At 43.7% G+C, this 60,948-nt stretch overlaps 1 protein-coding gene and 2 long non-coding RNA genes across 4 annotated transcripts in view; 1 reads left to right on the top strand and 2 right to left on the bottom strand.

The window, feature by feature from the left end:
- Positions 1-372: 372 nt before the first annotated feature.
- LOC138813021 (uncharacterized) lies at positions 373-27,926 on the bottom strand. Its single transcript, XR_011367682.1, has 2 exons — positions 26,775-27,926; positions 373-1,031 (listed from the first exon to the last, which is right to left on the bottom strand). It is a non-coding gene; the product is annotated as an uncharacterized lncRNA (long non-coding RNA).
- Positions 27,927-36,146: 8,220 nt separating this feature from the next.
- On the bottom strand, positions 36,147-46,748 carry LOC138813020 (cytochrome P450 2E1-like). The gene is made up of 9 exons (XM_070001300.1): positions 46,537-46,748; positions 45,668-45,827; positions 44,361-44,510; positions 43,859-44,019; positions 43,273-43,449; positions 42,352-42,493; positions 38,654-38,841; positions 38,044-38,185; positions 36,147-36,877 (listed from the first exon to the last, which is right to left on the bottom strand). The coding sequence occupies exons 1-9, from the start codon at positions 46,711-46,713 to the stop codon at positions 36,693-36,695; spliced, it is 1,482 nt and encodes a 493-aa protein (XP_069857401.1). The 5' UTR covers positions 46,714-46,748; the 3' UTR covers positions 36,147-36,692.
- Positions 46,749-57,762: 11,014 nt separating this feature from the next.
- LOC138813019 (uncharacterized) overlaps positions 57,763-60,948 on the top strand; it is a 6,048-nt gene continuing 2,862 nt past the window's right edge. Inside the window, exons 1-3 of one of the 2 annotated variants that reach the window (XR_011367680.1) lie at positions 57,763-57,951; positions 58,518-58,579; positions 60,640-60,721. This is a non-coding gene — a long non-coding RNA (uncharacterized lncRNA). Of the gene's footprint in view, positions 57,952-58,517; positions 58,580-60,626; positions 60,722-60,948 lie in introns of both variants that reach the window. The other variant, XR_011367681.1, reaches the window with a different exon arrangement.

Below are 60,948 nucleotides of genomic sequence, written 5' to 3'. Positions count from 1 at the left end.
ACGGCGGGGGGGCCGACGGGTGAGGGGCAGCTCCGTTTCCTCTCCCTGGCTGCTGCGGTACTCCCACCCCTAGGGGGCGCCACCCTCCATATTTGTCTGCCACGTGCTCCGCCGCAGCCTCTTCTAACTCTTCACTATCAGCTGGATCGAGCTGCTCTCCCTCCTCCTCTAACATTTCTTCCTCTGAGTCACTCACAAGATTACTATATTCTTGGTCCCGCCCTTCCACGTGTAGGGCTGAGAACCGGTTTGCTTTTAAAGAAGGGCGCGGGAATCTCCTTGAGACCCCCTCCTCTCTGAAACCCTTCTCCTTTTGTGAGGGCTGCAGCCCCTCTCGCTTTAATTCTTTAGGATCCTTCTGTCTTTTTTCCCTTTTTCTTTTTGGCCTCTTTTCCTCCCCATTACTGTATACTGACTCTGATAGACTATCCTGATGCTGCGTTAGTACTTTGCGTCCTTCCTGGATTAAATCAAACCCTCCCTCCTCGAGGCAAGTGCGCACCATCAAAAAGACAAGCCACAAGGGAAGAAGCAATGCAAGCAACCAATAAATATCTAAATCTACAGTGAACAGCATACCGGGGGATGTTTACCAACGTCTCCTCTCCGCGTGTTGAGTTCTGGCTCCAATTCGGCCTCTCACGCGGGTCCCGTCCCAGGTTCGTTCCCGGGTTTCAGCACCAGTTGTAGTGACCGCCTACTCGACCAGCGAGGAAAAACGACCACCACTCCAGGAGTCTTCTCAGATCACGCTTTATTGGAGAGCCTTTTAGTTGTAGGAGAGCTTGGGCGCGAGAGAGCGTGCACCCGAAATACAGCCGCTTATATAGGGAATTCGAACACGGGTCTTTTCTATTGTTGGTCGCCTGCCTTTTACCGTCACCAGGTGTCATGGGATTGGCTGGGGACACTACCTTGCTCGCGCACGCGCCAAGCACCGTCTGGAGTGGTAATCCTCAAAACTGCAAGGGAGTGGGCGGAGTCTCGCCTCGGCTCCCTACACTCACTCAGCAGACTCTGGATTCAGCTTGCTGAATGAGAACAGCACAAAGATTCAAAAGACTAATTAGTGAATTGCCTTGCTAGATAAGCAAGCTCTGGGAAAATAACGCCCAACAAAGGTACCTAGTTAAAAGAAATACTGTCTTAAATTTTTGTTTAAAAACTTTAAAAGGTGTACGTACAACTGATTTTGATTTTTGGGCGCTTTAAGATCTGTGTGAGTGTTTTGTGTGTGTCTGTGAACGTGTTCAAAGATAAAAATTGTCAGCATGCTGTAACAATTGGGTGAGTTTGAATTTAAAATTCAAGACAGAAAGGAACCTTACTTCATTGTTGGTGGGAATGTAAACTTGTTCAACCACTTTGGAAAGCAGTATGGAGGTTCCTCAGAAGACTTCACATAGATCTCCCCTATGATCCAGCAATCCCACTTTTGGGCATTTACCCAAATGTTTACAAACAAGACCACACTAAAGCTACCAGCACAACTATGTTTATTGCAGCATTATTTACCATAGCTAAGATATGGAACCAACCCAGATGCCCCTCAGTAGATGAATGGATCAAGAAAATGTGGTATATATACACAATGGAATTCTATGCCTCCATCAGAAAGAATGACATTTCCCCATTTGTTAGGAAATGGAAAGGTTTGGAAAAAATTATATTAAGTGAAGTAAGCCAGGCCCAAAGAAGCATAGGTCCCATGGTTTCCCTTATTTGCAATATCTAGTATAGGTATGAGTCAAGCGGAAAAGGTCAGATAATGTGATGTTAGGAAAATGAACCCTTAAATATGTATTTTAATGTTTTCGTTTCTTTCATGCATGTGTTTCTAACGCATTTATAAGATTATTTCTTTGTTGCTTTGTATGTCCCTCCCCCACAGTGTAACCCCCGCTTTCACTATATTTGATGTCAGTATAACATGTGGAGGAGATGGGGACAAACAAGTCGTTTAAGGATTCAGGTGGACCTGTTGCAACAATGAGAAGTACAAAATGTCATGTCAAAACCAGCTTTACAATGTCGGTGTGGGGGGGGGGGAGGGGGGTATAATTGGGTGGGGGGAGGGGGGTAAAATTGGGTGGGGGGAGGGGGGAGGCGGGGAAGGGAAGTGAAGGGTAAACAAAGGAGGAGGCTGCAATGCTTGGTAAGAAATGTATGCATTATCCTGCCCATGTAATTGTAGCCCCCCTGTACAGTATGTTCTCAAATAAAATAAAATACAATTTAAAAAAAATTCAAAAAGTTATGAGGTTTGGACATTGACCAAAAAAAAAAAATCTTTGCATTGTTTTAAATGGCTTTATAAGGATTCTTTAACTTGCAAATTAGAAAATCTGGTATTTAAAGACTAATGTTTTAAAATGCATAAGACTGTTTATACTGTAATCAAGTTATCTGGCTTAACAAAAATGCATTGGCTGTTTGGGATCTAGTTCCCTTGGCTAAAATTTGGGATAAATATTAAAAATTTAAATGTAAAGGTTAGTTTAACACTGTCAAAGATGTTACCTGTTCTGTCTGTCTAAAACTGTGTATTCCATTCGAAAACCAAGAGAAGAGACGGAGAAAAACTTAGAAGCCAACAGAAGACCTTTAGGGGTGAGGGGTGAACAAGCAGAAGTGCAGTTCAGCTGGTCATGCATGGTGGGACAGGTCCTGGGAGGAGTCCACGCATGGAGAAAGAGGGCAAGCTGACGCAAACACAGTTCATCTAACCCTAAAGAGTCAGATTGGGTGTGTGGCCATTCCATAAAAGGGGCTGAGTGGCCCATCTTTGTTCTCTCTTTTCTCTGCAGATAGACACTGAAAACATGATGGTTAAAATGAGTGATGTGATGATCTGATTAGTATTGCTAAAACCTCCCCTTGGATGTGTTAACATTAAAATTAGGAAGGCCTTAAAAGAGGGCTAAAAAGTTATTTATATAATGTGGCTTACTTTCAATTATGTTCCACAATTAGGGTGCTTTTAAAAGTTATAAAGGTGTTAAGTCTAGCTTCGTGATATAGTGAAGGTGACTATAATTCTTGCATTAAGGAAAAATTGTCATTTGAGTTTAAAAATCTTAATGTGTGTCTGTTTTAAAACAAGCAACCAAGAGGCAATGAGTGAAACTTGGCCTCAAGATTTCAAGGGATCTTTTCAAAATGCAAATGAAAACTAAAGTATAAAATATTAAAGGTGATTAATAAGAGGTTTTAAAAAAATTATTAGAAATGGATTTTTAGATATAAAGTTTAACTGTAAAGGTGTTCTTAACATTGGCCTCAATGTGCACAAAGGAAAAATTAGGATTACCAAAATAATTGCTATTCTAGTTTGCTCTTACAGGTTTTTTAAGTTTCCAGCAAGTCCAGAGCAAAGCACAGAGGATTCTTACAAGTTTGTCAGATGTAACTTTGACTCTTAATAAGTTTCAGGTAAGAGCATGCTTAAAAGCTACTTCTATGTTGACTACCTTGTTGCTTTTAATTGGAGTAAAGTGGCCTTCTATAAGACTCATTGATCTGAAACTGGTTCAAAGCCAGCCCGGGCACAAAAAGGTTCCTGTGAGACTGTCACCTCTATTCAGCCAGCAGAGTACTAGCCCTGGACTAAAGAGTCAGGGGATGTTGGGAGCCAAGAAAGTGTATGGAAAGACAAGATTCCTCCAGCCCTAAGCAAACTACATTTGGCTAACCATAAATATTCCTCCAGCCCTATACAAACTACATTTGGCTAACCATAAATATTCCTCCAGCCCTAAGCAGGCAACATTTGACTAACCATAAACATTTCTCTTATCTCCAGCCCTAAGCAAGCGGCGCCTGGCTAACCATAAATGTCTCCTAGAGAAACTACAGGAGGTACCTTTAAGATTAGCACAACGGCCAAAGGATAAGCACGACCCATCCCTGACCCCGGGACTTCTCACCCTTGCTTCTGCAAAGTTTTTTCATTCTTTCCCTTCCCCTGTCCTTTTGGGTATATAAACCCTGCCTCACTTTAATAAAGCAGACCTTGACGTGACTCAGACTGACTTTGTCTTTCTTTATGCACTTGGTCTCGTTTCTCTCTCGCCCCCATTGGTTTTTAGGAGGTGCCTCCTCGAGCCTAACGAATAACTGAACCTGCTGGACGGGTCAAGTGGCGCCCAACGTGGGGCTCGAGGCAAGGTGACCTACCCGACGGCGCTGGAAACGGGGATCCCCAATCATTTAAGGGTAGAGACGCCCACATCGCATCACTCGTGCACCGTGGGAAGTCTTGAGGTAAGTTTGCCGTTCAAAGAAGCCATGGGAAAGACGTTGTCTAAAGAGGCTTTATTTATAAAGGAAATGAAGGAAGCTCTTAGGGAGAGAGGAATAAGAGTAAAAAGAAAGGATCTTGTAAAATTTTTTTGTTTTGTCGGGGAGAAATGTCCTTGGCTAATTTTGAGTGACCCGGACATTCATCCCCTTACCTGGAGTAAAGTAGGGAAAGATATCAATGATTTAGCGGCTAAAGGAGAAGAAATTCCCGAGGCATTTTTTAGTTTTTATGGAATTATCAGGGACATTTTAAAAGAGGTAGAAAAGGGAAGAGATGTTGCCCGCTTATTGATTTTAACAGAGGACTATCTAACCGAGTCGCAATGTCCGTCTCCTAAAGGCGAAACTAAAGATGAAAATAACACCGCAGCTTTGCCCGGCTCGCATACTCCTTCTATAATAGACGAGCCGATCCCTGCGGCTCACTTAAGCCCTCCTTTGATTCCTAACAATGAAAAGTCTGGGCCCCCCGCTGAGGGCAAGGTGATAGCTACCACCAAAAGGGTTAAAGAGATAGAGTCATCTCCACCAGCCAAACCTTATCAACAAATATACCCTGTTATTTACAAAAGTCCCCCTAACGATGATTGTCTTGACCCCTCAGCTGGGATAGATTTAGAAGAGCAAGCGGTGCATTATGAGGAAAAAAGATATGGCCCTCAACCTGCCCCTCGGATTTATACACTTACAAAAAATCAGAGAACCAGGACTCTTAGTTGGCCCTCCCCTCCACCTTATGCAGACCCCTTTCTCCCATCTGCCCCACCACAAGAGATGTCAGAAACATCTCTTGTCCTTTCCGGGGCTAAGGGTCTCCTTAAAACTAAAGATTCTCTTTTAAAACAAGTCACAGAATTGAGAGACGTTCTCCATCTAAAAAAGGAATTACGCGACCTTACTTTCCAAATTCAAAATTTGCAAGAGGAGCTCACCAGCGAGACTAGTATAACCCCTCGCTCTGTTACCTCTGATAAAAAGCCTGCCAGGACACCTCCGGTCTTAAGAGTCCACACAAATAAACCCAAACTTAAAATGCCAGCTAGTCCCCTCCTCTTTCCTGTAGTAACTCGTTCTGGCTCCCAATCTCAAAATCAAGATGGACAGGCTGACACCACTGAAGAACAGGAGGAAGAACAAGACCGGGGTTCCTCTGCCTCCGAGGAGGAGGAAGATACCCGGGAAGAGATAAGGGAAGGTCAGGGTAACCTTCAGGTTATATATAAAAAACTAAAATTTAAACATATTAAAGAATTACATTCAGCAGTTAAAAATTATGGAATTAATGCCCCTTTTACCTTATCGATACTGGAGGGACTAGGGGGAGGAGGACACCTGCTGCCTCATGAATGGAATAAGATTGTACAATCGGTCCTGGCTAGAGGTCAATATTTGACCTGGAAGGCTGAGTTTATAGACAAGGCAGAGGCTCAGGCTGTCATAAACAAAAAACATGTTCAGATGGCCTCATGGACTTCTGATAAGATTGCAGGAAAAGGCAAATATGCTTCAGAAGAAAAACAACAAAAACTCCCTGCAGGCATCTTAGTTCAAACCGCTCAAGCAGCCTTGGCCGCTTGGAGGGCTGTGCCCGCTGTAGGGGCAATGACCACCTCCCTTTCCAAGATTATTCAAGGCACTAATGAACCATATGCTCAGTTTGTTGCTAGATTACTAGAAGCAGCAGAAAAAATATTGGGTAGTGAGGATATGGACAATATATTTGTTAAACAATTGGCCCTAGAAAATGCCAATACAGCCTGTAAAGCTGTGTTAAGGGGAAAAGCCAAAGCATTGGATCTTAATGGTATGATTAAACTTTGTAATGATGTGGATTCTTTTGAACATAAAATTTCCAAATCTATTAACCTGGCCATTGGGGCCATGTTTCAAGCTCAGGCCCAACCTCCTGGAAAAGTAGGACAGACGTTCAGTCCCAAAGGATGTTTTAAATGTGGACAACTTGGACACTTTGCCAAGGAATGTCCCACCACCCTGATGGGAGGTGCCCCGCTGGTCGCCTCACAGGCTAAGATCTCCGGAAGGCCTCCTCCTGGACTATGTCTTAAATGCAAAAAAGGGCGTCATTGGGCGAGAGATTGCAAATCCCAGGCCGATGTTAATGGCCAGCCCCTGCCTGCGGTCTCGGGAAACGGGCTATGGGCCCCGACATGGGGCCCTGTCAGTCCTCCACAGCAACAAATGGCTGTTACCACCCACAGCCTGCCACCTGCCCAAGCAACAGTGACTCAGGCTTATGCCGAGCCACAGCAGGTAGTGCAGGACTGGACCTCTGTTCCCCCACCACCAGGATTATAACTCCAGAAGAGGGAACGGTCATCATAGAATCAGGAGAGTTTGGGCCTCCCCCACCAGGGATGTTTTTTCTTATCATAGGCCGAGCTTCAAGCTCTTTACAGGGGCTTACAGTCCTCCCTTCAATAGTTGACGCAGACTATTCAGGCCCATTAAAATTCCTGGTCCAAGCCTCCCAAGGTCCACTAACCATTCCGGCAGGTCAACATATTGCACAAGCCCTCCCCTTGCCCATGATAGGACAATTCCCATATAAACATTCCCAACGCGGTACTTCTGCTCCAGGGTCATCAGACATATTTTGGGTACACCAACTGACAGAGTCTCGACCTACCCTGAAACTTTCCTTAGAAGGAAAATCATTCCTTGGCCTTTTAGATACGGGAGCTGACGCCACTGTCATCGCTCGAAAACATTGGCCTGATTCTTGGCCTTTAGAGCCTACCGCCACACATTTAAAAGGCATTGGGCAAGTCCAAGACACGCTTCAAAGCTCAAAAATTTTAAATTGGGCTGACTCGGAAGGAAATACTGGGACTATCAAGCCTTTTGTGGTAGAAGGGCTGCCTGTCAACTTGTGGGGAAGAGACATAATGACACAAATGGGAGTCATTATGTTCAGTCCCAATGAAACAGTGACTAATATAATGCTAAAGTCAGGATTCCTTCCCGGCAAAGGACTAGGAAAACATGAACAAGGAATAAACCAACCAATTTTGCCTACTCCTAAACAGGATAAAAAGGGCCTTGGGGCCGACCTTTTTTCCTAAAGACCACTGCTCCCCCTGCACTCCGAGCCGACAAAATAACTTGGAAATCTAATGACCCGGTTTGGATAGATCAGTGGTCTATGCCTCAAAAGAAGGTTCAGGCAGCCTTGCAGTTAGTGCAGGAACAATTAGAACAAGGACATCTTGAGCCTTCCACCTCACCCTGGAATACTCCCATATTTGTGATAAAAAAGAAAAATGGGGACTGGAGACTATTACAAGATTTAAGGGAAGTTAACAAGACTATGGTGCCAATGGGAGCCTTACAACCTGGGTTGCCCTCTCCTGTAGCCATCCCCAAAAAATATTTTAAGATAGTAATAGATATAAAAAATTGTTTTTTTTTCCATCCCCCTTCATCCAGTAGATTGTAAAAGATTTGCCTTTTCTATCCCCATAGTAAATCATAAAGGCCCCAATCCTCGCTTTCAATGGCGAGTATTGCCACAGGGCATGGCCAATTCACCCACCTTGTGCCAAAAATTTGTAGCTCAATCCATAGATCCCGTGCGTGTTCAATACCCCAATGCATATATTATTCATTACATGGATGATTTGTTAATAGCCGCCAGCCAAAAAACAGAGGCACATCAGATAACTCAAGCAATAATTGAGGCATTACAAAATCGGGGACTTTTTATAGCTCCAGAAAAAATACAGACCTGTTACCCTTTTTTATTCTTAGGCTTTCAGCTGGAACCAGCCCTGATTTATGCTCAAAAGATTCAAATCAGGAGAGATAAATTAACTTGTTTAAATGATTTTCAAAAACTGTTAGGAGATATTAATTGGTTGCGCCCCTATCTTAAATTGACAACAGGGGACTTAAAACCTCTGTTTAATATTTTACAAGGAGATCCAGATCCTACCTCCCCTAGAAAACTTACACCAGAGGCTAAAAAGGCCTTAATAAGGATAGAAGAGGCCATTTTACAACAAAAAGTAGGTTATTTTGATCCCTCCTTAACCCTCTATTTGATTATATTTGCTACTGATTTTGTGCCCACTGGCCTGCTGTGGCAAGAAGCAATGCCCCTGATGTGGGTACATGCTTCTGCCTCTCAGCCCAAAGTGCTCCCCTCCTATCCCCTCTTGGTTTCCCAACTTATTTTTTCAGGACTCAAAACCTCTGTTCGGTACTTTGGCAGAGACCCTGATGTTATTATTACTCCCTATTCCAGGGAGCAAATTAATTGGTTACAACAGAGGCAAAGCGAATGGACTGTTTTGTGCACTGGGTTTCAAGGAAAATTTGATAATCATATGCCTAATGATAAACTTATTCAATTTTTAAATGTTACCCCCTTCATATTTCTAAAAAATACTTTGCTAAAGCCCATTCCCAATGCCCTTACTGTTTTTATTGACGGTTCTAAAACAGGCAAAGCTTCATACGTTATTAATGGTGAGCCTCATTCCATAGATACTTCCTTTAAATCTGCTCAGTTAGTGGAGTTGTTTGCTGCATATTATGTTTTTCAATTATTAAATACCTGCCCCTTCAATTTATATTCAGATAGTCATTATGTTGTGAGAGCCTTACAAATTTTAGAAATGGTTCCAGTTATTCAACCAACCACATCCACCTTTCAATTGTTTTTTAAAATACAAAAATTCATTAGACAGCGCTCATACCCCTTTTATGTGGGACATATTCGTGCCCATTCTGGCCTGCCTGGACCCCTAACACAAGGCAACAAACTTGCTGATTTAGCTACCCGCGTTATTGCCCCCATTCAAGTAACTGATTCAGTATCTCTTGCCCAGGAGGCTCATGCTATTCATCATCTTAATGCCCACACCCTTCGTTTGAGGTTTTCCATTACCAGAGAACAAGCTAGACAAATTGTTAAAAATTGTAAAAATTGTTTAACCCTACTCCCAGAGCCCCACACTGGGGTAAACCCTAGAGGGCTTGTGCCAGGACAACTTTGGCAAATGGACGTTACCCACATTCCTTCTTTTGGTAAATTAAAGTTTGTACATGTTACTATTGACACCTTTAGTGGATTTATTTGTGCCTCTGCCCATTCCGGAGAAACCACCAAAGATGTTATAAATCACCTTGTGTACGTTTTTTCTGTTATGGGACAACCCAAAACTTTAAAAACAGATAATGGACCTGGATATACCAGTCAAAAATTTAAACAATTTTGTTCTCAAATGCACATAAAGCATGTTACTGGAATTCCCTATAATCCACAGGGACAAGGCATAGTGGAAAGGGCCCATCAAACCTTAAAAAATACCCTTACTAAACTCGCCTCACGGGAAACATTATATACCTTTAAGGGAAATAATAAAATATTGTTATCACATGCCCTTTTTGTTTTAAACTTTTTAACGTTAGATATTAATGGCAAATCTGCGGCTGAGCGCCTCTGGCATCCTACCACACAAACAGATTATGCTCAGGCTTTATGGAAAGATCCATTAACAGGAAACTGGAATGGCCCTGACCCCTTAATCATTTGGGGCAAAGGATCGGCTTGCATATATGATTCTAAAGAAGGGGGAACCAGATGGTTGCCTGAACGCCTGATAAAGCCATATGATAAATCCCAGGTTAACACATGTAACCAACCCAGGGATTGTCCCTGAGAAATTTCTTTCTCTATTCTTTTGCAGGAAGAATGCCAAGCCTCTGGATGCTGCGCCTTCTGGGCTCTCTTCTGCCACTTGCCCAAGTGGTGATGGCTGGTCTCGATCGACCCGTGGACACCAACGCCCTTCTCAGACAGCTGTATGGCCCTCCCTGTGATTGTCGAGGAGGAAACAGCCTAAAAGTTATTTCCTCCACCCGCAGCGTTGACTGTGGAACTAAAACAGCTTATTTGGCTATACGCTCGTCCAATATAGGGGGATTTACACAAAGTTGGGTGTGTGTCAGTAAACCCACATTACACCCCAAGGGGAGCCCATGCCCACAATCCTGTCAATTTGTTGACCAAATGAACGCCCGATGCTATAATGATTTTTCAGAGTGCACCCACGGGGGTAAAAAATACTTTATTGCTAAGCCTCATTCCACGCTGACTGGATCAGTTGGAGGTGATTGGTCTACTCAAATCAATATTATGGGCACCTCCAACAAATATGCCTCCGCCTCCTGCAGTGTCACTCCGGGTAAAGATGCATGTTGGCCCACAGTTGCCCCCATACATGTTTCAGATGGAGGACCCACAGATGTGATCCGTGAAACATACGTTCAACAAAAAATTCAACAGATAATAGACTCCATGTATCCTCAGATTCATTATCACCCCTTACTTTTGCCTAAGCCTAGGGGCGTGGATATTGACCCACAGACTGTTGATGTTTTGACCGCCACACACAGAGCTTTAAATATTTCTAATCCTAACCTAGCTCAGGATTGTTGGCTTTGCCTGACATATGGAGCTTCTTGGCCATTAGCAATTCCGTCCCTTTTTAATAGTTCCATTAATGAGTCCCTTGTTTTCCCTTCCCCCAATAATTGCTCTTGGAATGTTCCCTTTAAGGTCCAGCCTGTTGGTTTTAATTTCTCCCTTTGCTTTTATAATCATTATCAAAATAATAGCTATGATACTGATGTGGGAATGCCCTCTTTCTCTGTGTGTGGGGCGGTCATCAATGTGTCCACCCCCCTTTGCTCACCACAGAGTCAAGTTTTTGTCTGTGGTAATAACATGGCTTATACTGTGCTTCCCCAAAATTGGACAGGACTCTGCGTTCTGGCTACACTACTTCCAGATATTGATTTAATTCCTGGAGACGAACCGGTACCCATCCCTACCTTTGATTATTTTAGTCCCCGGCCCAAAAGGGCGGTACACTTTATCCCCTTGTTGGTGGGGTTAGGAGTGACTGGTGCCTTGGGTACTGGGACTGCAGGATTAGCCACTGCCTTCTCCTCATATTCCCAGCTTTCAAAACAATTAGCTGATGATATTACTAAAGTTTATCAATCTGTTAAAGATCTTCAGGATCAGTTAGATTCATTAGCTGAGGTGGTTTTACAAAATCGCAGAGGTTTAGATCTTTTAACTGCTGACAGAGGTGGCATTTGCTTAACCTTACAGGAAAAGTGCTGTTTTTATGCCAATAAGTCTGGCATTGTAAGAGATCGAGTTAAAAAACATCAGGAGGAGATTGAAAGACGGCGACATGACTTTTTTGAGCGCCCTATTTGGGCTGCTTGGGGGGGACTTTTACCCTATGTTCTTCCCCTCCTGGGGCCCCTTGTTGGATTACTTTTGCTTGTTTCCTTTGGCCCTTGGGCTTTTCAGCGCCTTACGCGCTTTATAAAAAATCAAATAGATTCGGCCCTTCCAAAAAATTTGATCTCGGTGCATTATCATCGCTTAGAGACTCAGGAGGACCCCACGGAGCGCACCGCAGTCACCCCTAGAGAAGGACTGCAATTCCATACACTTCTTTCCTAATGATTCCTAAAAAGCTAGAAAATATCCAATAACGGGAGTATTATGGAGCTTACCCTGAATAACACTACATACAGAGGCCATACAGGCCGGCTCAACAAGGCATGTAGCCAGTAGCCTAAGACAGGAGGTTTTCTCATAACCTACCTTTGGAAAATTTGTTGATAAAACAGGTGAATGGCTTACCACAACCCAGGGGAAACCTTCTCCCCGAGGATGATGCCTTTTCTCTTACAGATGCAGCTAGAACTCCAGACTTGGACCTTCCTGTTTGAATTTATTAAATAACAGATTAATCTCTGGTCTTCTAAGCCCATACAGGTTCATAATCATCACCTCGATATGGTGGACTAAGGCATTGAGATTGAGGATTTACCCTAGGATTTTTATTAGTGCTTTGCCGTGAGCTTGTTCCAGTGGGAAACAGCCCCCCCCTTTTTTTCTTTTTCTTATTTAGAAAATCTTTCTTCTTATTAGTAACTTCTGACCATTCAACGGGCAAGACCTATTGCCATAAGGGATAGGTTCGCCCCTCCTCCTATAGGCCCCTCCGCTTGGGGGAGGATGCACCCATGGGAGGAAGAAGAAATGCTCTAATCAAGGGTGCAGGTAGGACTGCAGGGGGATGGATCTGTGAGATCCCAAAACCCAAGACCCCTGAGTGGCAAGCTCTGGTGCATGACGGTTGGCATGCATGCCCACAAGCCGTCTCCTCAAAAAACATGCCAAGGCCTGTAAAACTCCCCTCCCCGAGTGAGGACGCTCGCTCGGGAGCGGAGAAAAAACCCTGGGCCCTTAAGAGGAACAGGGCCTCTGTCACCCCCTTAAAAAGAGCAGCCAACAATTGATGGTCAATTTTCTAAATAAGAAAGGGGGATTTGTTGGGAGCCAAGAAAGTGTATGGAAAGACAAGATTCCTCCAGCCCTAAGCAAACTACATTTGGCTAACCATAAATATTCCTCCAGCCCTATACAAACTACATTTGGCTAACCATAAATATTCCTCCAGCCCTAAGCAGGCAACATTTGACTAACCATAAACATTTCTCTTATCTCCAGCCCTAAGCAAGCGGCGCCTGGCTAACCATAAATGTCTCCTAGAGAAACTACAGGAGGTACCTTTAAGATTAGCACAACGGCCAAAGGATAAGCACGACCCATCCCTGACCCCGGGACTTCTCACCCTTGCTTCTGCAAAGTTTTTTCATTCTTTCCCTTCCCCTGTCCTTTTGGGTATATAAACCCTGCCTCACTTTAATAAAGCAGACCTTGACGTGACTCAGACTGACTTTGTCTTTCTTTATGCACTTGGTCTCGTTTCTCTCTCGCCCCCATTGGTTTTTAGGAGGTGCCTCCTCGAGCCTAACGAATAACTGAACCTGCTGGACGGGTCAAGGGGACAGTACTCAAGCCCCAAGCTCGAGACTCACAGTGGCAGAGTACTAGCCTGGACTGAGGAGTTAGGGGACAGCATTCAAGCCCCGAGTCTGGGACTCAAAGTGGCAGAGTGCTAGCCTTAAGCTGTAGAGCTGAGGGACAGTGCTCAGGCCCCGAGTTCAAGTCCAGCAACCAGCTAAGGAAAATGCCAATGAGGCATTTATCCCAATGTGGAGAAGACACTCCTGGGATGAAAGCAATGGAGGAGCATCCAGAGGCAATAAGCCACTGCTTAGATGGCAGAAATGTCAGATCCTAGAGTCATTTTGTGGCCCTTCAAAACTGGTCAGAGCCGGGAGGTCATAAAAAGAGTTTGTAAGCATGCCTAATGTCCATGACTATCTACCTTGTAAAGGACAGAAACTTGCCAGTCCTCTGTAATAGTAAAAAGATAATGTTATAAAATGTGGGGAATAGTTTAAATCTCAACCCCTTTATGTGCCAAAAGCTCTAATTGGCAGCTCTAATTGAGCTGACACTAGTTACAGGAAATTCATCTGCTCAGGAAAAAGTTTGTAAACCTGAGAGAGTGTTTCTATTGATATCTGTCTCAAGGCCTGCAAAGGTAACTTAGACATTATTTGGGATCATTAGAGATCACATTCCTAAGCCATCTAGGAAGATGCTTTTGCAAACCAGAGTGCTAAACAAGCTACACTGCTGTAGCCAGAGAAAAGATCTGTGCAGTTGTCAAAAGTTAAAATATTGTTCTTAATGACATCTAACCCTGATAGCCTCTTTGTAAAATAGGCTAAAGTTATAGGTTCCTGGCTAGGTAAGATCAACGCCCCTAAAGTCAGCTTGAAGAAGTTACGGAAGATGGATCTTCGCCCTTCTACCCCCATTTTTAAGATCAAGGGTCCAGAGTCAGAAATTTTGGAGAAATGAGACAAAATAGATAAAAAAAAAAAAAGGCATAAAGAATAGTGTTAATTGTTGTAGGTGTTCAAGGTGTGGAGACTGCATCTGTCAGAGATGGCTACAAGACTAAGCCTTTTGAGCCTTCTGTGTCTATTTACAAAAATATCTGGTTAGTAAAAAGTTGTGATTTTGGTAAATTGTCCTGGGCTATTGTTTAAAGATCTTAAAAACCAGCAGGATCAAAGCCTGCCAAGCCTATGCAATGTATCCTTAACCAGTCTGTGTAGGAATTTACAGCCCAGCATGAGGTGTGACAGTCCCTTGGAGCCACTGAGAGACCCTGCTGTTGCTACTGCTGCTGCTGCTGCATACCCTAATGGGTAAAGTTCAACGGTGGCCTGACAGCCACCTGGAGGAACTCCTGCCTGATTCCATCACCTGAGTCAGCTTCCTGGTTGACTGCTGCTAAATCTAAGATCTTATGGGACATTCTTTTGGGTGATATCGAGAAACCCCCTCAATTCCCACAGTGGGTACTGGGGACAAGGATATCACTGGCTTGTTTGTCTTAGGCACTTCAGTGCATAGTGACTGGAAATCCACTCTAGGGTCACAGCCTAGTTTGACTCTGATATGGTAATAACCTGAGTGTTTTATCAATGAAGGTAATACTCTTAGCCTTAAAATCTAGCAAGCTTCTGCATCACAGTGGTGCCTTAAGGCTGTTCTAAGATAAAGGTTCCGCAAGCCAAAGGAAAATTGGGCAGTTTTAAACTACAGCCACAAAGATGCTCAAAAAAATCATAAAAAAAAAGAGGGTAGTGAAGAAAGCCTTGAAAAAAAAGGGGGGGGCTCTGGTACTGTTACTTTTGTTACAATCAGACCTTGTATACTCAACAGACTGGTGTCTTTTGTAAAAGAAAAAGATCAGCGTAGTCCGTCTATTAGTTCTGAGATCCAAATACCAAGCATTGAGAAAAACTGATACCCCACAAGATAATATAGAGACACCCCTATGACTGAGATAAGAACCCCCTAAATTTTAAGATTAATATTAGTCCAAAGAAAAATGGGGGAATAAAAGATTTAAAATTAGAGTTACATTTTACAATTGCTAACTGCTGGTTTTGCTTCTGTAAACTTGCTTGCACTAGCACTGACCCTTCCTCTCCCTGGAGATATATAAAAAGTTTCAGAGTCTAGATGTCGGCCCTGGGACAAGCTCTGTAGTCATAAATAAAGGGCTAACAAGTAAATTCCCCAAATGGCCAAATGGGTCCCAAGATAAGGAACAAAGAGTATGTTCCTCCGCATTCCTGTGTAAAAATTCCCGATTTAGGGGGCTCAAGATAAGGGCCATTTGATGAGCCCAGCAGACTAGGCCAAGTGTTAATCAATCACAAGCCTGTAACACTGTAGATTCCCTAACCCTTACCTCCCAGAGTGACTACCTCAGTTTGATCATCCGCGCTAATTGTTTTATTGCAAAGAGTGTTATAAACTTCCCAGGTAGTATGACATTGATGTTGGGATATCCTCCTTTTCCCTGTGCAACAATGTTATTAATGTTTCTGCCTCCCTATGCTCACAACAGAGCCAGGTTTTTGTTTGTGGCAATAATATGGCTTACACTGTACTTCCCCAATATTGGACAGGGCTCTGTATTCCAGCTATTTTGCTCCCAGACATTGACTTGATTTCCGGAGATGAGCCAGTACCCATTCTTGCCTTTGATTATTTTGTTCCCCGACATAAAAGGGTGGTACAATTTATTCCCCTACTGATAGGACTTGGAGTGGCTGGTGCTTTAGGCACTGGGACCGCAGGATTAGCCACTGCTGTCGCCTCATACTCCAAGCTTTCACAACAATTAGCTGATGATATTACTAAAGTTTATCAATCTGTTAAAGATCTTCAGGATCAGTTAGATTCATTAGCTGAGGTGGCTTTACAAAATTGCAGAGGTTTAGATCTTTTAACTGCTGACAGAGGTGGCATTTGCTTAACTTTACCGGAAAAGTGCTGTTTTTATGCCAATAAGTCTGGCATTGTAAGAGATCGAGTTAAAAAACATCAGGAGATTGAAAGATGGCGACATGACTTTTTTGAGCGCCCTATTTGGGCTGCTTGGGGGGGACTTTTACCCTATGTTCTTCCCCTCCTGGGGCCCCTTGTTGGATTACTTTTGCTTGTTTCCTTTGGCCCTTGGGCTTTTCAGCGCCTTACGCGCTTTATAAAAAATCAAGTAGATTCTGCTCTTCCAAAAAAAATTGGTCTCGGTGCATTATCATCGCTTAGAGACTCAGGAGGACCCCACGGAGCACACCGCGGTCACCCCTAGAGAAGGACTGCAATTCCATACACTTCTTCCCTAATGATTCCTAGAAAGCTAGAAAATATCCAATAATGGGAGTATTATGGAGCTTACCCTGAATAGCACTACATACAGAGGCCATACCGGCTGGCTCAACAAGGCATGTAGCCAGTAGCCTAAGACAGGATGTTTTCTCATAACCTACCTTTGGAAAATTTGTTGATAAAACAGGTAAATGGCTTACCACAACCCAGGGGAAACCTTCCCCCCAAGGATGATGCCTTTTCTCTTACAGATGCAGCTAGAACTCCAGACTTGGACCTTCCTGTTTGAATTTATTAAATAACAGATTAATCTCTGGTCTTCTAAGCCCATACAGGTTCATCATCATCACCTCCATATGGCGGACTAAGGCATTGAGATCCAGGATTTACCTCAGGCTTTTAATTAGTGTTTGTCGTGAGCTTGTTCCAGTGGGAAACAGCCCCCCTATTTTCTTTTTCTTATTTAGAAAATCTTTCTTCTTATTCGTAACTTCTGACCATTCAACGGGCAAGACCTATTGCCATAAGGGATAGGTTCGCCCCTCCTCCTGTAGGCCCCTCCGCTTGGGGGAGGATGCACCTATGGGAGGAAGAAGAAATGCTCTAATCAAGGGTGCAGGTAGGCCTGCAGGGGGATGGATCCATGAGATCCCAAAACCCAAGACCCCTGAGTGGCAAGCTCTGGTGCATGACGGTTGGCATGCATGCCCACGAGCCATCTCCTCAAAAAACATGCCAAGGCCTGTAAAATTCCCCTCCCCGAGTGAGGATGCTCGCTCGGGAGTGGAGAAAAACCCTGGGCCCTTAAGAGGAACAGAGCCTCTGTCACCCCCTTAAAAAAGAACAGCCAACACTTGATGGTCAATTTTCTAAATAAGAAAGGGGGATTTGTTGGGAGCCAAGAAAGTGTATGGAAAGATAAGATTCCTCCAGCCCTAAGCAAACTACATTTGGCTAACCATAAATATTCCTCCAGCCCTAAGCAGACAACATTTGACTAACCATAAACATTTCTCTTATCTCCAGCCCTAAGCAAGCAGTGCCTGGCTAACCATTAATGTCTCTTAGAGAAACCACAGGAGGTACTTTTAAGATTAGCACAATGGCCAAAGGAAAAGCATGACCCATCCCTGACCCCGGGACTTCTCACCCTTGCTTCTGCAAAAGTTTTTCATTCTTTCCCTTCCCCTGTCCCTTCGGGTATATAAACCCTGCCTCACTTTAATAAAGCAGACCTTGAGGCGACTCAGACTGACTTTGTCTTTCTTTATGCGCTTGGTCTCATTTCTCTCTCGCCCCCATTGGTTTTTAGGAGGTGCCTCCTCGAGCCTAACGAATAACTGAACCTGCTGGACGGGTCAAAATCCCAACCCTTGTATGTGCCAAAAGCCCTAATTGACAGTAACTTTTGAGCTAATACCAGCTACATAAAATTTATCTGCTCAAGAAAAAAGTTTGTAAACCTGAGAGTGTGTTTCTATTAACATCTGTCTAAAGGCCTGCACAGGTGACTTAGGCATTATTAGAGTCACTAGAGGTCACATTCCTAAAGATGCTTTTACAAACCAGAGTGTGAAACAAGCTACACTGCTGTAGCCGGAGAAAAAGTCTGTGCATTTGTCAAAAGTTAAAATATTGTTCTTAATGACATCTAACCCTGGTAACCTCTTTGTAAAATAGACTAAGGTTATAGGTTCCTGGCTAGGTAGGACAACACCCCTGAGTCAGCTTGAAGAAGTTACAGAAGATGAATCTTTGCCCATCATCCCCTTTTTAGAACAAGGGACCAGAGTCATAAAAAAAAAGGTGACAAAATACACACACACACACACACACACACACACACACACACACAAAAGACATGGAAAATAGTAGTACAGTCCTGAACCCTCTATAGCTGCCTAGAAAATCAGCCTTATTAAAAGAACTATCTAGTTTAAAAAGTTGTCATCTTGGTAAATTGTCCTGGGCTATTATCTATATAGTCTTAAAAACTAGTGGGCCCACAACCTGCCAAGCCTATATATTACTTGTATCCTTAACCAGTCTGTATAGAAATGTACAGCCCAGCACGAGGTGTGACAGTCCCTTGGAGCCACTGAGAGACCCTGCTGCTGCTGATATAGCCTGACAGTCACCTGGAGAAAATCTACATCGTTACCCTGACCACCTCCACCGTGGAAAAAGTAGACTAAACTCCTGCCTGATTCCATCTTTTGGATGGCTTCGCTTTGTCCATGTTACCATATGCCTACTCTAATTTTATTATGGCTACTCCTCTTGCCGGGGAGACTAACAAACATTGTATTGCCCATTCCCTACACTGCTTTGCCACTATGGGACTTCCTAAACATAGTAAAACTGATAATGGTCTGGGATATGTCGGACAAGCTTTTCAAAATTTTTGTAAATCTTATCAGATTATTCATACTACAGGTATTCCCTATAGTCCTCAAGGTCAAGGAACTGTTAAACGAGCTAATGGTTTGCTCAAGCATCAAATTTTTTAATTAAAAGGTGGGGAATTATACCCCATCTCTCCTGTTAATATTCTTTCTCATGCTTTGTTTGTACTAAATTTTTTAAACTTAGAATGTAATGGCCTTACCACAGCACAGCGTTTTTGGGAAAAAAGAAAGCAAAAAGCTTTTGCTCAAGTAAAGTGGAAGGATCCTTTAACAGGTGCTTGGCATGGGCTTGATCCGGTTTTAACATGGGGTTGAGGACATGTTTGTGTTTTCTCGCAGGAAGAAAATGATGCCCGCTGGTTGCCTGAACGCTGCGTTAGGATTGTGGAGACTTATTCAGATGACACAAATGCTGACACATTGGGCTTACATGCCAGATCCCCCGATTGTGCACCCTACAACTTGGGAGGGAGTTGAAGTACTCATTCACGTGAATAGATCAGCATTCAATACAGCCCCCGATCCCTTCATCCAGCACACCAAGATGAGAGATATCTCAGCTTCAGATATTGGAACTCCTTTTTGTTTTACCACCAGCTCTAAAGGCTCCATTCCAGGCTGTGTTATAATGCTATCCATGACTCATAAAATTTGATTCCCAGACAAAAATCAAATGTACAATATACAGATGACATCTTTGCCAACTGAGCACTTAGTTTATGCAAATTCTACTCCATCCTATAGGATACCCCGTTACATTAATTCTTCACAAGTAGTAGAATCTACAGGAGAGCCTCATCCAATAAGGTGCAGGCATGTGCAGCCATTTGTTACTAATATTTCTGGAACTAATTCTCAATTAATGGACTGGTCTGGAGCTAATCTTACTAATAAGTACAATCTTGGACTGTGGTGGATGAATGAACACCCTCAACATCATGTTTGGACGCTGGTGGCTGCACTCAACAACATAACCTGGCCCAATTCATCCCTTTTAAAAATATTATAAATTGTGTATCACCACCCCATGTCATTATGTATGGACCATTTAATATTTCAGTAGGAGCTAATTATTTTAATGTCACCTGTTCTAATTGTTCTTTTACTAATTGCTTATATAGCACCATAACTGAATCCATCCTTATTGTTAGACAACCACCTTTTGTTATGCTTCCTGTAAATATTTCTGAAACTTGGTATAAAGATTCTGGCATTCAGGTGTTAAAACAATTGAAAGAACTAATGCGCCCTCGTAGATTTGTTGAGCTACTTATAGCTGGTGTTCTGGCCTTTATTTTGTTAGCTGCCTCCTCAGCAGCAGCTGCTGTGGCACTAACTCAAAATGTACAAACTGCCCATTATCTTAATCAGCTTGCTCATAATACTATACAGGCTCTACATTTTCAAGGTAGGATTGATAAGGTAGAACAAAAACTAGAAACATTATATGAGTCAGTATTATCTTTGGGAGAACAAGTTCGCGCTCTGCAAACTTTACAGCATGGGAAAAGGTTGTAGCACATCTTAATGGTATCTGGCACCATAATAACTTATCTTTAGATCTTTTTCAGCTTCACAGGCAAATAGCCAGATTAGGACAAGCCCCACCGCTGGACTCTAAAGTGGCCAAAATTGCTAACGAGCTGTTTGAACAATTTCAACGCTATATCCCTTCCCTGTCTAATGCTAAAGGATTGTTAATGACATTGCTTGGCCCCGGTGCACTTTTATTGTTGGTTTTTCTTTGCCTTCCTTGTATTATACGTGCTCTGCAAAACTCTTTTATGAGTTTAGCCAGCCAGCTACATAAGATCAAGCTCCAAATAAATGAGTTGCCCCCCTAGAGGAACTGCAGCCAGAGACAGGTAGTCTGACCAACCTAAGACAGGGCCTTCAGCTTTGCTCTGAAGAAGGTCCCAAAGACGGGTAAGGCAGACAAGGTGATCTACCCAACCTAAGACAGGCGGGTTCGCTTCTTCAAAATAAAGACAGGGGAGATGTTGGGAGCTGACAGTAAAGCTCCAAGGTCATCTTGACCCTTGTGCTCACTTAAAGGCACGTACAAGGAACTGGCTTTCATGAAAAACACCAGGTGTCCGGGTTTGCCTTGCTATGTCTGTAGAATTTGTTTTATTTTCTATCAGTTGACCTTGTCTTGTTTCTTTCGACACCCTTGTTTTTATTAAAGACTTTTCTTGCTTTTCTGCACTATGGTGACCTTAGGTTACCTCTTGACTTCTAATAGTATAAATAAGGAGAGTTAAAAATAAACTGGGCTGCAGTCTTGAGCTGCAGACCTCCCAACCCCATCCTTTGTCTTATGTCTTTATTTTTCTGTCCTTGCCCCCTAAATTGGGAGTCCCTTTCGTTGCCAGCTGCTTCCGGCAACTGACAACAAGGAGTAAACCAAAGGAAAAAGGAAAACAAAACTGTCATATAGTACATTAAAAAATGAAATAAAACTCATTTCCAAAACCTTCAGTCCTTTTTTTTTTTTTTATTGTAAGTCATGGGTCTAACGCTGGGCCTGAGCACCGTTCCTCAGCTCTTCAGCTCAAGTCGAGCTCTCTACTGCTTGAGCCATAGCATCACTTCCAGTTTTCTAATGGTTTATTGGAGATAAGAGTCTCAAAGACTTTCCTGCCTGGGCTGGCTTTGAACTGTGATCCTCAGATCTCAGCCTGCTGAGTAGCTAGGATTACAGGCATCAACCTCCGACACCTAGCTACTTTCAATTGATTTTGATTAATTCCATTTTATTAACACTTTTTTAAAATGTAAAAATGTCTTATTCTGGGGGCTCAGGAATATAATCCTAGCTACTTAAGAGGCTGAAATCTCAGCATTAAGATTTGAAGCAGTACAATAGGACAAAGCTGTGAAACTCCTATCTACAATTGACAAGAAAAAAAGTGGAAATGTGGCTCAAGTGGTAGAGCACCAGCCTTGAGTAAAAAGAGTCAAGGAAGAGAACAAAGCCCTGTGCTCAAGACTGGTACTGACACTCTTTCTTCATCTCTCCCTCTCTCCTTCTCATATATATATATATATATATATATATATATATACACACACACACACACATATATGTATATATGTATATATATACGTATATATAATATTAAGTTCTTTATTGCATTTTTTCTGTCAGTGAGTTAAATTCGGAAGACTGTGTTTTTGAAATATGTTGTTTTTGTTTATCTAGGCATAATAAGGAAGCTCCACATTTCTCTGCTTCTTCTATTATTTCCTTCAAATAGTCCACTTTCCTGAGAGCTATCTCTAGGTATTTTATGGAGACTTTTTGTGTGTGGTAATAATGAAGGTACTGATTTTTATTTTGTCTTCTGCCTGGTAATCTGTAAAGATCTTAGTTTGTGTATTGCCATCCTGGGCTTTTCTACATCTCTGGGGATATTAGAAAATAAATATCACAGTGGATTACTTATAAATGTTAGGACGTAGGACCTTGTGCTTGCAGGGTAGTCACTGTACCTCTGAGCCAAGCCCCAAGTGCTTTCCGGTTCAGCTGTTTGGGGGATGGTGTGTCTAGTGTTATCCTGGCTGGCACAGACATCAGTCCTCCTATTTTTGCTCCTTTATACAGCTGGGATGACAGGTATGCACCACCACACCCAACCATCGGCTTGGTCAAGATGGGTCTCACTAACTTTTCCCCCAGCTGGCTCTGAATGATGATCCTCCTGGCCTCTGCCTCCTGAGTAGTCATGTTACAGGTGTGAGCCACTGTGCCTCTCTGAAGAGATACTCTTAATTGGAAAAGTAAAACACCCAAACAATATGGTAATGGATGAAGCCCAAAGTGAGTCGAAGCTCACCTCCCCGAGGTAGCTTCCACATTTTAAACTTCATTAAGAGAGAAAACATGCGACTAATTCTCTTTTTATGATTTTGAATTTTATTTTATGCCTTCTAAAATATTTCTTTTGTAATTTCATTCTGTATATCAGGGAGTTTGAATTGTTGTCCAGGGCCCTTTTGTTTTGACCTGAAGAACTTCGTTAGTGTTTCTTGTAAGACGGGACTGCTTATGGCCTGCTCCCGGTTATATTTCTCTTCTTTTCATGTATACAGAGTTTTTGGTTGGCAAGACTTTGCTCTCAGCATTTTGAATGCACCATCCCCACCTTCTGTTCCCAGGTTTTAAATAAGGACTTATCTGATTATAACCAGGTTAAAGTAGGAAGAAATAGAACAAAGAAATATTTCCTGCTCTCTGCTTAGGAAATGGGAGTTGAAGACTCCCCTAGCACTTCTTATGTGAATCTGATGCTGTGTGAGAAATGAGGCTCTCCATGGTATCTTGCTCTGTGCCGCTGCTTTCCAGAGTGTTTATCTGCACTATCACATATCTAGGTGTTTCTGCATTCATTTCGTCTGTGTGGACTTTGCTAAGGTTCTTGCACGTATAGATCCGTTTTCTGTCAGATGTGGGAGGTTTCAGTCACTATTTCTCTTTTAATTTTTTAACTCTAATGTCTACATGGATTTAAATTCAACACACCAGGTTATGAGTACAGAGCATCTCAGTCAATGTCACCTCTTCCATGGCTCTCTACTATCTTTCCCAGCCTCATCCACCCCCTAGTCACATGGTTCCATTGTCACATATGCACATTGACCACTGTGACTATATTTGCCCATCTTGCCTCTCTCCATTCTGTCACCACACTTTGACTTTCTCTGCTCCTGACAACACGTATTTCAGACCTAAACCATTGCAATTTTCCCCTGCAAATGCCATACTTTAGACCAGATGTTTATGTATATATGCATTACAGACACAGATCATTACTGCTAGTCACTACAGCACAGGTCCTCAACAGTCATCCTGGAGCCACAAGTCATCACCAGTGATCACTACAGCATAGATCATCCCCAGTGATCACTACAGACACAAGTCATCTCCAGTGATCATTACAGCATAGGTCATCACCAGTGATCACTACAGCCCAAGTCATCCCCAGTGATCATTACAGACACAAGTTTTCCCCAGTGATCACTATAGGCACAAGTCAACCCCAGTGATCACTACAGACACAAGTCATCACCAATAATAATTAGAGAGACAAATCATCCCCAGTGATAACTACAGAAACAAGTGATCCCCAGTGATCACTACAGACACAAGTTATCCCCAGTGATCACTACAGACACAAGTCATCACCAGTGATCACTACAGATACAAATCATCCCCAGTGATCGTTACAGACACAAGTCATCACCAGTGATCACTACAGATACAAGTCATTCCCCAGTGATCATTACAGACACAAGTCATCCCCAGTGTTCACTACAGATACAAGTCATCACCAATAATAATTAGAGAAACAAATCATCCCCAGTGATCACTACAGACACAAGTCATTCCCAGTGATCGCTACAAACACAAGTCATTCTCAGTGATCATTACAGCATAGGTCATTACCAGTGATCACTACAGACATAAGTCAACCCCAGTGACCATTACAGACATAAGTCATCCCCAGTGATCATTACAGACACAAGTCTTCCCCAGTGATCATTACAGACACAAGTCATCCCCAGTGACCATTACAGACATAAGTCATCCACAGTGATCATTACAGACACAAGTCATCCCCAGTGATCATTACAGCATAGGTCATCCCCAGTGATCATTATAGCATAGGTCATCCCCAATGATGGTTACAGACACAAGTCATCCCCAGTCATTATTACAGCCACAAGATGTCACTGCTGTTCACTACACAGACAAGGCGTCACCACTGGTCACTATAACCACAAGTAGTTACCAATGCATTTTCTGTTTGAAAAGTGGCTGTGTGAGCACTGTCACTGCTGATTGTTACAGCCACAAGCATTGTCTTTTTCTAGTACTTTTCTGGCATATCTTGGTTAATTCTACACTTAGAATCTGTACATTATATTTTCTTGATAAGTGTCAATACCTTTTTGGAAATGTTTTCCTTTTAACAGAAGAACTAATCATGTTTATAATATCCCTGGTAAATCTGGTACTGTGCTGTGTGTGTATGTGTGTGTGTGTGTGTGTGTGTGTGTGTGTGTGTGTGTGTGTGTGTGTGTGTGTGTGTATACACAGATATGTGAGCCCCTGAGCCCTTCTCTTTCCCTGTCTTTTGCTGGCTTGATTATATTTCATTTGTTCCTTCTCTTTCTTGATGTTTTGGAATTACAATGACTTTCTATTAATCTATAGTAACTGCTATTTAATTGGATAGTATATATGTTCTAATTAAGTATTTATATTCTTAATTACTGAAATAATTAAGTTTCTGATTTGAATAAGAGATTTTCATCAGTATTTTTCTCAACTCCCCATGCAACATACCATTTCACTTCTGCTCTTGGGAATTTTCAGTTTCAGAATAAAAGTTTTAAATTTGTTCAAATATATTTTCTTCTATCTTATTATATCTTATTAGAATATTCATATTTACAGTCAAGTGATTATTTGTGCTACACTGGTGTTTAGTCTTGTCTTTTATATTATATCTTGTCTGTCTTGGATGCTTGTTCCCAAAATCTTCTACACTTAAAACCAGATTTTCACAATAGCCACGATATGGAAACAGCCCAGATGCCCCACAATATATGAGTGGATCCAAACAATGTGGTACCTATATACAATGGGATTGTACACAGCCATTAGAAAGAACAAAATAATGTTTTTTGCAGGGAAATGAATGGAACCAGAACAAATCATGTTCAGTGAGGTAAGCCAAGCTCAGAGAGACAAACAGTGCATGTTCTTTCTGATATGCAGAAGTTGGATCTAAAATGCACTGGAATATGACAAATTACACAGGATTCTAGATACCCCCATACAATGAGACCAAAAGAGGATAGTCTTAGGAGAGAATCACAAAGGTACAATGCCTAAGTTCCTCTTCATATTTATATAAAATAATATACATTCTGAAACAAACTCCGAAGCTATGAAAACAAAAGATTTTTATGTGTTTTTCTCTTTTTTGGTGATGCTGTATTCTTTACCTTACATACAGTGTATTCATGTGCTTGTCTGTGGGAAGGCGAGGGAGGGAGGGCACAGAACCGGAGGGAAAAGGGTGTAAAAGTGCAGCAGTAGAGTGCAATGGACATGGATGAAAGTGAGCTACCCAACTCGTGGGTGGAGATGGAATGGAAGAGAATGAGGGAACAGATGACACTGTACGAAAGGAAATGTATTATCTGACTCATGCAAATGTAACCCCTGTGTATATCAGCTCTAGCATAACAATGAAGTAAATTTAAATATAAAGAAGACAAAACTTATGAAATAAACAGATTTCATGGGGAGAGGACAGGCTACACAAAGGACATATGTGAAATATCCATTTTCCTGCCCCTTGGTCTCTTCCACACAGTTAAGTTTGCTTAGAGGCAGATCAGATGTCTCCCTTCCTTCATATTCACGAGAAGGAGTATGAAATATGCCAGAAGATCTCTAAGAGGACACGTAACAGCCATAACTCCTTAGGCATGATGGAAGATAGAAGAATGTTAAACTTCTGGGAATCTAGAAAGCTACAGAATAAAACAGAGTAGAACAGGGGTAGTGTTGTAAACCACTCCAAAGAGTTGATGTGAGGGCTCTCCTCTAGGAATATTTTCTTACTTTGTATGGTAAGAGGAGTCCAGCCTTGGTAAACTCTATTTCCAATGAAACAAGAAGGTTGCAGAACAAAAATTTGTTAAACCAGTGTCTAATGCAATAAGATTTCTCATTATAAACAGTAACCATCACAGAGGCAAAATCTTTCCAAGTACAACAAAAGCACCAAATGTGCAACGTCAGTGTCCAAAGGGCAAGACAGCTTGGACTAGTGACAAAGTTTTCCACATCAAAGAATTGAGATTTATGTGATGTATTCTCTTACCTGCCAATTGGTTCTTCCTCCAAGTCTGAACTGTTATGTAACATTCTGGGAGCAAACAACATTGTTTTCCTACAAACAGCACCAAGAATTGGCTGCAGAGTGGAGAAAGCAGCCTGCTAGGCCCTGAATAGGCTGCAGCTTACCCAGAAACCCAAGGGAAATGCAAAGCATCACATCAGTGGTGCTTGACTACCAAAAGCCCGAGTCACAAGTCAGAAACTTGGGACAAGCGCTGCCTCGTGTCTATGCATCTGGTCAGCCCCAGGCTGGCTCACAGTGTGGTCCATGGAGGAAGGTTTCAGTCTCTCTCTGTAAGGTTGTACCACAGCATGTCCTCCTCCAGTCAGGAACTTGGTGTGTGAACACAGAGCACCTAAGGTACAGGAACCCCCAACTGAAGGGCAAACAGGACTTCTCACACCTGCTAAGCCTGTGGGAAGATTGTAACTGCAGAACACTCCACAGAAGGCTCTCTTCTGTCTTCACCAAGGCAAACTGAAAACCTGACCAATCGTCAGTTTCATGCTCATCAATGAACAATGCAGACACGATGGCAGGAACCCTACATTTATACCTCAGTGCCACAGAAGTGCATCGTACCCCTCAAAAGAATTTTACTCATTCTACTCCAGCTGGGATTAAAATAGTATAAAAGAAATAAGCCAGACACCAGTGACTCACCCTTGGAATTCTAGCTGCTTAGGAGGCTGAAATCTGAGGACTGCGGTTCAAAGCCAGCCCAGGCAGGAAAGTCTGTGAGACTCTGATATCCAGTAAACCACCAGAAAACCAGAAGTGGTGCTGTGGCTCAAGTGGTAGAGCACAAGCTTTGAGCTGAGGGACAGTGCCCAGGCCCAGAGTTCAAGCCTCATAACTTACAAAGAAGAAAGAAAGAAAGAAAGAAAGAAAGAAAGAAAGAAAGAAAGAAAGAAAGAAAGAAAGAAAGAAAGAAAGAAAGAAAGAAAGAAAGAAAGAAAGAAAGAAAGAAAGAAAGAAAGAAAGAAAGAAAGAAAGAAAAGAAGGAAAGAAAGAAAGAAAGAAAGAAAGAAAGAAAGAAAGAAAGAAAGAAAGAAAGAAGGAAAGAAAGAAAGAAAGAAAGAAGGAAAGAAAGAAAGAAAGAAAGAAAGAAAGAAAGAAAGAAAAAAGAAAGAAAGGAAGGAAGACAGAAGGAAAGAAGGAAAGAAAGAGCAAAAATTTTTAAATAGATTCTTCCAATATAAAAAAAATCACTTTTTGTATTAATGACATATTTATATAATCATTCCCAAAAAAACTATATAATTAAAAATTTAAAAGAACTAAACAAATGGACAGACATTCTGGTCATGAATAAGAAATTCTTGTATTAAATTTATGTCCAAATTGATACACAGAACTATTATAAAGTTTTCATAAACATTTTACAGGTTACTTTTAGATAAATGTACAGCCCACCTTGAAAATATAAAGACCAAAATGGCTCCAATATAATCTTTAAAGTGAACGGGATGAGAGGACATGTCTGTGTGGAATCAGAACCTTGTCAGAACAGTGGAGGAAGCTTTGTATATTGATAGGGAGAGAGACCAGAGTTTGGGAAGAGGCTGGTGCTTGTTCGTGCCTACTGAATGGCAAATGTATCAACATCACTGGGTCAAATAAAAGGAAAAGGAAAAGATACTATCATTTAACCCTAAAACCATACCAAAGGGCCATAGCATTAAATGTTTGATTTTGAATACAAACTTCATTAACTGGTTATTAGACAATCATTCTTAAATTGTACCTTTTACATCTTATTTATTTATTTTGTGCAGGTACTATGGCTTAAACTCGGGGCCCTCAGACCCTTAGCTTGATTACCCAGGGCTGACACTCCACTGCTTGGGCACACCTTCATTTCTGGATTTTTGGTAGTTAACTGGAGAGAAGAGTCTCATGGACTTTCTTTCCACTGCTGGCTTCCAATCACAATTCTCACACCTCAGCCTCCTGAGTAGCCAGGATTATAGATATGAGCATCAGCACTCAATGTAGAGCATAACTTGTAAAGAAAAAAGTTGACAAATTCACATGAACCTGCATTGGAATTATCTATTTCTATAGCCCTTATATACTGTTGGTAGGAATATAATTTAGCCTATCTATTATCAAAAACAATATAGAGATTCCTCCAAAGGTAAAAGTAGACTGCTACAGGATCCAGCAAAGGCAGAATATAAGAAAGATACCTGCATGACACTGCTTATAACAGCCAAACCATGGAATCAGTCCAAGTGTCCACCAATAGGTCAATGTATCAGGCAAATGTGTATGAGTGCATGCCCACACATACACATATACATGTCCAGTGAAGAATAATGGAATCCTGTCATTTGCAGGGAGAATATATATGGAATATATATGGAACTGGCAAGCATGAGGTTAAGCAAAATACGTCAGACTCATATATCACATGTTTTCACTCATGTGGAGTTTTAAGACATGATAGTAAAAAGGGAAACTATTAAAGATTTTAAATTTCATATTTGAATAACCAGTGGAAAGGCAAATGGTAAATAAGTTTGGTTAGTAGGAGGGGGAATATGATTAAAATACCTTGTATGCATCTATAAAAATTTCATAATGGAACTTATATTTCCAGCAGTTAGTGCATGCCAAGTTAAAATTGTCATTAAATGGCATCAATCAAAAATGATAAGCAAGTTGGGCACCGGTGGCTCATGCCTGTAATCCTAATTACTCAGGAGGCTGATATCTGAGGATCACAGTTCTAAGCCAGCCCGGGCAGGAAAGTTCAGGAGACTCTTATCTCCAATAAACCACTAGAAAACCATAAGTGGTGCTGTGGCTCAAGGGACAGTGCCCAGGCCCAGATTTCAAGCCCCATGATTGACAAAAAAAAAAAAAAGATAAGCAAAGGTAAGCAAAATGTGGAGCAAATTATATTGTCACATATAACTGTATACTTTTAATAGGCAAATATAGATAACTCATCAAAAAAGATATCAAGAGATTAATATCTAATTCATATAGGAAATTTCTAAATGTTCAGTAAATATGAAATGTGCTATACATCTTTAGTAATTAAAATAAATTAAAAGCACTACCAGTTGACAAACAATACCAATAAAAATGTGGAATAATTCAATTTCTGTGACCCAAGTTGGAGAATAGCTTGGTATATACAGGAAACTGGCTGTGGACGATGTATGCTAAACTTGCGCAATAGTCATGGATATAAAGAAATGTCCACACAAGTATGGTAACACATAAGTATTAGCACAATTTTAGGTGTAGGCTTCATAAATGAGGTATAGGTCCCATAAATAAGCAAAATTTTGAGTCACTGGGGTTTTGAGATTGGCTACCTTGCTCAGTATAATGATCTCCAGTCCATTTTCCTGAAAATGACAGAATTTTTATTTTTCTTTATTGTTGAGTAATATGCCATGGTGTGTGTGTGTGTGTGTGTGTGTGTGTGTGTGTGTGTGTGTGTGTGTGTGTGTGTGTGTGTTCTTTGGTTATTGGGCACCTGGTAGCATTTTTAGCTCTGTCACAATAGCCAAACACCGCAGTCAGCTATTACACCCAGCAGTGGTTTACAGTACACAAAGACGGAAGCAGCACAGAAGTGGACGATTGACCTTTGACTGGTACCACCCTCTACTGACATGTAACACCAACACAAACACATGGAAATACCTGAGGCCCAGCTCGTTCTCCTCCACCTGAGGGGCATGGGAACGAGGTGTGGTGCCTTACACGGGGAGGCAGAAGCGTGGCCACAGAGCTATCTCCCAATGCTATGGAGTGAAACTACTCTGCAGTCCTCCACTGCAATGCTCTCTGAGCACTGTGAATGCTTCAGCTGCAAGACCGCAAACCTTTAACTCATTCAACCAATGAGATGGTCTCAGATATGTGGCTCTCAGTGCAGAAACACAACAGCTACAACAAAAGGCAGCACAATACCTCCGAAGGCCAACAGAAGCCCAGTAACAGTAATAATACCGGAAACAAAGAACTTAAAACCAGCAGCCTTACACATGAGGAAGATGAAGTTAATCATGAAAATAGGAAGAAGGGGAGGGCGAGGGGGTGGGGCAGAAATGGGAAAGGATGGGAAAGGGAAACAAAGGAGGAGGCAACAATTCTTGATGAGAAATGTATTCATTACCTTGCACATTGTAACCCATCAGAATTGTAACTCATAAGAAAGAAAGAAAGAAAGAAAGAAAGAAAGAAAGAAAGAAAGAAAGAAAGAAAGAAAGAAAGAAAGAAAGAAAGAAAGAAAGAAAGAGAAGAAAGAAAGAAAGAAAGAAAGAAAGAAAGAAAGAAAGAAAGGAAGGAAGGAAGGAAGGAAGGAAGGAAGGAAGGAAGGAAGGAAGGAAGGAAGAAAGAAAGAAAGGAAGAAAGGAAGAAAGGAAAAAGAAAGAAAGAGAAAGAAAGAAAGAATGAATGAAAGGAAGAAAGAAAGAAAGAAACAAAGAAAGAAAGAAAATAGGCACGAAACAAAGCTCATCAGATAAGGAGATAAGCAAAGGAAGAACAGGAAAGAATAAGGCATATAAACAATAAAATGGCAAAGATCAATTCATACCTTTCCGTAATAACACTGAATATTAAGAGTCTTAATTCTCCAAGCAAAAGACATAGAATGATAACCAGGATTAAAAAGCAAGACCTGATCACTTGCTGCCTACAAGAACCACATCTTACTGACATAAGACCACATTGGCTTATGGTGAAGGAAAAAAAGGATATCTATCAAGAGACAATAACTAGTAACATACATGCACCAAATGTTGGTGCATTCCAAGTCATCAGATGGACATTACTGGATTTAAAAGCCCAGATAGCTCTCAAGACAGTGATGGTAGCAGACTCTATTATCTTGCTTTCCTCATTAGATAGGTCATCCAGATGAAAAATCTGCAAAAAACTAACTGCAGAAGTAAATGATACCATACACCAATGTGGGAAGGGAGGAGAATTTATAAGGGAGAATTATAGGGGGTGGGTCTGATCAAGAGGAAATAAAAATATTTGGATGTATTAAGATGGAAACTCCATGGGCTGGGAAGGTGGCTCAGTGGCAGAGTGCTTGCCTTGCATGCCTGAGGCCCTGGTTCGATTCCTCAGCACCACATAAGCAAAAAGAAAAAAGCCGAAAGTGGCGCTGTGGCTCAAGTGGTAGAGAGCTAGCCTTGAGCTGAAGGGCTGAGGGACAGCGCCCAGGCCCAGAGTTCAGGCCCCACGACAAGACACACAAAAAAAAAAAAAAAAATGGAAACTCCTTCTACAACCAGTAGACGATAATAAAAATCTTCACAAAACTACAAAAAAGGAGTGAAAGACTATCATCCTCATTTTAGAGAAGACATACACAAAGAGAGTTTGATCAGCTGACACAGATTGCCAGCATTTATTACCAAACTGAGACTGATCTTCCATCGTACATCATGATTATAAGCCTTCAGGCTTGCTGATGATCTCCTCCACGCTCAAACTCCAGGCAAATCAATACATTTAGGGGAAAATGTAAGAAGGCTACAGAGAGAGGGAAAAAGAGGGTTCCAGTGGGTATAGGCATGGTGCCAGGGCTATGTAGACTGCAGTCGGAAGACAGTGATTGTGGTGTCTGAAGTGGGTGCTCACCATGCTGCAGGCACTCAGAAAGGGCTACTTGCAGTAGAAAATGTGAACACTGAGGCCATACTGACTCATGATCTGACTGCAGACATCCTGTGTCCCTGGAGGCCATCATCTATGACATGACACTGACCTCACCTCCAAGTCATCCTCTACCCCAGCACTGCTTACTGGCTTGGTGTCCAGGTATCACAGTGGTGTCAAGTGCACAGAGCAAGGTCTCTCCCTGAGGAGAGGTGAAACCAGTCACACTCCACCTCCTACGCATTTGTGGCCAATGAGAGGCGAAAGACACGTCCTGCCAGCCCTCCAGGTCTTGTCACCATCCATCACCAACGGTGTGCCACAGTGAGCCACGCCAGCACTGACAATGCTAATGTCCAAGACATTTCTTCTTCAGGGCGTGTAACTCTATTTCCACCACTTTCTTGCAGAGTTAACACTAAGGAAGTGTTACTAATGAAAAGGCCAAACAAAGCCTCTAGCTCCACTTGCCTTTAGTGGAGTTTAAGGATCTAATCTTGGAGACCCTGCAGTTGGGCATATGCTGTTGGTTTCCCACTAGCTGCAATGCAGAATCACCTTTGACTAAAGCCACTGAACCGGTTAAAAACTCCTCTCCAGCAAACGCTACCTCCCCTGTGCGCACAGGAATGCTGTGCACTGGGGAAACCCAGTTCTTTGCTACTGTTCCTGTTCTCTAGGGGGAAATTAGCTGTTTGCTATTGTCCCATGTTCTCTGGGGGAAAGATGCTTTTTCAGTTACTAATGGTTACAGAATTAACTATTCCTAGGAACAAGAACTAAAATGATAAGAGTCGTAAGACCCTATAATCAGTAACTTCTCTTGAGCTTTACAGATGCAGAAGATGCGGTGGCAGACAGAGAGCAGCAGACCATGCATCCGAGGAGCAACCACCTGACATCTGAAACTGCCCTGGTGACTGCCTGTCTGATGTGCCCACACACCCCAGAGAGCCCTAAACCAGAAACTCCACGGCAGGAAGGTCTTTGCCAGAAATGGCCTCATCTCCTTTGGTTTGCTAGCTCTCCAAAGGCTGTCTTTTCCTCACCCCAACAACTTGTCTTCAACCAGCCCGGGCAGTGCTGAGGTTTGAACTCAAGGACTCATACTGCTTACTAAGCAGGCACTACGGCTTGAGCCATTCTACCGTCCTTTGTAATTTCTTATTTTTGAAATAGGGTCTTGCTGCATGTCCAGGCTGTTCTGGACCACAGACTTCCTACTCGTGTTTCCCTGTATTGTTGGGATAATAGCCATGTGCCACAGAGCACCGCCCTTGGTGGGAATAGAGTCTGACAAACTTTTTATCCAGATGGGCCTTGAACTGTAATTCCTTCCATCTCTCTTACAAGCAAAAGCCATTCCATATGGAAAGTCACTAGCTTTGTTTGAGTAGCATCCAGGATCATGGGCCTTCTGGAACACACATCAAGTTGGTGACCAAGGCTTGAGGATGGGGTTTACATCCTACCTGTAACAGGTATGAAGCAAACTCCGAGGTCCTGGAAATGTTCCACTGAAAAGGCCACTGTGGTGGCATCTTCATGAAGGTATACCTAGGAAGTCTCATTAACTGTATAAAATGGATTAAATTTTATGATATATAAATCACACTTCAATAATGCCAATAAAGAAGGGAAAATATGGTGAGAAAGTGGGCTGGTCCCGAGAATGGAAGCCATTAAATACTGTCCAAAGTGCTGAAGTTGTTGCAGTATTTTTTTTTTTTTTGGTCACTTATGGGGCTAGAATTCTGGGCCTGGGTGCTATCCCTCAGCTCTTCAGCTCAAGGCAAGCACTCTACCACTTGAACCACAGTGCCACTTCTGGTTTTCTGGTGGTTAATTGGAGAAGAGTGTCATGGACAATTCTTCTCATGCTGACTTGGAACCGTGATCCTCAGATCTCAGCCTCCTGAGTAGCTAGGATTACAGGATTGAGCCACTGGAGCCTGGCTTACAGTATTCTTTTTTTTTTTTGGTCAGTCTGAGAGCATGAACTCTGGGCCTAGGCAATGTCCCTGAGCTCTTCAGCTCAAGGCAAGCGCTCTACCACTTGAGCTACAGAGCCACTTCCAGTTTTCTAGTGGTTTATTGGAGATAAGAGTCTCACGGATTTCCTGCCCAGGCTGGCTTTAAACCACAATCCTCAGATCTCAGCATCCTGTGTAGCTAGCTGTGGCATGAGCCACAGGCGCCCAGCTGGCTTGGAGTATGCTTAATGATAGCTAGATAGCTTCCAAGGAGTGGCTCTTCTGGGCATCTGTGGCTGTAACTATTGGGGAACAGAGCATATGAGGGAGCAGCCTGTCTTGGACATCTTCTATGCCTGGATAACTGTGGTGCAGCAAAGCACAATGGCACTCTTGTCTTGTTCAGCCCTCAGAGCTCTCGGTCATGTTCTTCCTCCTCCAAAGAGGGCACTGAGTCTACTCAGCAGGCCTGACACTGTGGTCCTCCCTACTAGACACTGCTGCTACAGTACAGAACCAGAAGGAAGCAAGGCCTGGCCCACTGGAGTGACCAGTAAATACATGTCACACGGGGTATCTACAGGTTTATAACATCATCCACCAGCCAAAAGTAGGGAGAGGAGAGAATAATCAGACTGCCCTGTGTGATTTCATGAGTATCCAGGAAGACCCTTAACAGCAATGAAATGCGGGAGCCACAGTCTTGGTCACTTGCATGTGCTCCTACAAGTCAAGCCTGAGACAGAGCGTGGCCTGGAAACAGGACTTGAATGTCTCTGCTGAGAGCTGAATCGAGCATCCCATTCCAATTCAACCGCCATTTCTCCTTCCGTTACCCATACCCTTTCTATTGACGCTTTATTGTCCTTACTTTGGAAAATGCAGTTGGTAGCAGTAGATAGTTTCTTAAGGAAGACTTATTTCCAAAGTGACATCAACTCTAGGGTTAGTGCTCCTCCCTTGAGGAGACAGCAGGCCTGTCACAACCCAGGCTCAGGAAACCACTGAGGAAGCAGCTGACCAGGATGTCAGCCTCAGAGGACTAGTGCTTAAAGACACTTCAGTCAGTTAGACAGGGGCCCCAAAGGCTCCCACACCCGCCCCAGCAGTTCCCTCTCATTACTTAGAATCTATTAAGCTGATACTTTCCTGACCCAAAACAAATTAAAATACATTTTGATACACACTCTTCAGAAAGCAGTCTTGTGCTGTGGACATATGATGGTGACAAATGCAAGGGCTTTCTGTGGAGTGACTGTCCCTTCAGCCTGTCTGTCAGCTCTGAGCCTCAGTAGTGTCCCGGGAGGATGAGCTGGAAGGTGTGGTCTGCAGAACAGTATCCCCAAAGATGCCCATATCCTACTCCTATTAATATGATCCTTTGAGTACATAACTGAGTTCAGGACCTTAAGATGAGGAGATCACCCTGAACTATCTGGGTGGCCCATTCATAAGGCAGTCTTCTGAGGGAGAGGGAGGAGGACCAGAGACAGAGACAGGCTGGGAGATGCTGCACTGCCAGCTCAATGTGGTGGGAAGTGTGTGCACTGGAGAGGGGTCGCTCATATCCCTCGGGAAAGGGGGATGCTGAGGCAGTGTTATCCACAGCAAAGCTGGCTGTGTGTGCCGGCCTACAGGGTCAGGAACCAACCCCTCTCACGTTTCACATTAGCATTTCATCCATTATTCTTCATTCTTCATTTTTACCTTTTTTCATGAGAGAGACTACATACTAGACCTCTTTTTCCCAAATACAAAGTCACACTTTAATATTTAAGATATAATAGGGAGTGATTGTACTGAATTGTTATGCATATTTCACCTTAGAATGTAGGAGAGAATATCGTTAACACTGAAGCCCAAGGAATTGCTTCCTCATTCTAAAGCAAGGTGACTTGCTTTTGACAGGACTACCAAATCCTACCAAAACCATATTACTTCTCCCTTTGCCAACCTAGAGAATCCCATTTTCTTTTGTTAATTGTTTCTAGGAACTAACTAGTGAATGAGATAGAAGACTGACTTTTTCAGAAAAACTGAGCTTACAGTGACAGTGACAGATTCATAGCTACCAGATTTAACTACCAGATTTCAACACAGCCTGGAGCAGATGCACAGTTTAGCTTCACAACATCTACCTTAGACTTGGCATCACTGCATGGAGACCGACTTTGGAAAGCTTTTCCTTTGATCTAATTCATCCACTTGCACTGCCCATCTTCCTGACACTGAGGGGCTCTGTAGGCTGTCGCCCAGATGGTGGTCTCTGCGGTACATTTGTTCACAGTCATAACCGAGGAATGACACATAGTTTGTAGTGTGGAGGGACCCTGCCTAAACCAACTGCAATCGGGGTAAGGTCAATGGCCGTGGGGTCCACCAGAGACTTCAGATTAAAATGCTGCAGGATAGCAGACAGGAGCAGAAACAATTCCATGCGGGCCAGGCCTTCTCCGACACACACTCGTTTTCCTAGAAGTAACAATACTGATGAGACAAGAAGGGAGCCTCCAGAGGTTATTAACACTATTAATAGTAGGGCCTCAAAGGGAGAGCAGGAGGGGCTATAGGCAACTACAGCCTAAAGCAGAAGACACCCTCCCAGACGATGAGAAGCACAAAACATATTGACAAAACACAAGAATATTAGTAACTTATTCAAGGATCTGATTGTATACTACAACAATCATGCAGAACTCAGCTGCAATAACTAGTGTCAGAATAAAGTATTGATAAATAAAAACAAAAAGTTACAATAAAGAGTTGTTAAATCAAATTTTAAAAAACAGCATTAGGTTAGGGAAATTGTTTCCAACCTGTGGAGAAGGAAACATCTAACGCTCCCCCTGATTCCCCAGGAAAGGCAGTGATTGAGGTTAGAAGCCCGTTCAAACAGGATAGATTCAAGTTGGTCCTAGCAGCTTCCTTCACCAGAACTGTGGTGAGGCACTGGCAAGGGAACAAGGCACCCAGTCATATCAGAGAAGGCCTTGCTACTTCCTAAGGAGAGAGAGACTACGGAATCAAAGGCTGCAGGGCTTTTGTTTTGTTTTGGTTAGTAAGCCTTGTTTAAAATGATGAGGAATTAGGAAATAGGTTTTGGGTTTGTTTTTTTTTTTATTGGTCCTGGGGCTTGAACTCTGGGCTTACTGGGCTTGGGTATTATCCCTGAGCTCTTCAGCTCAAGGTGAAGGCTCTACCACTTGAGCCACAGCACTACTTCCAGTTCTCTCATGGGTAATTGGAGGTAAGAGTCTCATGGACTTTTCTACCCGGGCTGGCTCTGAACCGTGATCCTCAGATCTCAGCATCCTCCTGAGTAGCTAGGATTACAGGCATGAGCCACCAGCGCCCGGCAAGAAATATGGTTTTGATATATTCTTACTATGTCCAGTAAAGTAGACACAGTTTAACAATGAATGTAAAAACACATTCCATCCAAGACATTGAATTGATAAAACATGTAATCTAACTTCTCTGAACAGGGAGGAACATGCTCAGATCATGTTCTACATACAAACCGGGGCATGGCAGGACTGGGTGTGGTCCATGTTGGGGTGATGGCAAGACAGACAAGGAGTGGAAATGAGGAGTGGAGGATGTGACCCTGGAAAGCACTACTCTGGGACCCTGCTTACCTGCAGAAAATGGCTTAAAATAGTCGCTGTACTTGAACTTCCCATTTTCATTCAAAAAGTGCTCTGGCTTAAATTTATCTGGTTCTGGAAATTCTTGGCTGTCATACAAAAGTGAATCCAGAGTTGGAATTACAATTGTGCCCTAGAAAACGTAGACACATTGGTCAGTCAGCTTTAGAAAATATGGTCTTTCACCTGGAAGTCCCAATGAATAAAGATTATCTGATTTTTATTGTGCAGGATATTAAATATCTAGTTAGGAAAGTTGTTTAGTTAAGGACTAGACAGAAAACAACCAGGGGTCAATCCTAAATGAGATAACAACCTGAAACTCTTCACAGGACAAAAACCCGGTCTTGGCTGGTGATTTTGGCTCCTGGGGTTAGAATGTGCTAGGATTTCCAGGCCTCCTTTAGGAATGTACTCTCCTAGTATGCCCGCGAGAACGTCCCTGGCAGTGGCACTCCACAGCGTGGGAGTGCTGACCTGGACCACCATCCAGTCACCCTCACGACAGAAGCCCTGGAATTCCTGTCTGGACCCCAGCAGGCCAAGGGTGAGCCAGTCATCAGGACAAGGCTCACAGGAGGCATTTCATCTTGTCTCTGACCTTGGGAATCCGGTATCCTCGGAACATGATGTCCCGCGTCACCACATGGGGAAAATTGGAGGGTATAAGATTGATGAATCTTTGAATCTCATGCACCACAGCATCCATGTAGGGCATCTCCAGCCTGTCTTTGACGGCAGGGGCGCGACTTGGCCCAATAACCCTGTCGATTTCTTCATGAAGTTTCTCTGCCAAGATATGAATGAGATCCATTTAAAGAGCTGATCCTGATCAAAGTAAATTGTATGCCCATATGGACATGTCTAAAGGAAACCCCTTGGTACGATTAATTGGTGCTAATAAAAATGTGAGAATAGATGAATAAGTTGATTTCCCACCCACATCCTCCCGTGTATCTAATCCGATTTCCAGCTACCCACTCATCTACTTATCACCTGCCCGTTCATCTTCATGCCACCCTCCTACTCACCTGCCCACCCCTCGGTTACATGCCTGTCCCTCTATCCATGCACCTCTCATCCATGCACACATCTATCCAATCACCCTCTCACCATGTGTCACATTTATGTTTCATCTTAAATTTGGTACCCAGGTAATTCAAAATCTGGATAATTCCCCTATAAATGTCAACAAGACCTAAGGCCTCACATTCCTGGATGTGAGATTGATGTTCAGTCAATAGAAAGCTTGTAATCTATTATCTTACCTAATGATGGTTTATCCAGTTATTTTCAGGAATAAAGAACAATAAGAAGGTCTTTGAAGTTTTTTCTTGCAGAGAAATACTTGTCATTATTGCCCATGGCTGATTTGCTCTGTGCTTCAAAATTATATGGAGGGAAGACGGCACCGGTGGCTCACGCCTGTAATTCTAGCTACTCAGGATGCTGGGATCTGAGAATCACGGTTCAAAGCCAGCCTGGGAAGGAAAGGCTGTGAGCCTCTTATCTCCAATAAACCACTAGAAAACTGGAAGTGGTGCTGTGGCTCAAGCAGTAGAGTGCTCGCTTTGAGCTGAAGAACTATAGGACAGGAAACAAGCCCATAGTTCAAGACCCATGACCAATACAAAAAACAATTAAGGGGTAACAATGGAACTGGACATGCATACTCCCCTTTCTTTGGATGTGCTGTGTGGTTGAGCTTGAGAATGGTACACAAACATTTTGCCACTCAAATTATGCTCTAGCCTCTGTGTGTGTGTGTGTGTGTGTGTGTGTGTGTGTGTGTGTGTGTGTGTAAGCGTGTGTGAGTGTATGTGCACACTGGTCTGAGGATTAAACTCAGGGCCTGGACACTGTCTCTGTGGTTGATGCTCAAGAGATCGTCTCATCGACATTTCTGCCATATTTGAATAACCATTCTAAGATCTTAGTCTCCTGAGTAGCTAGTATTACAGGCATGAACCACCAGTGCCTAGATTTTTATTTTGTTTTGACAATGAGTCTCACCACTCCCTTTTGCAAGGCTGGCCCACACCTACAAAGTAGCTTGAATTACAGATGTGTCCCATAATACCTGGCCACAGACTACTTGGAATCTGAAAGTCCCTCTCTACCAGAGGTAATACAGCCATTAGAAAATTTCTCAATCGGGGGGAGGGGGTGGGGTTGGGGGTGGGGGTGGGGTGGGGGAAGCTGGGAAGGGATGTGAAGGGTAAACAAAGGAGGAGGATGCAATGCTTGATAAGATATGTACGCATTATCCTGCCCATGTTATTGTAACCCCTCTGTACAGCGTGATCAAAAAAATAAAATTTGAAAAAAAAAAAAAGAAAATTTCTCAATCCTTCTCTGTTTGAAATCACCCAATAAACTTTAGGAAACATTAGATGAAAAAGCAAACTTCAATATGTCATTTATAGCATGGAAACCAGGTAGAGTGTTAAGCTGTATACAGCAAAGGTGTGAATGGGCATTGAGTTAATAGTAAAGGCTCTGAGGGACAATAGGTAGCAAACCTGAAACAGTGCCATCTCTGGGCAGGCAGGCAGGAGTTGGTAGGGCTTTGGCTGTCTCTGAACATGTACATGTTAAATTTGGCAATGAGCGTTGGGGAGTTGTCATATTTACTTTATGTCTCTATTAGGAATTCCTCATAATTAATAACTTTTCTGTCGGTGGTAGGCTCACACTCTGCATCTGGGCACTGTCCCTGAGCTTTTCAGCTCCAGACAAGCACTCTACCATGACAGCCACATCATCACTTCCCTTTTTCTGGTGGTTAATTGGAGATAAGAGTCTCATGGAGTTTCAAACACAGGATAACTTTGAACCACAATCTTCAGATCTTGTCCTCCTGAATGGCTAGGATTACAGGCATGAACCACTGGTACCTGGCTTCAAAATTAATCATTTTAAATCTTTCTTAGATCATGGTGCTCATGGTACAGTGATCTATACTTAGTTCTCATAGCACAGTGGTCAAAAGTTCTTATTTTATTTTGGTAGGTTGTGGGGTTGAACTCTGGGCCTGGGCGCTGTCCCTCAGCTCTTCAGCTCAAGGCAAGTGCTCTAGCACTTGAGCTGCAGCGCCACTTCTGGTTTTCTGGTGGCTTATTGGACATAGAAGTCTCACGGTCTTTCCTGCCCAGGCTCCCTTTGAACCACGATCTTCAGATCTCAGCCTCCTGAATAGCTAGGATTACAGGCATGAGCCACCGGCACAGGGCTTGGTCAAAAGGTTTTCTATGGGCCTGAATCTTGACTCAGGGATAGAGCACATGCTTAATATGCACAAAGACCTGGGTTCAATCCCTTATTGCAAAAAATAAACATTTTTCTTATACATGCTGCCCATACATACAATCTCTCTCTCTGGACTTCTGGCTCCTTCATCCTTCACATTTCTGTGTGACAAAAAACAAAAACGTTTCTGGCTGAAAGACCAGGGATCAGGCCTGACCCTGGACCTCTCATGCACCCACTGCCTGGGGCCATGGCTTCATTCCACACTGGCTCTCAAGACCTGGTGAGCTGGAAGAACACAGCGCACTGAAGGACTGCCCTTTGCCCAGAACTTAGTCCAGGTCCAGTCAGCAGCAAGTGTGCTTGGAGCAGTGCTCTGGACAGAGTGTACCAAGGAAAAACGGTGACAGGGCTCCGGATCTACGGGTGCCCTCACCCCACTTCTCGTTACTTGGAGGTTAGCACCAACAAGCTGTTTCCATTGAATTGTCCTCACCTTGCCTCTACCTGGCTGGGGGCGGGGCCAGGGCATGACCCTCTGCACACCAAGCCCAGGCCTCCTTGCCTGCACCAGGCCTGCTCCAGACATGGAGCCTACCTGCCTATGTGCGGCTGGGAAGTCTGTGGAATGATGTGGCTCTGAGGAAGCTTTGGGTTGCTTCTCTCTAGGTTCCATCTTCAGTTGTCCCAAGACAACTCCAGCCTTGTCCCTGAACCCAGCTCTGCCTAAGCCCAGGCTCCACCGGAGGCAGCTGCACACTGTTGTCACTGTCATAAAGACGTTGTTTATAAGGCAGACAGAATGCAGGCTGATGTCCTCTCCCTACTTCAGTGAGGAGCTTCTCTTTTTTGTAACCAGAGGCTCTGGTGGGGCTTGGGATAACAGTGTTCAGAGGAACCACAGGGACATCTCCCCTTAAAGGAAGTCATTCCATGATCCTGAGAAAGGGAACAAGCAGCTGTAGGCTGACAGCTGAGGCCTAAAGGCTTAAGACTAGTCATGCAGAGACTCAACCATGACACACAGGCTTCTGTTTGTTATGTGCATACCTTCAATCTCGGGGTATTTCATTAGAATCAGGAGCCCATATCTCAGAGTGGTACTGGTAGTTTCTGTCCCTGCAAAGAACAGGTCTGACAAGGTCGCGGATACATTTTCCAGTGTGTACACAGGCTCTTTGCTATGTTTTTCCTGTGGAGTAGGAGACAGACAGGTACTGGGTGAGATGTTGTCCCCAGGTGCTGAAAGTGATATCTATTGCCCTTCAGCAGAGTAGAACCAGTGGTATGACAGGATCTCCTGGTTCAACCAGGATTTGATCATCTCTGCCTCACAGATAGGCAAACAGAGGCTCTTAGAACACAAGCTAACATGAGGACAAAGCTCCTCAACAAGGCCACAGAGCTATCTCCATCAACAGAGCTAGGGCTCTCCTGGGGGAACTGAGCAACTCTAGCCTCAGCTTTTGGGCTTCCAGCTGCATGAGCTGCTGAGTCTTCTTCCAGACTTGGGCAGCGAGGGCTCAGCTGAGGAGAAGAAGTCTCAGCCTCAGAAGCCATCCATGGGGAATTAGCATGCACTGACATGTTATAAAAGGGTACTAGGGGCCTCACCAAATGGGCCAGACTAGTCCAAGGGGTTACAAAACCATGAAACTGGGGAGGGCCAGAACCTCGACAAGTCCAGCACTGCTGAGGAATAAGTGCCACCAGCTGTTCTGAAGGATTCTGAAAGCACTACAGCCCTATCCGGCCTGGGAAACTGAAGGAGAGATCCACCTGCCCATCCACCCTTCTCCAATCCTCCCAAGAGTGGAAAGAAGAGCTCAGTGGTCCTGCTGAGCCCAATGTGTCTTTAACAATAAAAGAGCATCAAGAGCAACCAGGGTGAACACTCTAGATGCCAGCAAGTGGGATATGGCCTCAGTCTGAAAAATATACCACATCCACCTTCTATTCTATGCCAGATACCTTCTCCATTTCCACCAGCAGGCAGTCAGTCACATCACGCGGGCAGTTGAGATCCAGAGACTGGAGATGTTCCTTGGCTTTTTCAAGTGTGTACTGTTTTATTTCAGACACATTCTTAAGCAGTTTTCTGTGGCTTCCAGGCAGGAAGCGTAGGTAGCCTGATGAACTGTTATAAAGCTAAAAGGAAGAATATGTTACTGTATTATTTTTCTGGATGCCACATCATTTTATGTGCTGGGATCATAAACCCCAAACATCAATTCATGCCTGAGATAACCATACAATTTAGGATATTTTGTGCAACAATGTCTTTGTGGTGCGAGTAATTATTCTCCCAGGCATTATATCTCTGTGATGAAAATGTGCTGACTTGTGGATGAAAAGCATGGTTGGGTTAGGACAAAGATGCTCATGGACGCATAGACATCTCTTAAAGGGCTCCTGGAACTATCTAGTCAAATACTTTGTGACCTGCTCCTGTTCGAGGGCTTTTCTAAACCTTTCTATCCCATATGACCTAAATTGACCCTCTATTTCTATGGTAACTGTACAACCAAAGATTAATGAAAAGGAACCAAATAACTACCTGGAGCCAAGGAGTGCTAAGCAAGTAGAAGTCCTCATTGAACAAACGCATGAGCCTATGAACCGTCCTGTCATTATAATCGAAACGCCTGTTGAAGAGGATGTCGGCGATGACATTGCAGGGTGCACAACCAATGAGAAAAGTAGGGTCAAAGGGCTGGCCTGGAAAACAGGTGAGATGTTGGAGCCCATGTTGGGGAAGGACACTAGCCACGGCTGGCTGGCCAACCCCTCAGCCTCCACTGAGTCCGCACCAGTCCCTGTGAGAACAGGGCCTTCTCCACTGTCCTCACTGTTCAGTGCTCTCTAGAGCGCAGCAGGCACACTTGGTGTGCATCCTGCTCCATCACAGAGAAGAACTGGAAATGAATCAAGAGAGCAGTGCTGAGAAGCATCATCACTCTCTCCTGGAGGAGAGTAGCTGCCTACCACTTCCAGGTGTTCAGAGCCTTCTCGGGGCCTGTCCAGGACCCTCCTCCCTCTGTCTGCCTGGGAATACTCACCCTGGGTCCTCCTGAGCTCCTCCACCAGGAAGCGAGCCTCCCTCTGGATGCGCTCCTCATTGCCCTGTTTCCCCATCCCATAGTCTCGGAGGATGCTCAGGGAAAACCGGCGGACATCCCTCCAGGTGTGAGAATTGTTGAAAATTACTCCTGAAAAATAGGGGCCAGCAGAATTTACTCCAGTTGCACAAGTCTCAAAGAAACAGGAGGACTGGGCTGACCTCATCAGAGGCTCAGTACCAGCTGTGATGTGAAACTGTGCAACAAGTCCCCAAGAAGGGAAGGGGCAGGCCTTGTTTCTCTGGCACGTTCAACCCTTCCTGGATGTCTGCGTCTTAGCGGCAGTTTATTTTCTTTGGTTTTACACTTACCGCTAGTCTTCTCCATGCTAAACAAAATAAAATAAAACCCCCACAGCCAAATCAAGAGAGCTAGCCACTTTCTGCCTATCAACAAAATTCTTGTGTGGCCTTCTGTTCCCATGGATTTTAACCATCAAGTTCGAAACATCTCAACTCGCGGCACTGCGGCTTCCCAGCAATCTCATTCACGAAGCTCTGAAGGCCTCCGGACTCTGTTGGCACCTCAAGCTGGGAAGACTGAGCACTTCCCCCTCAGCAGCCTTCTAGGACACAGTCCTACCCTGCCTTTCCCTCCTCCAGAATGTGGCCTGCTGGACTCTCAGGAGCATGGAGACATTTGGAATGAACAGATCTAAAACCATGTTCTTTTGTCCTTGAAAGTGTTAATAGCGACTTGCGTCCCTTGCAACAAGTTTCAGCAGTCCAGGGCTGCCACAGCCCCACTCTGTTCCTGCCAAGCAGAGTCTCTGGCGCCTTGTGCTTCCTGTACTCCAGAGGCCCCTGTCCCTTCCTCTCTACCTCCTCCCTCCTCTTCATTTATCCATGGCCCTTCTCCAACAAGTGTATGTGGGTACCTGCTGTCTATAAGGTACTTGCTGGGCGCTGGGCATTCTGGGATAAGCAATTCACAGCACCTATTCAACAAAAAATTCACAGCAGCTTTCATACAAGGACAACCCATCCCCAAATGGTCAGGGTCTTTTGGCCTTCTTTTTTCTTTCCTTCTTTTTTATAAATATCTGAGACCAGGACAAAAGTTAGTAGCTAACGCTTTTGCTCTTTGGCTACTACTCCACCAATTAAGCTGGCCCCTAACCCCTGTTTTGTCTTTCTGATTTCATACTGTCATTGCTGTCACTACGATTGTTTGGGTAGGACTTGGGAGGGGCACGTCCCTGTCCCTGGTGGGCCTGACCATACTTGCTGCCTAGGAGGTGGACTCACCTTTGTTCTCATGTTCCTTGAAGGCAGGGATGTCCGCTCTGCCAGAGAACTCATTCTTGTATTTCAACAGCCCCTCCTTCACGGCCTTGTAGCCATGCAGGACCACAATACGGTTAAAACCCAGGTGCAGAGTGAAGACAGGCCCGAAGCGCTCTGCCAGCTGTGGGGATCAGCACAGAGTGGGTCAGGAACAACACTGCCAGGCGTTATTAAGACTTTGGCTGTGGAGGGATCTGGGGAAAGGCTGTCTTTGTCTAGCCTGATGTGGGGACACTCCCCACAAGAGGCTGCATTACTTGCAGGGAAACCCTCTCTTTACCTGGACACCAAACCTTGGGACATTGGCCCCACATGTCTCTTCCCTGTGGCAACAGACCCCATGATGCTGCCCGCTGACCTACAGTCTGTGGCCCCATAGCCTGTATCCTCTCTGCAGTGCTTACCAACACCCTAAAGCAAATGTCAAGCGCCAGATCTGCTTGATGGCATTTGGCTTCAGTCAACTCACACAACATGCCCAGGACACAGGGCCTGATGTTCTGGTGAAACGTCACCGGCCAGCACTTACCTGTTGTCTTTGCTTTGGCATCTAATGGTGTGACACCAGCCAAGATGCACCTGACATTACATCACAGCTGGCCCGGGGCAATGCCAGCCACATCAGCCTCACAGTCATCCCACTACATGGTCCTTGTGTGGCAAAGCCATTCTGCATGCTGCATGCCTGAGGTGTACCATTGGTTATCACTCTTGGATATTACTATTAATTCAGTTAATTCTGAACTAGGCTAGTACTGGATAACAATTTAAAACCCTCACATAAGATAATTCCCAACACCTTGTCCCTAAAATAACAATGTTTATATTACCTTGTTTAAGGACTTAGGAACATCCTTCAAATCCACACTGAAAAAGTTCCCAACAATAGGCAGTGGGAAGGGCCCCGGGGGCAGGTTCCAGCTGCTGAGTATCTGCCTCCAGAAGGATATGACCAGGAGGGAGACCATCCACACCAGCAGAGCCACGGTGATGCAAAGGGCAGCCATGGCATCTGGGGTCCTGGGCTGACTTGTAGGGATGACCTGCAGGGAAAGCAAAGCTTTTATAATGCATTGTTGAGGGGAGGGTGTCCCACCGACCAATGACACTTGCTCTTTCCCTTGGCCCCAGGGATTGGCTGGTTATTAGCTGCCGCTGGGCAAGATTTCAAAGTGTGATCCCTAGAGTAGTTGCCTATTGGAAGTTGCATCTGTGGTTTGGCAAGGATGAGGCTGGGTTTGCCAATATGTGATCCTTGTCACATTGCCAGTAAACACATCAACCATTCACCAGCCCATAGGCCAGTCCTGGGGGTGGGAGACCGCCCTCCCCCTTGATACAGCAAGGGTGTTCAGATCATGTTTACATGAGTTTGATGGGGTAGGGTTATGTAATGTAACATGAGGCATGTGTGACCGGTCCAGACAGGCTAGAGGTTAAGTAGTGCAAACATCTTCTACCTTCCAATCAGGATTGTCTTAGCTGCCCCAGGACACTTGGATCACCACTTGGAAATTGTGGAGAAGGGAAAATTAACTTATGAGCCCTCTTCCACTTTGGGAAATCAACTAGAAGATTCAGTGGGAAGAAAAAGCAAAGAAAGGCAGTTGACTATTTTTTAGAGTTAGTCTCTAGTTTTAAAAGGTACACCAATATACATAGTATGTGCCTTTTGCTGAATACACACATGTATCTCTAGCTAATATGTGCGTTTGTGTGTGGAGGGGGGTCTATATAGTACTGAGGCTCTAACCTGAGACCTTATTCAGGGATATAACTTGTACAGGGCATAATTTTGTTGTAGAGAATTAAGTGGAAATCTTTCTCCATTATCACTCTTTCTTTTTTAATTTAATTTCGTTGTAAATGTGATACACAGAGGAGTTGCAGTTACATAAGTAATGAGGACATTTCTTGTTGAACCTGTAGCTCCCCTTGTGTTCTCCCACTTCCCCCCTACCCTCCCCCCCCCCCCCGCTTCCCCCAAATCGCCTTCTCCCGAATTTGTAAAGGTCATTTCCAACATCATGTCTTGTGGGTATCGCTGTTGCCCTGGCTCACCTTTTGTCCTTGGTTATTACCCTTTGTTATTACCATTTCCTTCCCCAAATCAGATAAAGTTATTTACAAGAAACGGGTAACAAAATCATAATCACTGACAACAAGGGGTAAAACAAAGGAAAAAAGAAAACAAAAATATCAGATAGTACGATAAAAAATGAAAAAAACTCATTTCCAAAACCTTCAGTCCTTTTTTTTTTTAATTGTAAGTCATGGGTGTAACTCTGGGCCTGGGCACCGTCCCTCAGCTCTTCATCTCAAGGGGAGTACTCTATCACTTGAGCCACAGCATCACTTCCAGTTTTCTAGTGGTTTATTGGAGATAAGAGTCTCACAGACTTCCCTCCCTGGGCTGGCTTTGAACTGTGATCCTCAGATCTCAGCCTCCTGAGTAGCTAGGATTACAAGTGCTCAGGAATGTAATCCTAGCTACTTAAGAGGCTGAGATCTCAGCATTGAGATTTGAAGCAGTCCAATAGGACAAAGCTGTGAAACTCCTATCTACAATTGACAAGAAAAAAAGTGGAAATGTGGCTCAAGTGGTAGAGCACCAGCCTTGAGTAAAAAGAGTCAAGGAAGAGAACAAAGCCCTGTGCTCAAGACTAGTACTGACTCTCTCTCTTCATCTCTCCCTCTCTCCTTCTCATATATATAGTATTAAGTTCTTTATTGCATTTTTTCTGTCAGTGAGTTAAATTCGGAAGACTGTGTTTTTGAAATATGTTGTTTTTGCTTATCTAGGGGTATAATGAAGCTCCACATTTCTCTGCTTCTTCTATTATTTCCTTCAAATAGTCCACTTTCCTGAGAGCTATCTCTAGGTATTTTATGGAGACTTTTTGTGTGTGGTAATAATGAAAGTACTGATTTTTATTTTGTCTTCTGCCTGGTAATCTGTAAAGATCTTAGTTTGTGTATTGCCATCCTGGGCTTTTCTACATCTCTGGGGATATTAGAAAATAAATATCACAGTGGATTACTTATAAATGTTAGGACGTAGGACCTTGTGCTTGCAGGGTAGTCACTGTACCTCTGAGCCAAGCCCCAAGTGCTTTCCGGTTCAGCTGTTTGGGGGATGGTGTGTCTAGTGTTATCCTGGCTGGCACAGACATCAGTCCTCCTATTTTTGCTCCTTCATACAGCTGGGATGACAGGTATGCACCACCACACCCAACCATCGGCTTGGTCAAGATGGGTCTCACTAACTTTTCCCCCAGCTGGCTCTGAATGATGATCCTCCTGGCCTCTGCCTCCTGAGTAGTCATGTTACAGGTGTGAGCCACTGTGCCTCTCTGAAGAGATACTCTTAATTGGAAAAGTAAAACACCCAAACAATACGGTAATGGATGAAGCCCAAAGTGAGTCGAAGCTCACCTCCCCGAGGTAGCTTCCACATTTTAAACTTCATTAAGAGAGAAAACATGCGACTAATTCTCTTTTTATGATTTTGAATTTTATTTTATGCCTTCTAAAATATTTCTTTTGTAATTTCATTCTGTATATCAGGGAGTTTGAATTGTTGTCCAGGGCCCTTTTGTTTTGACCTGAAGAACTTCGTTAGTGTTTCTTGTAAGACGGGACTGCTTATGGCCTGCTCCCGGTTATATTTCTCTTCTTTTCATGTATACAGAGTTTTTGGTTGGCAAGACTTTGCTCTCAGCATTTTGAATGCACCATCCCCACCTTCTGTTCCCAGGTTTTAAATAAGGACTTATCTGATTATAACCAGGTTAAAGTAGGAAGAAATAGAACAAAGAAATGTTTCCTGCTCTCTGCTTAGGAAATGGGAGTTGAAGACTCCCCTAGCACTTCTTATGTGAATCTGATGCTGTGTGAGAAATGAGGCTCTCCATGGTATCTTGCTCTGTGCCGCTGCTTTCCAGAGTGTTTATCTGCACTATCACATATCTAGGTGTTTCTGCATTCATTTCGTCTGTGTGGACTTTGCTAAGGTTCTTGCACGTATAGATCCGTTTTCTGTCAGATGTGGGAGGTTTCAGTCACTATTTCTCTTTTAATTTTTTAACTCTAATGTCTACATGGATTTAAATTCAACACACCAGGTTATGAGTACAGAGCATCTCAGTCAATGTCACCTCTTCCATGGCTCTCTACTATCTTTCCCAGCCCCCATCCACCCCCTAGTTACATGGTTACATTGTCACATATGCACATTGACCACTGTGACTATATTTGCCCATCTTGCCTCTCTCCATTCTGTCACCACACTTTGACTTTCTCTGCTCCTGACAACACGTATTTCAGACTTACACCATTGCAATTTTCCCCTGCAAACTGCCATACTTTAGACCAGATGTTTATGTATATATGCATATACCCCTATGTATGTTTTCATATCTGTTTATAATTTATAACTTCCATATAATAGAAAACAGATTCCCTTTGTCTCTCTCAGCCTGACTGACTGCACACACATGCACATACACATGTGTCTGTGTGTCACAATTTTCAACTCATTTATCTGTTGTGGCCAGCCACTACTCTTTAAATAGTTTTTTTTTTATATTCTTCTTTTCTCTTCTTTTTGGACTGGATATTATTGATGACTTACAGGCCTCTGAGGCTCTGTCCTAAGATTTATTTTTAATGTTAAAAATGTTGCTAATGTTCCCATTTTCCTTCTAGAAGAAAAGACTCCAAAGCTTCTTCCTCTCTCTTTCTGGAAGAAATTTTCTTACCTATCCTTTGCAACAGGACAATGAGAGCACTTCCAATGACATTTACAAAAATCAGAGATGTTTTAAATAGTGGTTATATCATGGCCTATCCTGGGGCTGGGAAGGTGGCTCAGTGGTAGAGGGCTTGCCTTGCATGCCTGAGGCCCTGGGTTCAATTCCTCAGCACCCCATAAGCAAAAAGAAAAAAGCTGGAAGTGGCGCTGTGGCTCAAGTGGTAGAGCACTAGCCTTGAGCTGAAGAGCTGAGGGACAGCGCCCAGGCCCAGAGTTCAAGCCCCATGACCGGAACCAAAAAAAAAAAAAAAAAAAACAATAACATGGCCTATCCTATCTGCAAAAGTTTGAAAAGTGGTATCGGTTATGTCATCACCACTGGTTATTACAGACACAGATCATTACTGCTAGTCACTACAGCACAGGTCATCAGCAGTCATCCTAGACCCACAAGTCATCACCAGTGAGCATTACAGCATAGGTCATCCCCAGTGATCACTACAGACACAAGTCATCTCCAGTGACCATGACAGCATAGGTCATCCCCAGTGATCACTACAGACACAAGTCATCACCAATGATCATTACAGACACAAGTCATCCCCAGTGATCATTATAGACACAAGTCATCCCCAGTGATCTTTACAGACACAAGTCATCCCCAGTGATCATTACAGACACAAGTCATCCCCAATGATCACTACAGACACAAGTCTTCCCCAGTGATCACTACAGACACAAGTCATCCCCAGTGATCACTACAGACACAAGTCTTCCCCAGTGATCATTACAGACACAAGTCATCCCAGTGATCATTACAGACACAAGTCATCCCCAGTGATTACTACAAACACATGTCTTCCCCAGTGATCATTACAAACACAAGTCATCCCCAGTGATCACTACAGACACAAGTCATCCCCAGTGATCACTACAGCCCAAGTCATCCCCAGTGATCACTACAGACACAAGTCTTCCCCAATGATCATTACAGACACAAGTCATCCCAGTGATCACTACAGACACAAGTCATCCCCAGTGATCACTACAAACACAAGTCTTCCCCAGTGATCATTACAGACACAAGTCTTCCCCAGTGATCACTACAGACACAAGTCATCCCCAGTGATCACTACAAACACAAGTCTTCCCCAGTGACCATTATAGCATAGGTCATCACCAGTGATCAGTACAGCCCAAGTCATCCCCAGTGATCACTAAAGACACAAGTCATCCCCAGTGATCACTACAGACACAAGTCATCCCCAGTGATCACTACAGCCCAAGTTATCACCAGTGATCATTACAGACACTAGTCATCATCACTGATCATTACAGACACAAGTCATCCCCAGTGATCACTACAGACACAGATCATTACTGCTCATCTCTATAGCACAAGTCATCAACAGTGATCATTGGAGCCACAAGCTGACACTCATGGTCATTACAGCTACAAGTCATCATTGCTGGTGAGTACAGCCACCAGTCATCACTGCTGGTCACTACAGCCACAAGTTATCTCCTGTGATCATTATGGCCACCAATTGTCACCACTGGAGATTACACAAACAAGTCATCACATCTGGTCATTACAGCCAGTCATCACCACTGGCCATTACAGCTACCAGTCATCAATGCTGGTCACTACAGCCACATAGTGTCAGAGCCTGCCAGAATTGGAATCAATGAGAACCTGAATAGGGGGGTGAGGATTAAGAAAGACAGAAGACAATAGAGCTGGAGGGCTGTCAGTCAATACTGCCGCCGCCCCGAGTTTATTTTACAGTGGCCTTATATACAAGCTCCAAGGAACAAGGGAAATTCCACAGAAACAATTACTGACACACCCCTCTCAGGTCAAAAACATTCAACTTCCTTATCTGACCACTAAGTTCCTCCTGGCTCACAGCAGCTGCTTTCTTTAGCAAAACAACATGTTCTTTCTGTTTTTTCTACAACTTGTTGGAACAAACAAGCTTGAACTCCCTTGACCTAACAGGCCAAGATGGATCCCAAATTCAAGATGGAGTCACTGTGGGCTCCCACAATTCCCCCTTTTTTATTTTTTAAGACTCCATCAAGTCTCTCAGAGTGCCTGCCTTAGGTTGTTTCTTTCGCACTCCAGACTTACCTGTCATCGGAACATGAACTCCATCATTCATGTCCTGTCTTACATTGAAAGGAGGCAAAAAAAGCTTACCCGTCATTGACTACCAGCCTCTGGCATTAAGGGAATGCGCAGAGCTTAACTCCATGGAGTTCTGAGCTTACTTTCCATAAGGAATTATTCACAATTAGCTTGATGATCATGGGCAGACATATAATGCCTACTAACACACATCCACCAACACCTACTATGCCACCTAAAAGGGAAGTAAAAGGGGACCAAGAGGGCAGTGTGGCTTTGAGCCCATGAAGGATATCAGCTGCAGTCACAGCAGCATCAAACTTGGGAGTCTAGCATTTTTAAGATTTAAAATTTCTTGATGCAATTCTATTAAATCCAAGGATATGTTTTCATGATGCCATATTCCTTGCAAATGTCTCTTAATTTTGTCCCAACCAATAGCCCTTTGATTATAAACCTTAGGGGTCACAGAAATCCACTGAAAATCTGCATGACAATCCAATCAAGCTCTAATTTTTAATCCTTGAATTTTACCTCCTAGATACCGAACTACGTCCTGCAAAGCTCCAGCCTCATATCTATGTCTTTCTGGGTACCTAATACCATGGTTACATTTTTTGCTATATCAGTAAGAAAATGGGCATTTTGAACAGTTTGAGACAAGGCAATAGCCATGGTAGTCGCCGTAGCAATCAAGGATACCAAGGCCAAGATTCCCGCTATGACCAGGCCAACCATCCTCCTAGATCTACTCAAAGCTCTCTACATTTCTTCCAGCACTTGTAACACTTTGTCCACATACCAAGGACCAGACACATTAACAGGCACCATAGCAAAAGAAGGTAGCTGAAACACCATAATTTGGGTACTATTAGGTACCTTAAAGATACAATTAGTAAGATTACAATTCTCAGAGGTAGCATTAAATTCTTGATCATTCATACTAATATTTATCAAGCCTACAAGCAAAACATAAGGTGGAGTAACACAAGCAGTCACAGATGAATAGTCCACCTTCCCCCGGGGGTTGAGGTTTCACTTCATCCATTGCTAAGCAAGCTTCCAGATACACATGTGAGGAGCCCCTGAATCAGCACACCGAAGTCCCGCAGATGGTCCCTTTTCCCATTCAAGAGTATTTGCCTGGCTCGGATCTTGATTGCCAGGCCAATCAAGGATGAACCCAGGTGAATCAGTCACGTTATATTGCATAGGATTATCAGTATAACACCACCTCCAGGGAAGGGACTTGTTACTACACCCCTTGTCCTCCCAGCAGGGGGGAAATCTCTGCAGTGGAATACCAGCGGTCTGTTCACCCATAGGTAACCATATGCAAGCTCCCAAAAGACAGTTCCCGTGGGAACTGTAGACTGGCTAATCTTTAGACACCCAGGATAAGATGCATTCTTGGCAAAACAGATGGGCAATCTGACACCGGAACCAGAATAGTTGAATCCTGTCTCACTCTGTATTCCCAATCTGTCCACTGCCAGGTTATGAAAGATTAAACATTAGAGTTATATTTTTACAAATGCTAACTGCTGGTTTTGCCTCTGTAAACTTGCTTACACTAGCTCTGACCCTTCCCCTCACTGGAGATAACTAAAAAGTTTCGGAGTCTAGATGTCGGCCCTGGGACTAGCTCTGTAGTCATAAATGAAGAGCTAACAAGTAAATTCCCCAAATGGCCAAATGGGACCCAAGATAAGGAACAAAGAGTATGTTCCTCCGCATTCCTGTGTAAAAAATTCTCGGTTTAGGGGGCTCAAGATAAGGACCATCTCGTGAGCCCAACAAATTAGGCCCAATGTTAATTAATTACAAGCCTGTAACTATGTAAACTCCCCTCCAGGGTGACCGCTCCCCCTAGACTTGCCCTGAGCCAACTGTTATTACAAAGAGTGTTATAAACTTCCCCGTGTAGTAAACTGAGCCAATCCCGGGGAACCTGGGGTCTTATGCTAATCCTGTGGCTTTTGTCTTTAAAAGTGCCTGTAACCACTGCCCGGGGCTTCCTGTCTGCCCTGGACAGGGAGCCCATTTGCCCAAATGCCAAATAAATTCCTCTTGCTTATTGCAGCTGCTGGCTTGGAGTCTTGGTTCTTGGGGTGCCCTCCCGTTGAAGAAAGTATCCCAGTGAGTCTGGGGTCTTTCAGTTAGTCTAACAAATGAGTGTTGCTCACCAGGACCACGATTTCTCTGCCCTCCCCCACGGCAGGATGAAGGATAGGCAGGTCAGGAACGTAGGCCCGGTAGGCTCACCCCTCGCCCCCACGATCAGCGTCAGGATTATCAGCCAAACAAGTACCCACACTGCACCCCACACTGCTCCCCACACTGCACCAGTCTCTCAGGCAGCCAGCGAGCTTCATTGTCCTCTTTTAGCAGCACAGAATTCCCAGGCAGCAGGACCACTGAGAGGGAAGTTGTTGTTAATAACATCAGGGTTAGTGGTGGGCTGCCTGTCATCTCTGGAACCAATTTTCGGGCTTCAGTCAGGATTCTTCCACGCTCCTTGGTGTTCGTGAAAAGGGCCTGGAGGAGCTGCTGGCAGTCACCCCGGTAGGCTGATATGTGAACTGTAAGCATGATGCCCACTTTGATCCTCAGCTCCACCCAGACCCACCTGAACTCCCATCTACCTCACTTCCTGAAAGATTAAAAATTAGAGTTACATTTTTACAAATGCTAACTGCTGGTTTTGCTTCTGTAAACTTGCTAGCACTGACCCTTCCCCTCCCTGGAGATATATAAAAAGCTTCGGAGTCTAGGTGTCGGCCCTGGGACAAGCTCTGTAGTCATAAATAAAGAGCTAACAAATAAATTCCCCAAATGGCCAAATGGGACCCAAGATAAGGAACAAAGAGTATGTTCCTCGGCATTCCTGTGCAGAAATTCCCGGTTTAGGGGGCTCAAGATAAGGGCCATCTGGTGGGCTCTGCAGACTAGGCCAAATTGTTAATCAATCACAAACCTGTAACACTGTAAATCTCCTAACCCTTATCTCCCAGAGTGAATACCTCCGTCTGCACTAATTGTCTTATTGCAAAGAGTGTTATAAACTTCCCCGGGTAGTAAAAAAATAATTGCTAAAGTACATAGTGACCTTTTAAATGGGCCAATCCCAGGGACACCTGGTGTTATATGCTAATCCTGTGGTCTTTTGTCTTTAAAAGCGCCTGTAACCGCTGCTCGGGGCTCCCTGTCTGCCCTGGACAGAGAGCCCGTTTGCGCAAACGCCAAATAAACTCTTCTTGCTTATTGCAGCTGCTGGTTTGGAGTCTTGGTTCTTGGGGTGCCCTCCTGTTGAAGAAAGCACCCCAGGGGGTCTGGGGTCTTTCACTTCCTATCCCAAGATCCTGCTGCTACCTAGATAGCGGAGGCTGCCATGTGCTCTCTCTCCAGGGGAAATATGGCTGCTCTAGTAAACCTTCTAGTAATCTTTCTCTTGTGCCTGCCTGCTTCCACATGGTCCCCTGACAAGAATGTGAAGAATCCTTTCATTGGTGGCTCTATGGGGATAGGTTCCCTGGTGGATTTGCTTCCCTCCTCCACTTCGGACGGGGGTCCGAACAGCTTCCCTGGGACCTAGCCTCAGATCCTATACTCCTATTGCCAGAGGACCAACAAGGTAACTTTCTCCTGACTGAGCTCTTTACCTGCTGCCCAACACCAGCTAATTCAGTCCTTCCTCCAGGTAAGTGATCACTAGGCAGGCTCCATGCGTCTCTCGGGGAGGCCTCTGGGGCCCCCTCCAAAAGCTTGGCCAAATACCAAGCTGATGGCCTCCGTGGCCGAGGGACACTATGGAGAAATGTGATGACATTTCCCACTGGTTGTTTCCCACTTTTCACGCCAAAAGCACTGTTGGGGAGGCTCACGGTCAAATTTTGGTTCCACCATCACTTGCCATGGAAAAGGACAGAACCAAGTTTCCTTACAGTCAAACCTGGCCCCAAATTTAAAACCGCTTGTGTGAGTGCTCTGGCAGGTAGAACTCCTCTCTCTCTATTAATCTCTCCCGTCCAGCTGAAGGTAAAAGTATGGATGAGTTTAAGTTTAAACTCCTCCCCTGTGAAGCCCTCCCCTCTTCTGCACCCCCCAGGCACCCCCTCTTCTGCAGGACCCCTCCTCTGCCTTTGCAGTGTGGGGTGGTGGAACCGGAAGCTCCAGTTGTGCCAGAAGCAATGCACCCTCACTGTCAAAACTTTTAGCTGTCTCTAGCATGGACCATGTGGTGGATTTGCCATCTTGGCATCATGGGAGCTCAGCTGCTATTTCACACCAACCTCAACTTGATTCTGTGACCCTCCCCCTCTGACCCGAGCAGCAGTGCCCTTATACATGTCACGTGTTTGTTCTTGTCTCCTGTTTACTAAAAGGTCATTGTTGGCAAAGTTTTGGGTTTTAAACTGACTGAAGAACGCAAAAAACATATATATATATATATATGACAGCACCTAACAGCCATTTTTGCTTCTGTATGAATTGCTTTGTACTGGATGATTGTATGGTTTTTGTATGATTTTAACTGTGACTGGTTTTAGTTACTTAGTAGTGGAATGTCAGCCTGGGAGCCTAGAGTTGCTTAATAAAAGACTTCAAAGGGTTTACAGCCTTGACCAAGGGGGCAAAGTCCTCAGAATTATCCCCACAGCTGCAATGCCCCTCCTGGAGGCCGAGGCAGTAAGGCCCTAGGAAAAAAATATAATGTTTTAAGAAACCTAAGCAACTCCATTTTTGTTTAACACTCTATCTCAGTTCTGCGACTTGACTCGTGATCCATTTTAGCCCCAATGCTAGGAATTTATGACAGAAAGCCATGCACAATTCTTGGAGCCATAGATGGCATTTGCTTAAGGCAGGTGTTAGCCCCCAAGTGGTGTTGCCCCCCACCCACCTAGGACTAAGAGTTGTTAACCAACCCATTCTTCAGAGCCCGGGGCAAGACATGCCATGCATTCTGTTCGTCCGGGTGTGACTGGTAACCTTGGGTGTGACTGGTAACCTTGGGTGTGACTGGTAACCTTGCTCAAGCTATGGACCAAAGATATTTTTCTGTAAAGGTAAACCAATCATGTAATTTCTTATGTAAAATTTCCTTAAAGTTGTTTGTTCAATACTATAAAAACGGCCCTGATTCTATGCTCAGGGCCTCTTAGAGTCACCGGTTACCATGTGCGCGGAGGACCAAGCTCGAGCTTGCAATAAACCGGCTCTTTGTTGCTTACATTGATCGTAGTCTCTGGTGGTCTTCTGGGGGTCCCCGAATTTTGGTATAACAGCTTGGGGGCTCGTCCGGGATGCCCCCCCCAAGCCCACCCGGACGCCAGATCAGAGAGCCGAAGGAACCGATCGGTGAGTTCTTGGTGGCGCCACTTTCATATTTCAGGAATGGTGAAAGCCTGCAGGTGTGGTATTGGGGCTGGCGGAGAGTCTTGGCGGACGCGCTATAAGACTGCCAGCGGGGCCAGTGGGAGACGTCCCCTGGACCCCTGGGTAGGGCTGTCCTCGAGATCGGGTAGAGGGGGTTCGAGTCCCCCCGATTGGCTGATTCTCTCTGGTTGGAAGCCCTTCTGGACAGACTGTCTGACCAGCAGTCTGACACGCTTGCTGTCTGTCTTGAGTGTGCGTATGTCTTCTGTTAACTCTAATTTGAATCTTAGGCACGCAGCCCTGGGGCCGGTGGATGAGGGGCTTACTGATCCCCTAGACTGGAGGAAGAGTACACATTTCCTGCTTAATTGCCCCATCCACCTTTTTGGAATTCCAGGAGTGCCCGGATCAGATCGCGCCCCCCCCCCAAAGAAAGCGCGACCAAGTGCGTGTACATTACCAATCCCTCCGTATGCGGCGTGTGTGTAATTTTAACTTCTTTTTCTTTCTTATCTCGGTTTTACTAATTTGGACACTCCTTGTCGCAGAGATGAGGCGAGGACAAAGCAAGCTTACTCCTCTCAACCTCCTGCTTGGTCATTTCACAGAGGTAAAAGAGAGGGGGTATAATTTGAGTATAATTGGAAATCTCAGAAGAATCTAAAAAAAATTTCTCTGGAATGAGTAGAGGGGGTTCAAGTCCCCTGGTAAGTGGTGAGATGTCGCCCCATTCACTGAGACCTGATTTTGTCTTTGTGGCCACTTGTTTGTCTTGTTTACTTTAGTGTGTGTGTTTTATGTTTTCTGAGGTAGGGAAGTTTTGGGTGAGTGTGCAGGCTCACTCAGCAGATGCCGGATTCAGCTTACTGAATGGGAGCAGCACAGAGTTCCGGTAGGGATAAACTGGGTCCCATTAGTCCCCAGCTCAGCCTTTGGTTGTTGTCTTGTCTAGTTCTGTTTTAGAATTGGTACCAGTTTTAAATGTGGATCCTTGGTTTTTGTGTTTATCTGTGTTTTTGTTATTTATTTGAACATCTCTGGGGGAATAAAAGTTCCAGCCCCCCACTGGGCTTGGTCACAAACCTGCTAAGTGCCCCCCTTGTGTTACAGCAGCCAAGAGGAGGGGCATGGACAAGCCTCAGGCTGCACCTTCTCCCAGTGGAGGCTGCTGGAGGACAGGCGAGGGCGTAGAAGGCTGTGTGCCTGGTTTGGACTTTTCAGCTAGTTCTGTCTAAAATTGGGTAAAAAAATAAATAAATCAGGCCAGTTTAGTTTTAGGTGACTCCCTCCCCCAGCCCTCCTCCAACCGAAGAGATTCAAGACTAATTAGTAAATTGCCTTGCTAACAAGCAAGCTCTGTGAAAATGAAGCCCAACAAAGGTACCTAGTTCTAAAAGAAATACTGTCTTAAATTTTTGTTTAAAACCTTTAGAAAGTGTACGTACAACTGATTTTGATTTTTGCGCGCTCTAAGATCTGTGTGTTTTGTGTGTGTTTGTGAACATGTTCAAAGATGAGAATTGTCAGCATGCTGTAACAATTGGGTGAGTTTTAATTTAAAAATTCAAAAGGTTATGAGGTTTGGACATTACCAAAAATTTTAAAAAATCTTCACATTGTTTTAAATGGCTTTTTAAAAGGTTCTTTAATTTGCAAATTAGAAAATCTGGTATTTTAAAAGACTAATGTTTTAAAATGCATAAGACTATTTATACTGTAATCAAGTTATCTGGCTTAACAAAAATGCATTGGCAGTTTGGGATCTAATTCCCTTGGCTAAAATTTGGGGATAAGTATTAGGAATTTAAATGTAAAGGTTAGTTTAACACTGTCAAAGATGTTACCCGTTCTGTCTGTCTAAAACTGTATTTCATTCAAAAACCAAGAGAAGAGACAAGGGGAAAAACTTAGAAGCCAACAGAAGACCTATCTTTAGGGGTAAGGGGTGAACAAGCAGAAGTGCAGCTCAGCTGGCCATGCATGGTGGGACAAGCCCTGGGAGGAGTCCACGCATGGTGAAAGAGGACAAGCTGGCACAAACACAGTTCATCTAACCCTAAAGAGTCAGATTGGGTGTGTGCCTGCCTATTCCATAGGAGGGGCCAAGTGGCCCATCATTGTTCTCTCTTTTCTCTGCAGATAGACACTGAAAACATGATGGTTAAAATGAGTGATGTTATGATCTGATTAGTATTACTAAAACTTCCCCTTGGATGTGTTAACATTAAAATTAGGAAGGCCTTAAAAAGAGGGTTAAAAAGTTATTTGTATAATGTGACTTGCTTTTAATGTTTACAATTAGGATGTTTATAAAAGTCATAAAGACGCTAAGTCTAGCTTTTTGGTTCAGTTATGATGATTATTATTTTCTCATTAAGGAAAAATTGTCATCTGAGTTTAAAAATTTTAATGTATGTCTGTTTTAAAACAAGCAGCCAAGAGACAATGAGTGACACTTGGCCTCAAGATTTTAGGGGTTTTTTTAAAATGCAACTAAAAACTAAAGTATACAATATTAAAAAGAAGATTAATAGGAGACTTAAAAATAGGGAATGGATTTTTGGATATAAAGTTTAAAAGTAAAATTGTTTTTAATATTTGCCTCAAAGTGCAAAAAAAAAAAAAAATTAGGATTACCGAAATAATTGCTATTCTAGTTTGCTCTTATAGGTTTTTAAGTTTCCAGCAAAGTCCAGAGCAAAACACCGAGGATTCTTACAAGTTGTCAGATGTAACTTTGACTCTTAATAAGGTAAGAGCATGCTTAAAAGCTACTTCTATGTTGACCACCTTGTTGCTTTTCATTGGAGTAAAATGGCCTTTTATAAGACTCACTGATCTGCAAACTGGTTCAAAGCCAGCCCGGGCACAAAAAAGTCCCTGTGAGACTGTCACCTCTATTCAGCCAGCAGAGTACTAGCCCTGGACTAAAGAGTCAGGGGACAGTACTCAAGCCCCAAGCTGGAGACTCACAGTGGC

This window comes from Dipodomys merriami, unplaced genomic scaffold (genome assembly GCF_024711535.1).
Source record: "Dipodomys merriami isolate MVZ:Mamm:240054 unplaced genomic scaffold, mDipMer1.0.p SCAF_574, whole genome shotgun sequence".
NCBI classification, from domain to species: domain Eukaryota; kingdom Metazoa; phylum Chordata; class Mammalia; order Rodentia; family Heteromyidae; genus Dipodomys; species Dipodomys merriami.
The sequence above is the reverse complement of the archived record's forward strand: the minus strand, read 5'-3'. Positions and strand labels throughout refer to the sequence as shown.

Excerpts from the sequence above, each read along its gene's own strand:
- LOC138813020 (XM_070001300.1), bottom strand. The coding sequence starts at position 46,713 with ATGGCTGCCCTTTGCATCACCGTGGCTCTGCTGGTGTGGATGGTCTCC. Across the intron at positions 43,450-43,858 it reads TTAGCACTCCTTGGCTCCAG|CTTTATAACAGTTCATCAGG; the intron begins GTAGTTATTTGG and ends TCTTCCTTTTAG. Across the intron at positions 38,186-38,653 it reads GAGGATACCGGATTCCCAAG|GGCACAATTGTAATTCCAAC; the intron begins GTCAGAGACAAG and ends TACGTTTTCTAG.